Here is a 72,089-nt window from a genome sequence, read left to right as displayed (position 1 = left end):
AGATCCTCCTGGTAAATTGATTATTACAGAATGTTGACATGGTTTATATATTGCTACACTATTTAGTAACAATACACGAAAAACTATGAGGTTAAGGTAAATTCTATAATAAATACTAGTGTTTTTGAGAGCTGGGTATACTGCCTATGTTTTAGGCTTGTATATTATTTACAAGTTGTTAATGAATGCTTCAGCATACTGTAGTATTAAGAATAGTGAACTGATAAAATAAAATACAGAGTGTAGTTTTACTGCAGTAAAGTGTGGTAAATTGTAGTATAATACACCCTATATTGTAAAAAACTACAGCACTGAGTAATTTGTTTATATTACACTTGTGTTACCATAGCAACTATAATATGACCCCAACAGATTAATTGAAGTACTTTACTATAGTACTGTTCAAAACCCTGTCCATGCCAATAGATGTGTTCAGGGGCCCTGTGGAACAGCTTTTCCTCAAAATGAAGAGGATGACATGGAAAATGTCCTCCACAATCTCATCAATAATGTGGAAGACAGCAGAGACGTGTTCATTTTATTTTAGTTGCCATGATAAAATGGGATTGATAGTGAGATTTATTTAAAGAGTGAATAGTACAGTAGGCTATAATACCTAATCAAGTGTTTCCTTATTTTTATCACAGTTACATTTCTGCTTGCGTTAGTTATATTTTTGTTTAAATGTTTTTTATTTGATTAGTATGGTGAACCTTTTGGATGTTTAATAAATGTTTGTAAAACAAAATGCATTCTTTACATCCAACCTCTATTCTCTGTGTCTTTAAGTGTTTGAAACTGGAAATATCTCATCATATAACATACAGCCAAAATGTTATGGTTTATTAGATAAAAAATTTAATATGTAAGTCTATTTTAGTATTTTGGTTATTGTTAATAGTGCCTCAATATAAATCATATCAAAAAGCACGGAAGGAAGAGGAAACACAAGACACAAAATCTGTAAATAATCTCTGAGAGCACGCAGGAAAATGTGTGTGTGAGCAGTGCATATTTGAGAGCGAGAAAATTTGCGCGTGAGCAGCGTATATTTGAGAACTCGCAAGCAGTTTTGTCCACAGAGGAAATCAGTGCACGAGCATTACACAAGGTAGAGAGCAAAGTTCTTCATTGTTATGTGAAGAAAACAACGTTATTGTTTGTATGAAGTAGCCTACTTCATTTAGAATATGTGTTACCATTTTACATTGCTGCTAGACGGATTTGCATCTCCATCTCTTCAGCACACACGAGATTCAATTGACAAAATACCAATTTCACTCAATTTTACTTTGCAGCATACAGGAGTTGTTGGTCTACTGCTGCCACATTGAAATCGTTTATGTAGTTTTAGTTAATCACAAGTTGATCACGAAGACATTACATATCACAACTAAACTTAATGAATTAGACAGCAGGAGACCTGCAATTTCTGTTTGATGTGAGGCAAAATGGACTCTATTGTGGTGGAACTCGTTCTTGTGCAATAGGCTGTGGAGACGAGACGCAGCACTGTTCAGCACTTTTTCAGAAAATTACATTTGTATTTTCATATATCTGAGCAATGTTCTTTAATAAAAAAAGGATTGTTTAATAAATACAGATCTTACAATCATACATAATCTGTTTACATTTTATTTTTCTGTTAAAAAGAGTCGAAAATCAAACTATAGGACTTTGGACTTGACTTGAGACTTGTTGCCTTTGACTTGGGACTTGACTCGGGACTTGCCTGTCTTGACTTGGGACTTGACTCGGGACTTGCCTGTCTTGACTTGGGACTTGACTCGGGACTTAAGGGCAATGAATTGAGACTTACTTGTGACTTGCCAAACAATGACTTGGTCCCACCTCTGGGCAAAACCTCATCGTGGAGCACTACTGACTCTCTGACTCGGATTATTTACTCTGGATGTCAGGGTAAGTTTCAATAAAGATGACATTTATAATTCTTCTGCACTGTAAGATTTAATTTGCACCGATGACTCCGTAAGTTAGCACAGTGAATTGACCGGTGCGGGGTCAGTATGGGGTATTAGCCTGTTTCTGGTTTTAAACTGATGTCAATGAGATTTTAAATTAAGATTAGCATGATCTAAATATAGCCTAGCATGGATTCGTGTTGTGCTCGCTTTCGAATCTTGAATTGTTGGTTATACTTTTGCATCGGTTCAAATTTGTATGGTTGGTTTTGATGTAGCTTGATTATTTATTATTTGCTGGACCTACCCGGTTTAATGTTAGCCTCCTTTATTCATTTTATTTGCCGGTTGGTTTATAACTTAAATTGTTATTCGATCATCGACGTTAAGGAAAAAACTGCCTTATTTCAGTGTTATAATGGTTGTAAATTTAGAGGATCTTGTTCAAAACGTGTCTGGTTTATCCCGGGGTGATTTTGCAGCACTTGTATTTTGTTTCTTTCATTGTTTTGCGAGTTAGTTTGTAAGTGAATGCTTTAAAAGTAATTCATAACAGTTTTTGCGATGCTGATTTGTAACGTTACTTTGAAATCTGGTGATGTATTCCTCAAATGAAAGAAATCATTACTGTCCTGTATTTTTATCTGAGCAGCATTTGAGCACACGTGAGCTGTATTCATCTTCATACTGTTTATTAGAAAGAAGAAAGTTATTATATAAAGTTAATGATTAGTAAATCATAGTTCCGGTACTGCTGGTTTACACTGGACATCACTCTCAAAATGTTGACGGCAATATGATAATAGATGAACATGCCAATGTAGCTGAAAATATTGAGGATTTGGAGTTTAGTCCAGAAAATATTGACATTATTCCTGAATAATCTTGCTCTGTTTTATCTGAAATTACAGGCAAAGTTACTGCTTCCAGCTACAGTCATTTTTTTCTCAGAAAAACAGGATAATTAAAGATGCCTTTTAATTTAGGTAAACTATATATTTTAGTACTTTTAATGCTTTCAGCAACTATTGCTTGATTTGGGGCGGAATGGAAACTCAAAGTCCATGTAAATACATTTTGAAGATCTGTAACTAGCAGTGTCAAATTGCTGTTATGTCTGCTATTTTTTTCTTTTTACAGGTTCGGGTGAAACACCAGAAAGCAGCGTTCAGCACTGGATGATCAGCCTCGAGGAGAACATCATTTAAGAATCCCACCAGCTTCTCTATCTGGGCTTGCAGATGTTTTTTTCTACTTTTTACAACTTCAACCTGCAAGACCCATTACAATTATTTGTGAAAAACACTAGTTAAGCAGTTTATTATTAAACATCTGTCATTTACGGTCATTTCATAATATGTATAAGGTTTTGGGGATTTTTTTGTTCAAATCATGTTCTGTACGTCAAAACCTGAGCAACGGAGCTTTCGAGTTTTTTCTGCTCTGACCAATGCTTCCTCTTAAATAGCTGATATTTCAGTTATTTCTTTAGTTTTTTCTTGGAACATTTTTCCAACATGTAATAAAAAGGAGACATGTTTTAAAACAACAATTCAAAGCTTGTTTTATTTTTGTTTACTTTTTAGCCTCCATTTCAAAACATGTGTTCATACACTGCAATAAAACATGGGGTTTAGCATAAAATAATTCAATATATTTGTAACGTCGGGGAGTGACACTGACAACAGAAGGTAGGATCCAAATGCAGGTTTATTCAAAGTCAGGCAAGCGATGGTCAATTCAGGTGCAAACAGATATATGTAGACAATCCAGAATCGTAGTCAGTAAACAGGCAATAGGTCGTAAGGCAGGCGGCTAAACAGGATGACAAGAATAAACAGGGCTAAGATCAAAACACTGTAAAACAAGACCTGGGGCCTGTTTCAGAAAGCAGGTTAACTGAAAACTCAGAGTATTTTAACCCTGAAATGACAGAAACTCTGGGTTTTCCGTTTCAAAATGGCAGGTTTGTTAAACTGGAGAAAGCAGGGTAAGTCAAGCCTGTTTCTAAAAGAGAGGTAACTTTAACTCAGAGTCAGTTACCGTGGTAACTTACTCTGTGAAACTAACCTGGTCTGGAGCAGGTTTTATTCTCTAAACTCTGAGTTTCTGTCGGTCTCCTCCCCTTTTTAAAGATGAAGCGGTATTTCTCGCATTAGTCTTACATTTCCGCACACCTATTTTAGAGCTCATTTTGGAGATGTGCATAAAAACGATTGATGGAAACGTCATGATTCACATAACTTTTGAAAATACGCATAATAAAACATGTGCATAACTGAGTAGGTGAAACTTTTATTTGATAAGATGCACATAAACTACGAAGTGCACTTAACAACTTACAGTATGTACATTAAAATATGTGTGAAAGGACAAACCAGCAGGCTGAGCACACTGCAGAACATCTTAAATGGTGTTTTAGTGATTCTAAAATGCCTGAACTGTTTCATTATTAGTGTATATTATTAATTACCTCCAAGCGTCTGGAGCGTGTCAAGATCTCCGCGTCTGGCTTCAAACGCCCCCACGTGTTTATTGTGTGTCAATTGTCTTCTGAGGCTCAGGTACATTAATTAAATAAAAAATCATTGACGCAGCTTCTTCTACCGCAGTAATTCTGTTTTTACTGTTGATATTTGGCGCAAGTTAATCAGGAAGTGACGATTGTGTTCTCTTCGACTCTTTGGATAAAAACGCTGCTTTATTTTTAGGTGTTATTCCAGTTTTGCACAAATTTATGTAATAGCCTATATTTTGATGGAAACACAGCTATTTCCTACATTTTTGTCACACACAGAACAAAGTCACGTACGAGGCTTGTCCTTTTTTCATAAATAATTAGCTTAACCTTCGACATGCACTGTTACTAGATTAATGGGATTATTATTCTGTCTAAATTATTTTATTACTGCTTACCTTCTTAATGTTATATCAACCTCTATCACTTGATCAATAAAAAGGCAGACACACAAGTGCACTGTTAAATCTATTAAAACTGATAAAAGTGTATAAAAGTTTAGAAAAAAAGTATAAACGTCACACATTACATTACTTATTTTATTATACTTAAAATGTTTAAATACTTAAAATTAAAAATTACGCATTAACTTGGGCAGCTGTTTTCCCACGCTGTCTCTTCTTCACTGATGGTTGCTTCATTTTAAATATATACGCTCATATTTGCTATAACTTTGCATGAGCACATCAAGTTCAGCCGGAGAAAGAAATGCAGAAATGCTCTCTTTTTTTTAAGATGTTGCCATAGTAACTCGTAATATCTGCGCTCTATTGATAATGCCTTTTTATAGTCTCGGTGCGCGCGCTTAACTCTGAGTTGGTCTACTCGAAGTTGATTGACCCAACTCAGATCAGCTGTTCTGAAACCGAAAACTCAGAGTTTTTAATCTCTCGGTAAATCAACTCAGAGTTCAAGTTTAAACTCCGAGTTGTTTGAACCTCCTTACTGAAACAGGCCCCAGGATAACGCGTTGTAATGTCACCTTACAGATAAACAAGACTCGGCAAACTGAAGGAGTGAATGTGTGGCTTAAATAGTGTGTGTTAATCAGTCTCTGAAAGTCCTCAGGTGTGAATGTAAATCAAGCTAAATGAGAAAGCAGGTGTGTGGGCGAAGAGCATGTATGACGTTGTAGTCCAGGAAAGGTGTAGTTCTAAGTGTGTGTGTGTTTACCAGCGGCATCTGGTGGTTGTTCGCTGGTAAACATGACAATATTAAATCAGATGAAGGGAAAACTAACTGTTTATGCTTTTTGAGGTGATTTATTTTGAATGTAGAAACAGTTTTATGCTGTGTTTGCTAACACGGTAGACAACTGTAAATTTCCTCAACAGTAAGAGTATATTTTACAGCTACTTACTGGCAACCGTGCTGCCAGTTCTTTACCGGTTTTAGAACAGTAAAATTTTTAACAGTTTAACCTGTGAAGTGCAGCTAAAATTACAGTTACTGGCTCATACTTGCGGGTGCCAGAGAGTAGTCTAGCAGCCACATTTTTGTACCAGTTGGAGACGAGAAAAAGAAGACCGTTACAGTACAGTAAGTTTAAGGGTGCTTTCACACCTGTGAATCGATTCAGTTGTTCTAAAACAGAGATTATAATTGTTGCAGTGTTGCTCTTTGCTCTTGGAGCGGTTCGCTTTCACACTGCAAAGTTTCTAATCGGACCAAAAGAGCTAAAACAAGTCACGTGTGAGTAAACTCTCCTCACATTGGTCAGAGTGTCAGGGTTTATTTTGCAGCGTCCCGCTCAGCTGTCAGGAGAGGTGGTGGTTATTGGTGATTGACAGGGTGCACGTGCGACGTGTCTGAGGAGAGATGCGGTGGGGAGGGGTGAGAAGGGTGCGCGACGATGCCTATTTGAGGACCGAAAGGGAGACGCGAGATTACCGGGAGATCATCACTCGTTTGCGGGCATCCGGAGACTCGCGAAACTTCCCGTCCTACTCATAATTCTCTCTTCATATAGCCGTAAGCCTATTACATATCCATAAACACTGTGATATAACCGCGCTCGGATCGCTTTCTCACTGCAATCGATCCGCTCCAGGGTTCGTTTTAATCGAGCCGAGACCACCTCATTCCAGCCATCTCGGAGCGATTACTTTGGCGCGGAACAAAGCGCGATTACCCTGTTCACATATGCCAAACGAACCGCGCTAACTGGGCAAACGAGACACGTTCCCAAACAAAAGTGCAGGTGTGAAAGCAGCCCAAGTTTCTTAAAGGTGCAGTAGGTGATTGTCTTCAGAAATACTTTTTGTTGTGCTGGTTAAAAGTCTCTTCACATTCCAATAGTACTGATTCAAGTAAATGATTTTAATGTGTTTATATGTATTTTTATATTCTGGATAAGGCATAAAACTAAAAAATGTTCATCCAATTAAATATTGTCAGACTGTCATGTAACTCAATTACGACAGGTATCTCAAACTGTCTGTCAACAAATTTAAATTAGAATTTCTGCGCAGCCTCTTTAAGCAGGAAGATACGTCACTCACTCGCGCGCACACGTGAAGCACGCATCTACAGCTGACAGAGAGACTTCGTCTTGCAAACTCTGCATCAACCTGAATTTCTTTCTGAAAGACCAACGTGGCCATGTATGCATGAAAAGAAAGATTGCATCTGAAAGGGCTTCTGCCAAAAATGCAGAATCAAAACTTTTCTAAACCCCGAATCAATATCGGAATTACTTTTGCACACTGGAGAGCAATGATGTTATGCAGTTCAAAACAACGATCTGAAGGGTGACACCACAGCTGAAGTATTTCTTTTAGACAGGTATGTTTTAAAACTATTTTAGCCACACAAAGATTATGTACTGTAGACTGTGTTCTTCTTGGTTATAAATGGGTTTATATGTACAGAGGTGTTGTTCAGCCACTGAAAACGTCCAGCAAAAGTTTGGCTATTTTCAAGTTCATGGGGAACCTTTTACAGCATCGATAATATAGTCCGTTAAATAGACCTGAGCATTCGTTTGAAAACAAGCTGAAAACAATTGACGTACGTGGATCAGCGAGCACAACTGAAAATAAAGTCACTCGTTGTCTTGGTAACATAAACAAAAGTGTATTGTAAAAAGATGACAGGATATTTCTGTTTTTACCACATCTAACCTTTATTCTGATCTCACTTTTATTTTGTTTAATAACAAAACAGAAGTAAATGTGCCCTTCTGCCAAACCAGCTTTACTGAGGTGATTTATATTCACACATTTGTTCAACAGTGACAGCCTGTGACACAGTTTTGTAGATATACAATTCCCTCAACCTCTGGCCTGTCAACAACTACGCTTGACAAAGTGTGTCTCCATAGAGTTTTATAACTGGTGAATGACATGATCTAGTGTTATATATAACCAGTGCGAGTTCATGACTTAAGGAGACATGACTGCGGACGGCAGGGAAGGGTCGTGAAATTTCTAAGCTATTATGCTAATGCTAGCATTCTGGCAGATCACCTACTGCACCTTTAAGTAAAGTAAGAGAGTTACAGTAATCCAGGCATGTTGTTATGAAGGCATGAATCACCGTTTGAAAATTTATCTGGGATAAAAACGGCCTGACTTTAGACAGTTGTCTGAGGTGGTAAAAGCAGGATTTTACCACAGTACTGACCTGTTTGTCAAATTTTAAGTTTTCATCAAACATAACAGCGAGATTTCTTGCACAATAGGTAATATGTGGGGCTAAAGATCCCACATTGACATTTAACAGAGGATTTTGTTTGTGCCCAAATAAAATAACTCCAGCCCTGCTGAAAAATCCAGCTTAAACCAGCCTGGTTTAAGCTGGACATAGCTGGTTTTGGCTGGGCTCTCAGCCTGCTAGGCTGGTCAAGCTGGTTTTAGCTGGAAACCAGCCTGGAAGTGGCCAAAACCCCTCAAAAACCAGCCTGGTTGACCAGCTAAAACCAGCCAACCAGCCTAGGCTGGTTTAAGCTGGATTTTTTTAGCAGGGGTTTTATTTTATTTTACATTTAAAAAATAGCTTTTGCTCGTTCAGATCACAGGTAAACAAGACAGACACAAACATGTTATTTAAACGCTGAAGCCTTTTGTCCTCTCCCGATCATTACTGCACAGACTTCCTCTGGTCATTCAGTCGCAAAATATAGAGCTTTTCTATAAAGATTTGTACATTTAGTACTGAAACAATCAAATACTTTATTAAAAATATGTGCACAGTACACAGATTAGATCAAGTTTAACAGGGAGGGTGGATAGTACATTTCCATGCACACAAACACAAGCTTTTTGTCAGGAATGCCCGTCCGGTCACTCATCCATCAATGTAGAAAAGTGATGTGAAATGATAAGTTTCTTAATTTAAAAATAAAATGTGCATTCTGACCTCCGGGAAAACTCCCGATCATAGATATATGTGTATTTCTCTGGATGGCCACAGTCCTCCACTGCAGCTTGGTCCCGCATTCATTACAAAGGAGCGCTACCCTGTACTAAAATGGCGGCCTTAAAAAATAGACATCAACAGGGTATGCAACATCTAATATATATATCTATGACCGGGGATCAGAAGGAAAAAAGACAGTGTGAACACAAACAGAAGGTGGGACAATCGAACTTGAGTACAGTACAGGCAATTTCACCAAGTGTGAAAGCACTCTTACATTTAAATTGATGAGGATCCTGTGCCAGTGGATGGCCAGCATCTGGAGCATCATTATTGTTCAGTTCCATAACCCACGGCAGATCATTAATGCACCAGATCAGGCTGACAGTCTCACTGGAGAGGTGGAGACACTGAAAGTGATGGTGGTGATGTTATACAGCTTTACAGGTACGATTAAAAAATGATGTACTAGAATTTAACCCAGATGAAAGAAGTAACAAGCTGTAATCTCATGTTACAATAAATAATATTACATTTTTAACCATACTAAAGTAGGGATGCACCGATATGGATTTTTGGCTGATACCGATAATTCTTCAGACTTTGAGGCTGATATGTTTAGGACGATAATTATAAATCTTTCTAATTGCATTATTTTTATACAGTAAACTTCATAAAAGATTGAACTGCTCTGATGAACTGAATAGTCTATACTCAAAGCAAAACAGCTATAACTAAACTGCAAGGTGATTATTCAGACGTATATTCACGATTTCACATGAATCAGCATGCACAAAATACATTTCTTCATAGCAAATTAACATGCAAGTTGATTGTTGCATAAAAATAAAAGTTTAAATAACAAAATGGTATTTAATCAACAAGCAAGTTAAATATATTTTAAATAAGATGAAAATGAAAGCTAAGGACTGAAACCAGCTCAAATGGTCATGAATAAAACGTGTTTCAGTGATGTACACATGTACAAATATGTCATGTCCGATAAAGCCTTTTTAGAGGGGTTTTGACTGTTCAGAGCCACCGTACAAGCAAACAGCTAAATATAGATAATATGTTTTAGCAGGGGCGCCTGCAGGATTTTATTCCAAGGTACGCACAAATCCAGCACCCCCCGCCCCCTCCCGCCAGTCATGTCAAGAAACACTGATGCTTGCTGTCAAAGGCCGCATTATTCAAGGGCGTTCGTTATGACATAACTTGTTTCCTTTTTAATTGTAATATTTTGCTGAAATCTAAATGTTATAAAAGCACATAAACACCAAGGAAAAATCAGACGCTCAAGACGTGATCTTTAAAATTATTACATATTAAAAAAATTGCAAATATATGACTGAAAATTGTGATAAAATATAATTAGTAAAGCATTAATTAAATCCTTACTTTCCACTCGGGCTGGGCGATTTTATTTTATTAATTCGAATTTACGTTTTGACGACAATTTAATTTTATATTAAATCGAGAAATCATGATTTTATAAAAAATATATTTGATTATAAGGTCACCAATGCGCTTTAGTTCACTCTCTGTATGAAGCAGGTCATACACCAGAAGTTACCCAGCGCTATGGATTTTAGAATTCAGAACAGGATTCTGTACACACAGCGGCGCCGCCCAGTCACGATTCAAGACGCAGATCATATTTCAGCCGCGCCACAGAGCGCCATCTGATTAGTTTCATGTTAAATATCATGTTAATGTGCGCGTCTGGTGTGTGATAGTTTAAACTGTCATGTGCGCGCCGTGTCGCAGCGCTTCTGGTGTGCGACCTGCTTGACTGCCTGTTAAAGCGTGAAGTCATGTAGGATTTTGCTTTTTGCATTAGTCTGAGTCACGTCTGTGTGGATTATCAATACATATTCCCTCATCAAGCCGATAAACTCGATCTCAACATGTATGAAGGACGTAAAAACATGCCAAGGTAAAAACAATGCCGATTTTAGTTCGAACCGCGCTGATCTTTTGGTTTGAACACGAGTAGAGATGAAGGACTGTAGCAGTGAAAATGAAAGTAGCCGCCCCCATGACATCATTTAGCGGACCTAGTTCAAAACCAGACAGATCAGGCAGCATAATACAGAGAGCGCTGTAAAGTGCATCATATGATCGATATTCAAAAGGGGAAAAAGAAAAATAGATTAAATATTTTATATTAGACACACATCTGGTGCTTGTATTTGCTCCTGCTATACGTCCACAGCTTCACACATTGGTTTAAATTGGGCTTTACAGTTTCCATGTTCAGTGCTTTTCTTCCACTGTATATTTTTAAGAAAAGGCAGCAGCATTACAACCTGACATTCAATCAGAAGACCAAGTCAAAGCCGAGCTGACAGACAATCTGTCCTAGACTCAGCAAAACTTGCAAAAATCCCTCTGTATTCCTGCAACTGCAATATTTACACAAATATTTCTTATTCAAATCTTCCGCACCGATATTTAACTCGTGAATTTGTTTTACATTTATTTACACCTTGCTGACTAATTTATGCATGACATGGCCATTAAAATACAATGTTCCTTTACCAGATGGTTTTTCGAGTTACTTATAAAGAGAATGTTACTTCAGTCATGTTGTTGTAATGTTTTAAGTTGACTAGATTCACAAAAAAAAAATCGAAATCGTGAATCGCTCAAACTTTATAAAAAAAAAAAAAACTATAAATATATATATATATATATTTTTTTTGCCAAATCGCCCAGCCCTACTTTCCACTGACCGAAAATCATCCACCTGCACAGTTGAGTAGTGGACGGGCTCAAACAAAAATAAAATTTGTAGCCTATATTTTTCTTTAAAAAAAATGTCTTTTTAAAACCAATTTCGTATATTGTTTGTCTCTTTGTTCAAATATTTTTCTTGGTCAGTTATCTTCTAGACAAAATAGAAGAACCAATAACATTTGAAGTGCTTCAAAACCTGCAATATGCTTCAACAATGCCGAACCACAAACTGAACTATAATAAAATAATAATCTAGGCTCAATTAAAGTGAAACGTTCAGTTTCAGAGGGCCTAAATGAAACTGTTTTCCCATGTTGCGCCGGTCAATTACAATTTAATTCATTTAATCAAATAATGTGAAAGAGCAGGACAGGCGTTTACATATTGGCATATTCGCAGCAGCACTGAACATTTACCTCGGTGGAACAAAATCGGTTGGAAGTGTAAGACACTTCAGAAACTCGTGATAATGGAGATGTCTGCTTATTTATGCCAGTCTGTCAGATAAAATAGTTAAAACACCTTGAACGGTAGCTGTTCCATGTGAGGAGGCCGCGCAGCAGCTGGATCTGATCTGTCTGATGAACGGGACAGGTTCCCCGGCTCAGGTGCTGCAAAGAGACTGCGGTATTTGTCTCATTAGTTTTAGGCCGTTTGGCAAATGTCTCAATTAAGTTCAGCTGTTTTAAAGAGCGTTTTACTCATTTTAACCTTGTTTTAAAACAATACCTATCTGAATAGTGATTTTTAGGTGTGGAAAATCCACCAGTAAAACTAAAGCCAATAGATTTCTTTACCCATCTCCCACCATGCAAGTACATACACACTTCAAAACACACAACTTTATTTGTCATTCTTTCTTGCTTTATCAATATATCGTAGCGTATACCGTTTAATAATCAATTTTAATTATGTAATAAAAATAAAAAAGCGGCATTAATTCGTGGCCTCTCATGGTAGGTACGCACAGTGCGTACAGCTGTATGCCTGCAGGCGCCACTGCGTTTTAGTACGTTTAGAAAATGCGGCACAGATTCCTCCTATTTGGCGTTTTGACATGTCACATCTAGGTGCTGATTGTCAATCAGACAACGCCTCTGCGCTCGTTCTTGCCGACTAATTTGTTGTACCACATGGAATGTAATAAATATTTTAGACCAAGTTACATGTGTCCTCTTTCATTCACCAGCTGCAACGAAAGGAGTTCAACCCAAAACTAACATTATTCGGCCCTGGAGTAATAAGTGAATCTCCCCTGATATCTCTAACACAACAAAGACAGAGCAGGAAAGGCTTTCATATGTAATATTTTTCCTGAGGTGATTTGAAGCAAAATACACAATGACACTCAATCAAACACATCTACAATGATGAAGAAAATGGTTACTTACTGAGGTATTAACGCACAGCAGTGCTACGTGAAGAAATGACAGACTTTGAAGGAATAATCAGTGTGAGGAGAGATCATTATAGTGCACTGGGCAAGTCTGAACATGTTCCGCCCACGCGAGCACGGCAGGCAGATCTGTACAATTACTGAATTATCGGCTTAAAGATATCGGCCTAATTTAGACATCGGATCGATAACGATAATCTTAAAAATAGCATTTATCTGCCGATAAAGATATGGCCGCCGATATATCGTGCATCCCTATACTAAAGTAAATTGTATTTTACAGTATATATTGTAGTATTTACTACTTTCTGTAAAGGAATGCAACAACATCCTGCAGTATAAACTATCATGAACTTGCACACACACACACACACACACTAAACATTATGTCATGTAAAAGGCAAATAAACTAAAACAAATGTGTTTAGCACAAGTATTTACATGCAAAAGCTAATACATTTCTTTCTGATTTACACATCTACATGCATTAAATCTGATTTAGATTCACAACTTGCATCCTGTAACATCCAGACACTGTGTCCAGAGTAAAAGCAACTGTGCGGGAGTCACCGGTCCATCGCACGGCTGAGGGTCCACACGGAGCATCTCAACCGCAGTGTGAAGCAACACAAGCTGGACAGTCATCATCTCTTTCTATTACAGCGAGCATCAACCAGACTTACACAATGGCTTACCTACTGCACATTAGTAAAAGCTTGAGCTAAAGATTAGAAGAGATGATGATGAGCCTAGATTTATTGATGTTCAAAGCGTTATAAACACACACTGTGCATAATCCATATGTTGTTGCCTGCACTGCAGGAATATAAAGTTGTCAATATAATAAACATTAATTTTCAGCATAATCATTTACACATATGTTACAGAACAATTAGAGTGAGCAGTTGCTCTGCACTAATGTAAATATGAATAACTTTAGATACTTACTCTGCAGGTGTAAATAGAGTGGAGGAACTATGACGTTACTTTGTAGGCTAATCGGCTGCTAGCATGAAACTGGTTCCCTCGTGAAAATCCCGACAGGATTTTCCCATAGGCTTTTCGAAGATTACAAACAATAAGCTCTGTGTTCAAACACTGTTCATTACACTTACACGTTCAGTCCAGCCGGATAATCCTCACACCAAAATACATCTTAGAGCACTTTTGGATCTTAAATGCAAACGCAACAATTGAAAAGCTAACATTAGGCTACAAACGCCCTACACTGCCCTCGGGGTGCTCGCCTGTGACGTCAGCCCCACCCTGCAACAGACAAGTTCTCTAGCTTATTTATAGAAATAATGACCATGACAAAGAGTTAATCTCTCTGTTTATTATATTGTAATCCACGCTCTACGTTATAAACAAATAAATAAGCAAAAACACATAGACCTACATAGACCTTGGATCATTTTTACATGGGAAATTCATCTGCTTTGCTTTACGGTTGTTCTAAAAGTTTTAAAACTGTGTATAAATCTGCCTACACAGTATTATCATAAGACAATTAAATAAGTATATCGCTCGCGTGCACACAGCCTGCTTACCTTAACAGACGACAAATGAGGCGTGAGGAGGAAAGTCTATCAAATGCCTGCAAGTTCCTTCATGGATAGAGAGAAATATTCAATTTTCCTTTTTTGCCATCATGTACAGCGAAAAGCAGCTCATACAGTCACATCTGCTATAGATTTCATGGAGTGTAAATATTGCAGTTATGACAGAGTTAAATGTGTTCAGATGAAGAAAAAAAGACGAAAAATCACTTGATCATGTGAAAATGACAGTTAACATGCATATTTTTACACATTTATTCACACGTTTGCATTACTGAGGGCAGGACAGAGACAGACAGCATTTGTAAGCAGTATCTTCAAAATATTGTTTATTAAAATAAATGATCAACAAATGAATCTGTCTCGACAGTCTTTACAAGTGAAGGAATTATAAACACACAAGCTGAATTCCCAATTAGAAAAATACTACAAGCTATAAAATACTCTTCATGAAAATACCTAAATCACAGACAAACTCAAATGCCCAACACAAGTGAGCTGCGCTCCAGACCAGATCAGCTCGATGACGTATAATGTCCCCTAACCCTAACCTGTAGTCCCATTTAGCAACTTGATAGCAACCGTCTTTTAAAAGAAGCATAACCGATTTTAAAATTCAATAATGTGATGTAGCTGATGTGTTTTATGTCGTAGAACAAAACGTGAAAGTATCTTGAGTTTGTGTTAGCCACGGACCTTATTTAAGCGATTTTACTGAAACCCCATACAAAAAACCCATTGACTTTGGGACGAGGGAACCGGAACTGCTAAAATGCTAACTCGCTACCGGGTTTTTGCATACAAATTGACGTCACAGTTCCTCCACTCTATAAGCAGGTTTTATTGTGCGTAGAGAAATATGCAATGATTTCCTCCGTCAAATGTACCACCTCTGTCTTTTGGCAAAATTCAGGCAGGTAACTACCGTCACACCCCAAATGATGCTCCAGCTCTGGTTTTATTTAATGACATTTAATGTTAGAGCGCACTTAGCCTTTTAAAATAAAGATGTTTTTTATATAAGATTACAAGAATAATGCAACAGGGGAAACCCTGAACTATGTAAATAAAAGTAACCTTTTTGCTTGGTTTTTATTGCAATATAACAATTACAATAAGGCAAAATTCGAATAACAACTATCATCTGCATTTATAGAACAGAGCACAATAATAAAGTCAATAAAATAGTAATACAAAAAGATAGACTTAAATCACAGTACAGACACACGAACACAGCTGAACATTTACATCTGCTCTTCTGTTCATTCAATTGTTTTCAGTAAACTAAACAGTCTTCTTCCACATGATCGTATCAACTTTACACATTTACAATATTGCCAAAACTATTTTTATTATACAATTTTAACTAATAAAAACACTTACAGGTCGAGCTCACAGCTTCTGCTTTGAGGAGATTTTAGCTGAATCCAGCACTGAACAGAGATTCTGGAGCTGTTTTGTCAGATCATGCTTGCTGTGTATTTTATAATTCTCTGGAACATGATTAATATTGAACTGTAAGCACTTCTGTCTTTGTGTCGTGTCCTTTGGAAACTTAAATACAGAAACAGACGAAGCTCTGTGGAAACAGCCATGTTTAAACTTTTAGCTTCACTTCTGCTGTAACGTTACAGCGCCTCTGGCCACGGCCCTTAGCTGCGCAGTGTGTGTGTGTGCGTGGTAAATGAACGTTTGTGGTCTCAGACGGGGCGGAAGTATTTTTTGTAGTCCCCAAAATTCGACTTTTTACAATTGTTGAGATCAAAATGAAATCTATGTCTAAGAGACTCTGAAGATGGGTAAATATTAATAAAAATGTAGGAATGTTTAGATATTGGAGGTTTTGGGAAGGACAGAAACCCTGTTCTTAATTCGATAATACAGCTTATTGAAAACAGAAAAGAAACATTATTTCTGTTAGCTTGTATTGGAAATTTATCTTGGGTTAATATTGATCTTATTATTTTATTAAGTATTTCACTCTGAATAAAATCTCGTCCATTTATCAACAAATTAGGGAGATGAAGTGTGTAATTTATATTAGTTACCAGATTAAGCTGCGGTCACATTAGAGTTTGAGCATGTGATATTCTGTCGTACAGCACTGTGAAAGGGGCGGGATTAAACAAGTTTATTAGACAATAATAAAGCAAGCGATTGCTCCACATTTTACATTTCTGTCCAGAGAGGTCATGTTTTGACCCTCGATTGGTCTCACTCAGTCAAGTGATGCGATTTCTCAGTTCAGAGTTCACCAAGCTTAAACTTTGCACCGCAGCAACCTGCAAAACTTAACGCATGACCCTTCGTTTCCGGTCTGACGCATTCGCATGTGTATGAATGGAAGTCTATGTGAGGAAAAGCCCAGTTTGACCGCAGCTTCACTAACCATCGTTAGAAATGCCTTCAGGATAGAGTTCAACACCCTTGTGTATTGCTTATGATCACACTCATGATATTTTTCACAAAACTTTCTATGACTGAGAACCTCACCTTCTTTTTCTAATAGATGGACAAACGACCTCTCTCCCAACAATCTTTATATATATATATATATATATATATATATATATGTATATATATATATATATATATATATATATATATATATATATATATATATATATATATATATACAAGATCTGTTTGTAAATAAAATGTACCTATTGTACCAAATTGGTGAATTATATGGGGGAAATTATGTTTGTAAATGAATTGCCAGTATAAAAGAACCTGTTTATTAAATTCTGATCATTTAAGAGGGAGTTTTTGTATTGAAAAATCACAACGTAATAAGAGATCTGTTCCACCTACCCTCTTGAAAATATTCTTTGGGACATAAAACCATGAACTATTATCACTTAGCAAAAGGTTATTAGCCAATTACTCTTAAACATGAGATTCATACAATCAGAATCTATGGCCTGCAGACCCCCATCCTTATAATCCTTCACTATTGTCCCTTTTTAACATAATAAACTTTCCTCTTCCAAACAAAGTTAACATTCAACTCATTAATTAATTAATTAATTTTTTTGTAAGAAATGGGAAGTGAACCTGCAGGGTAAATACATCTAGAAAGAGATTCCCCTTTTCTTAATAAAACTCTACCAAAAATAGAGTTGTCCCTTTGCATCTATCATCTATCGAATCTATTTTTACATTCGGAAATCCATTTAGAAATATAAAGAGTATCACTAAGTTCTTTATCTTTATAAGATATTACAATGAGTACAATGCCAAGATATTTAATACTAGATTTAACTGGGATCTTGCAAATTTGAGTGAAATCGGAATCTTTTAATGTCATTATTTCACATTTACTTATATTTAGGTTTAAACCAGAGGCCTTGGAAAAACTACTGATTATTTGGAGAACATTTGGTACCCGATCAGAATTCTTTAAAAACAAAGCTGTATCATCAGCCACCTGACTGATTATTATAGAATCATCAGCAATGTTAAGCTGTTCAACATCCGAAATTTTAATTGCAAGAGCAAGCATTTCAGCAGCTAAAATAAAAAGTAAAGGCGAAATTGGACAGCCTTATTAATGCCTCGGCTTATATTAAATCGTGGGGTGGTCCCTTCAGGTAATGATACAGAGCAATTTGTGTGCTGATACAAGCTACTTTTTTTTTTTTTTTAATTTACCCCAAACCATAAACTTCGGTTTTGGGTGCTCGAGCGTATCGAACACCTTATAAAAATGTAGGAAAAGCATGATTCCAGGATCATTACATTCATAGCTATAATCAGGGATTTACATTAACACCCCCCTAATGCGGGTAGATTTCAGCTTTGCCGGGTTAGACAGTCACTCCCACTAGCCACTTTGGCTGGTTGAAAATAATTTTCAATTTTCGTTTTCTTAAAGCAGGGTTCGACAATAAGAATGACCCAATATGCGTACAGATGTGATCTCAGAATGGAGTGTTGGAATATCAAGCCAATTCCATGCGTGTTCAATAAGAAAAGGTCTGGAGAGTTTTTTCTTCAATGCCAAAAATATTAGTAATTTATTAGATACAAATGAACAATTTGATGACAGAGCTCTGGGTTACATTACCCCAATGCAATACAAGAATTACATTCAAGAGTTTCGCAACTATCATACATTTCCTGACTCCAGCATATATACACAACTTATATTAACAGGTGGAGTTTTGGTGTAACGTCATTTGTCAGTCATTGTTCAGTCCTCCATTGGCCACACCTTTGACATACTTCCTCTTTTTCTACGAATTCTGTGCACAACAAAAGCATACATCTTTCTGTGTTCTGTGTTCAGTTGTAACACCTCTCTTCAGACAGGAAGTTTCTGCAGAGCTGAATTTAATTTTGGACCTGCATCTATCTACTTCTGCAAAAATGCTAATTAGTATGCACAGCACTCACCCACAACATTAGAAGTTCAGTTAATATATGACCCTTACATGACCAATACAAATAATTGTTTGATTAAAAGAAAAAGACAAAAATAATAAAAATGATTCCTATTTTACAACAGGAGAAACAGCACGACTAACAAAAAAATTGCAATCACATGAGCAGAAGAAAGCAGATGAATAGCGAATGAGAGGATAATCACTTGCGCTAACAGCTGATGTGATGCGCGCGACTGTTTAAAGCGTGCGCGCTTGTGTCTCCTTCCTTGAAGCACGCGTGCCTGGAACGCAACTGTGATCGCATCTCTTTCAAATAGTCAAGCAAAAAAGTAATGCTAATGCACCCACAGTCTTGCTGCTTTCAAGAGCTCCAAATGTGTCTTTGTAAGCAGCACCGGTTGCTTTCGCTCTGAACAGATCATTAATTGGCCTTAACCGTGTGATCATCCTTACATTATCACACAGTTTGTTTTTCACCTGCTTTCTTTTGCTTACGGCTATTTTTGCTTATATGGTTTAATAATTTTTTTTTTACAACATTTGCTTCAATATGAGATGAACTCCATTTATGTGTAGTCTTCTGGTGATCTGAGAGACCTTTAGCGAGGACAGATTACTGTGCATATGTTTGATACATGACAATATTTATTTTTCAAAGTCAATTGTTTTTCTTTGGTTTTTTAAAAGAAATGTTTTGTTAAATAAAAAGTATAGTATACGGCTATATTTAGCTTGTTTAACACATTTAAAATTAGTGGCAAAGAAATAATAATTGTTTGGAGTGGTCAAAGATTAGGTAAATCCTTAATTTTGAGTTCTGAAAAGTGATGTGAAATAAAAACTGATTGCACACTATGAAACCATGACCCATTCGCTCATACACGACACAAAAAATGTAAAAATGCATGTGGACAGAACACAAAATCTAAATCAAGTCATTTTAGCATGTCAAAGTCATATTTATGCATATAACAATATTTTCCCAACAACAAAATTGTGGCTAGTGAAAATGCAGAGTAGCTGGTAACGTTGGAAAACTACTAGCCACTGTGGCTGGGGATCAAAAAAGTTAATGTAAAGCCCTGGCTATAATCAATCAAATCTTAAACTAAACGCAAGTTATTATGAATCGAACAACCCCTCATAAAACCTGACTGTGTACTGCAAATAATCTGTGATGAACCATCCTTCAAATGATTGGACAATACATGTGCTAACAGTTTATAATCATTGTTTAAAAGTGTAATGGGTTGCAGATTATCTACATTTTTAGGATCTTTGCTGGGTTTTGGAATGAGGATTATAACTCTTTGCTTCATGTTATTGGAGAGAGAAAATCCTTCACTAATTTCAGTAAAGGCCTTAAATAACAAAGTCTTTATTTAATGCCTTAAAATGTTAAAAGTTGGCCGTAACAGTCGGAGCCGGGGGATTTGTCAGAACATAAAGATCGCTAGGACTGGGCGATAAGGCAAATAAATAAATCTATGTTTTACAGAAAGTTTGAGCGATTCACCATTTTGATTTTTTTTTAATTGTGAAACTAGTCAACTTAAGACATTACAACAACATGACTGAAGTAACATTCTCTTTATAAGTAACTCGAAAAACCATCTGTTAAAGGAACATTGTATTTTAATGGCCATGTCATACATAAATTAGTCAGCAAGGTGTAAATAAATGTAAAACAAATTCACGAGTTAAATATCGGTGCAGAAGATTTGAATAAGAAATATTTGTGTAAATATTGCAGTTGCAGGAATACAGAGGGATTTTTGCAAGTTTTGCTGAGTCTAGGACAGATTGGCTGTCAGCTCGGCTTTGACTTTGTCTTCTGATTGAATGTCAGGTTGTAAAGCTGCTGCCTTTTCTTAAACAGATACAGTGAAAGAAAAGCACTGAACATGGAAACTGTAAAGCCTGATTTAACCCAATGTGTGAAGCTGTGGACGTATAGCAGGAGCAAATACAAGCACCAGATGTGTGTCTAATATAAAATCATATATTTAATCTATTTTTCTTTTTCCCCTTTTGAATACTGATCATTTGATGCACTTTACAGCTCTCTCTGTATTATGCTGCCTGCCTGCATGTCTGGGTTTCAACTAGGTCCGCTAAATGACATCATGGACGCGGCTACTTTCATTTTCACTGCTACAGCTGCTCATGTTCAAACCAAACTAAGATCGGCGCGGTTCCAACTAAGATCGGCGCGGTTTTTCACATGGCAGGTTTTTACATCCTTCATACATGTTGAGAGATTGAGTTTATCGACTTGATGAGGGAATATGTATTGATAATCCACACAGACGTGACTCAGTAATGCGTGAAGTCATGTAGGATTTCACTTGTTGCATTAGTCTGAATGTAAATCCCCTCGTCAGGCAGTACTGGAGTAGTGTGAGAGTGGACCAAAGTGCGTTTGATGCAAGGGTATTAACAAAAGAAAAATACACACCTGAAGACACTTAGACGCTTGTATTTGTTGTATTTGCACCAGCTCTGCGATGCATGCCAATAGCTTCATGCATTGGGTTAAATTAGGCTGTCCAGTCTCTGTGTTCAATTCGTCATTACCATGATTAAAGCCAGGCAGTCAAGCAGGTCACACACCAGAGCGCACATGACAGTTAAAGTATCACACACCAGACGCGCACATTTGAATGATATTTAAAGGGCCATGACACCCCCCACTTTCAGTTAAAGTCTACTTCAGAATTTTTTCAAAAGATGCATGATTAATGGGCGTGGAGCTCTGCGAGCATAGGCCAGGAGTGGGCGTGGCCAGCAGGGGAGAGAACAACTGTTGTTGTCAGTTAGCTCACAAAATGAGACACAAACCGTGAGGAGACGCTTGAGTTTATAGTTCACAAAGTTAAAATGCAAAGAAATAAACAGTAATTTAATGCCCTGCTACTCGTGCTGCACGATTAATCATATCGCAATCGCGATGTCAGCCTATGCGATTACATTACAGCAAATCTTGCGATTTTATTAAATAAACAAAAGCGAAAGCAGTGCGTGAGCAGCGCGTATGGAGAGCAGAAGCTATTCGGCAGCTGCTGCAGAGATCAATCTATCTCTGTCTATTCTATGTAGTTACATATATCTCTCTATATACACAAATACACCTTAAAAAAAAACGTTTTATCTGCACTAAGGCCAGCTGCATAGGCAATATAGGCAAATGCTAAGGGCGCTGTTCATTCAGGGGATCGCCAGAAATGAGCGCTGAGCGGAGCTCTCAGTAAGGGACAGTCGGAAAAGTGCTTCTTCTTCTTTTTTTTTTCTCTCTCCGCTCAGATTCGGGTGTGTGTTTAAACAGACAATACACTTAAAAATATGCAAACATGTCCGTCCTGCGTGTTTTATTTTAAACACAACTAATTTTTTCTTAAATGAGCACAAACAGTTACTAAAGTAGTGGAATGCTTCATTATAGATCTGTGCATTCTTACATTAACTCATCTGTTATCAAACAAAATAATGAGATTCATCTGCTGCTCTTCACTAAATAACTATAGCAACTTTAATCAATATGCAAATACAATCGAAGATTTTATAGCTTTATTACATCCCAACGTTGACAGATTGCTAATCAATAAATCGCTATAGTGCTATCTGTAAGTTTTAATGTCAGCTAATGTTATGGAAGGGCATAGATGTTATGGAAAATAGTAATAGTAATGTAACTACCCCCATCATTCCTCAAGCAAATGTGTAAATATTAGATCTATTCAGCAATAATGTGAATTGCATTGGCATGTTTATCTGATGTTTTTCCAGGTTGTAGTAGTCGATCAAAAGTCGATTTAGTTTCTTATGACTATACACTAGCAGTGGAGTTTACTGCGATGTGACGGGGTGCCACCTGAAATCTTGTCTAGAAATTGGTTAGGGCCAGGCCTGCCTGTGCTATCATGTCATTTGGTTTTTGATTGTCAGGATGTTTTAGACCTAGTTATAATAATATTTATACAATAAAGTTACAATGATATTTATACATGATCAAACTACTGTTACTTTCTCCGCTTCAGTAACATCCAGCAGCAGAGTAACAGCTCGTGCAAAGGATGAGACGGACAAAAGTAATTAATGCATGCACTTATTTTACTTATTTCTTATTTATATACTTATTAACTTGAGTAAACATAAAACAAATCCGAATAAACCTTTCTTCCTCTGCTTCTGCTGCACAGCGAGCTCACATCATCCAGCATGCGTGTCGAACTACACTACCCACAATACACTTCGCTATGGACTACAACTCCCGTAGATATTCTATTCCCCCTCTCCTGCAACACTAGCGTGCAACTTAAGCAAAACTGACACAACTTGTTTTACATTTGGTTTTGTAGTTCGGGCCTAAATGAATGTTTCTTGCAGTTTTAATCATTTAAGTTTATTTGATTGACTATATACAAGTCAGTTGATATCATTAATACATTTATTGGGTAAAATTGTCACTTTTTTCTGTCATTCAATGTGTTTTGGCCATTATTAATGCACTGTCACTTTAATTGAGCGTGAGCAGCGCAGAAAAAATAGACAGAACGCCAAAACGGCTGCTTCAGTGACGCGCTGCTGCTGTGTGCGGTATGAACTTGGACGCCGAAAAACACGCGCTGCTCACGCTGTGCTTGTGGTCACGTGACTTCACGCAGCGCAGTGTGGAGACGGGAGAAAATGGATACAGAACAGACCACCACTGAACTTGTGCCCAGAAAAAATGCTACCTCTGTTATTTGGTGATATTTTGGCTTCAGGATATCGGACGCTGAGCAGAAAGAGGTACAGTGCAAAATTTTACAAACTAATACTGCTTCATCACGTGGCAACACAACAAATTTATATCAGCAGCTGAAGCAGCACAGAGAAAAGTATGATGAACGCATGGCGATAAACGCCAAGAGTAGTAATGTAAAATATTTTTTAAATGCGTATTTGTTTTATTTATCTGTACATTTGACTTTTTAATTTTATTTTAAAATTAAATTAATTTATTTCAGTAATGCAAATATGTTATATTTATTTCATTTTGTACAACTTTTTTAATTTGAAAACATTTTTCAATTCTAGTTGTTGCTAGATTGCACTGTATACTGTCTCTCAGTTGAAAAATAAAAATTTCAGCATTATTAGTAATCTGTGTGTGCATTTTTCTTAATAACAAGCAAGTTGAGTCATACCACTTGTTTATCGTATCGCAATCACAAATCGCAATTTTTACCTTAATAATCGTAATGTGATATTTTTCTCAAATCGTGCAGCCCTACCTGCTACATTTGTTATTCATAATTTTATATATACAGACAACCACAATTTATATCATTATAAAGATATGTTTGTTGATGTAAACACTATAAATGAGCATTCTCCCTTGATCCCCGGGTCTATTATAGATCTGAATGCAAACTCAGTGCAGCAGCTCTCCTGACCTGTCTATTTTAACCATTAGTCCTGCTGGTAATATAGAGGATTTAGGCGAACACAGCAGCACAGTGATGTGTCTGAATGTGAACAAACTCCTGATAAAAGTCAATGTTCGCCATTCTTCAATTCTCGCGCTGCTCTCCCGACAAAAATGCTTTGCTGTATGATCGGCCCTGACAAGATCGCGGGGAAAAAACATGCGACAAACCCCGTAGATCATGGAAACAAACACATACGAGCCTTCATGAACGTCTACTGCGTGCCGTTGGTCTGAGTCTCACAGCTTGCTTCAAACTGGTAGGTCTGTCTTGCCTTCGGAATGCACATGCTCTCATGAATAATTAAGCAGCCGGCTCTTCTCATAGGATAAGAGAACTCCGCTATGAATAATAATGAGAAACCGACGCATCATCATTGCACTTGCAGTACTGCGATACGTCGCCGATTTTGATCCGCCCCAAAAATCATTTTAAACCCGGAAGCTGAAATCAGCAGACAAAAGCTCAACATTATCCAGTTTTCCCTGCAGTTTTCCAGTTTTTTTTTACCTGCAGCGCCGGTGTGTGTACCCTGAGAGAAACCTGTGTTTAGAATTGTAAAATGCATGGTGCAGTGTGCTTCTGCTGTGCGACCTGCTTCATACAGAGAGTGAACCAAAGCCCATTGGTGCATAGCTAATACTTTTATAAAATAATCGCGATGCCTTGATTAAATATAAAATTAAATCGTCTTAAAACGTAAATTCAAATTACTTGTAAAAATAAAAAAAACTAATAAAATAAATCGCACAACCCTAAAGATCGTAAAGCATTTTCTAGTTCTTTTAATAAAATCTTCGCATCACAGCTTTCTTGAAACTCTGAACTGATTAGTGGAATGTGTGATTTAATGCTGTCATAGAAATCAGTAGCGTTAATTTTAGAAAATGTCAAATTCTATAAATTTCTATAAAAGTGGCATTAGCATTGGAAGATTCAGTATCATCAAAAATTTGAGTTTTTCTCTCTAATGTATTTTTATCTTGTCTGCTTTTTTCCAATCTATAAAAATCTATAAAAATAGTTTCTCTCCCCTTCTTCAAACCTTTTTGCCCTTCAACGAATACAAGCTACTCATTTTAATGTTTTTATTAGATTAAAATAAATTGTGCCTCGTCACAGTATGGATAACCCGCAGTACCTGCCTTTTGGGTGTCTGGTGGTGAAATGAAACTGTTATAGCTGACTGTGAGGGGCGTCTGAACTAGAGCTGTAATCAGGCTATGATAGGTAGGCCCGATAGAGCCCGAACCCGACAAGAACATTTTGATTGACAGCTTTTAAAAGCCCGAACCCGTTTATAGCCCGACATTATCCTAATGTGCACATGCACACAGCTCTATTGTCTTTTTTCATGAATGAGTTGTTTATATGTGTTAACAGTACTTATTAATAACATAGACTACAGGCCAAGCTGGAACATAAAAATAAAATAATAAAATAAGCCCTCTGTACCATCTTAACATCTCAACACTCTAAATAGGCCTGGGTACATACACTTAACCTTTAAATTGGCCAACACACCAATAAAAATAAGTCTTTCTTAGCAAATGAATTAAAATAAATGATAAATGATGACGGATATTTGGCAATAACGAAATTAAGATAAAGGCTCTGGGATTTGTTTTGCCACTTCTATTCACAATAGGGCGATGGTGAAGCTGAATAATGAAAGAATAATGCCAGCATTAGCCTGTATACTCTGACTACACTGTGATTTTATTAATATTTAGTTATAATTTGAAATTCTTTCCTCATCAAGATTAGGTTTTGTGTTTTTGTGGTGGAACATTATTGAATCCTCTGTAAATGGCTTTAGTGCAGTCCTGCGCTCACTGAGCAGCACTGAACACCCTTTCTCTGCTGCTGCTGGCCGGGATGCACTACTGATCCGGCTAATTTAGCATGTTTTGGGTAGGATTGTTTGTTCATCTTCCACCAGTCAGGAACATTCATTTCATTTTCCATGACAGCGGTTTCAGTGCAGCGAGTGTCCTCGTCATGTCCTGTCAGCTCGCTGGACACTGCTCATAGGTGCTCTACCGTAATACACAGTGTATGAGCGACTGCCGGAATACTTTGATATACCAGCGGCTAGAATGACTGTTTGATTAAAACAGGCGGCTGGCCTGACCGCTGACATAACTCGCTCTTTTTGACATCTACGTCATCATTTGTTTCACCTTTGCAGGGATGGATTCAATGTTGTAACAAATAATTTGATTACTTCCTCGCGCTAATCGAAATGCATCACATGACTGTTCATTCACTGCGCAAGCCCGGCACGACCCCGTCTAAAATGATAGAAATAAAGTCCAAACCAGCAAAGATCTTCAGCTCTAGTCTGAACTAGTACCATTGTTAGGTCGAGCTGCAAACAATGCAGGGATTAACCCGGACCCGCTATGACTAGCTGCTGTGTATATATCTATGAGCTGCTGCCACGTCCCGCGGCTGCTTTCCTCCTTTCATGTGATACTCGATGACTTTGAGCCTCATGGTCCCTAACGAAAAGGTCTTTTTGCAGAATTTACACATTGCCTCTTTGCCACGTCTTTAAATTTACATTCTCCCATGTTTGCATTTTGAACCTCACATCAACAACCGCGTAATGACCGCACGCAGGTGCAGACCGGCGTCAGCGTCTGTACTCTGTACCCGACCTACCGTAATAAGCTAATACATCACGCAGACTGTCATTTCTCTCCTGTTTCACATACTGAATTAATCAACTATTAGATGTTTTACGGTGGACCACTGTGCTTCCCTATCGTCATTAAGCAGACCGGCTAAATATTTAATACCTACAGCCACTTTACGGTAAAATTTAAGACAATTTAAGACCTTAATTTCCCGGGTTTTAATTTAAGACTTTTTAAGGACCCGCGGGAACCCTGTAGCATGTTTCAGTATAATGATTTACTGAAATATATTTTCTGTTTTCTTCTCATCTCCTCCATGGGTCTGCTGTCGTCTGATGCAGCAGCTGAATTTAAACCGTTCGGCAATAATTGAGTTAACTGTATGCATTTGGCAGTGTCTGCTGTTACTTTCTTTGCTTTCTCTGACACTTTCGGCACCACCTTTGCTTGTTATACGGTCCATCTCTGACAATTATCTTGTGTGGCACTTCCTGTTGGTTTGACAATCTTGCCGGACGTCTGGGTAACCACTGATTGAGTTGGCCCAACTCGAAACCAGCCAGCCGTCGCCGACTGGGCCAAATACTTAACATTTATTCTTCTTATTATTAGTAGTACAATTATTATCATAATATCACATCTTGCAAAAGATCAAAGCTGCCTGCATGTAAAAACATTACATAGTTAAAAAAATTCCAGATGAAACTGGATAGGTCTAATCATTTTTAGACAAAATTAATAAAAACAAAATAAATAATGAGCTGCAGAAAATGTGCTCTGCCCCTGAAACAGCTGTAGGTGCGCTTTTACAGCCAAAATCCTATTAAAACATGTTTACTATAAGCATACAGCTTGTGTTCTAACTATTCAGGCCTGTAGCCAGGGGCCTTCGGAAGAATTTGTCCCATACATGAGCTCATTTGTCCTATTTTGACTGATATGCCATCATAAATAATGAAAATAATCCATCGAAAAAGACCAAAAGAGCCAAACCGAATCTTCTGTCTGCTGTTGCTTTAGTGGGACTTTATAATCTGATGTGAGAGAAGTCTTCTGTCACTACTGGATTGTTTTTAAACAGAGAACATGTATTTCAGGTAACTTCATTCTTATTTCTGAAATAAAAATGAGCAATAAAAAGGTATGATGCCCTGGAAGCGACCATATTAAATTAATTTGAATATATTTATATATTATATTTAATAAATATTGTTTATATCCAGGAATTTTAAAATGTACTTTTTTAACCAAAGGTTAGAAAAATTCTGAAGAAATAGTTGTTATTATTGTATTTATTATTATTATTCTTATTATTATGTTTTAATTATTAATTTTTATTGAAATGGCCAAATTGGCCAGTTTGTTTTTTGTCTGATAAATGACAGTAGGCTACAGTTTTTTACTTTAAACCCTTAACAGATTGCTATTTTTTCCTAATGATATAAAATGTGTGGTTGTGATGACATCTGACTAGCTAATGCAGCAGTAAAATGTCACTAAAATGCAGCATAACCTCATAGTTTAACAGAAACTGAGGCGTATAACTGCAAAAGCTCCAATTTTGGAGGAAAAAAGAACCAGCCCTTTCCCAAGGCTGACTACGGGCCTGCAACAGATCCATTTTCCCCACACTCGCACTCACCTGCTCTGTGCTCTGCCATTAACTGTACTGTTGAGTCCAGTGTGGCCAGCTCTTAGTCTGGATAATACATTCTCCTCTGTCCTTTTCCCACTCGAGTGCCTCCCTTTACCCAGTGGCTGAATATTCTACACATGCCTTACATTTCCTCCTGCTTCCCAAATGTACTGCCATTTCCTCATTATCTGTTTCTTTATTACTGCTTTAACTGCACTTCTACTGTAAGTGTAGGAGAATTTTCCTTTCATAATCCAAAATAAATGAAGTTATCCAGCATGTGCGGCCGATAGCTCCGCCCCTTCCGCTACGTGGGCAAAGCTGCGGTCGTTGAGTGTGTGAAGTGTCCAGCAATACACACTTCTGTTTACCGGCTGAATGAGTGCATCATCCGGCTAATTAAAGTGCACTAATTATTATTACTTAGAGTTTTCAGTGTAAACGCAATACTTACACTATTTATACTACAAAATGGCATAGAATAGTGCATAAGTGTACGATTTGAGACGCACCTAAAGAATGAATGAGATGCGCGACCGGAACAAAGCTTTCCCTACTTCCGGTCTCGATCGCCATTTTATGAAATAGACCCGCCTGCCTCGCGCATGCGTGCCGTGGGGGGAACATGTTCAGACTTGTCGAGCGCGCTGTAACGGAGCTCTCCTCACACTGTCTATTCCTTCAACATCCGTCCTGTCTTCATGTGGAGTTGCTGTGCGTCAATCACTCAGTAAGTAGCCAAGTTCCTTATCATCGTAGATGTGTTTGATAGTATCATTGTGTCTTGCTTTAAATCGCCTCAGGACAAATATGACATGCGCAAACATCACAGCAGAGTCGCACGCGCGCTGAACTACTCGCCGGGCTGATTGTCCTCTAATATGATCATTTGTTTTATCAACGCGTCGCTGCCGTGTGTTGTTGATGTGAGATTGTGTTCAGTTTGATCGGCAGTTTCATATCGATTAATAACGAGCGCGCGTGAGGGCTATCACCACACACACACACACACACACACACACACACACACACACACACACACACACACAGCGGCAGCACAGGGGAGAGGTGCTCAGTCACTGAATCCAGCATAGGGATTATCCACTCACCGCCACAGTCTGTCTTTATATTGTGCTCTGTGTCTGTCCTGGAGTCAGTTTTTTGTTTCTCAATCGGACTCCGGGGGCAAACCTGGCTCCGCTTCGTGTGCACGCGCGTGACGTGTTACTCAGCCGCTGCAGGTACAGTTTGAAACTCCGCGGTTCATCTTAAACATTTCATCGATCATTTCCTCGCATTTGACAGCAAGAATGACCACAGAAGCGTTGTCTGATCGACAGGCAGCAGCTACATTTGTTCCACAGAGTCTAAAAGGCCAAATATGATGAATTTATGCCTCATTTTCTGAAGTAATGCTAGCGTTAACTGTATTTAGCTGTTAGCTGTAGTTACTGTGGCTGTGATCTGTCAAAACATCTCCTAAAACGGGTTTTCGTTGTATTGTTTCGTTGTACAGGTTTACATCACTGTAACACGTTATTTAAGAACATTTGAGCTGGTTTCAGCCCTTAGCTCTTTCATTTTTACTTTTTTACGAAATATTTACTCGCTTTTAACACTCAGGATAAACAAATCATCAACTTTATGAAAGAGCGTGTGGTCGAGTAGAATAAAGAAATGCTAATACATTGTGTTTTACATCATTATATAAAAAATGAAATATTTTCTGGCCTGATCCGAGACTCGCTGTTCAAGAGCCGATTCACGAACCGATTCACAGAGCCGAGCAGACTCGTTTTCAAACGACACCGTCACGAGGCCGCGCGCGAGTTTTATCGGTCATCAAACGGATTCGGTTAGTGTTGATGTCAAAATACGCCAGTTATATGATCATGTTCATATATTTATGATCACTGTATGTCATTTGAAAGTGTTCACCACATAACTCTGTCTGTGGTGCATTTGTCAGGCTGTTTGTGGTTAGCCGAGTGTTTGCGCGCCATTTTAAACTAACGTTAGAACTGAACGGACGGTGCCTGTAGTGCTAAGCGGGAGACTTTACAGACGCGGCGTGTTTTGAGCTTCGTTACGAAATAAAAAGGTCATATTGTCTTAATTATTTTACTCGATGTCAACTAACCGCGTCTGTTTTGCCACAGCATTGAAGTGAAGTGACGACTGACGGACACAGTAAGGTAAGCTCAGTCCTTCACGTACATTTAGCATAATGGCCGTCATCGCCTGATAAATCATATAATCGAAATTACGAGAAATGCACTGTAGATTAACCACACTTATCATGTAGACTTTTAAAGAGTCTTTCGAATTACTGTAGTGATGTCCATTAGAGTATCAAATGCTTAAATTCCGGTTTATTTTCAAGCATTGATGTTTTCAGGTTAATCTGGCCTGCTACATGCGCGAGATGTAGACTTATAATGTTGTTTATTGGCCATGTTTATGTTTAACACTGTACGATCAGGCCAAGTTTGTTAGCTTTATTCAATTAAACTAAATTGACCTAGAAAAACAACTTTTATTAAATAGTTTGTTATAAAATTCAGTTGTATTTAAACTCTTATCAGTAATTTAAAATGGTCTATTTTTCACTGTTAATTTCAGAGGATTAACTAACGTTAATGTGAGATCTTTATTGTTTGTGTGTTAATATTTTCTGTGCATGGGCACACACATGTACTGATTGTTATACCTGAAGTGCTGGGTGAATTTACATCCTCCTCATGTCAAATGTCTTCAAATATGTTAACCATACTACTAGGGTTCCTCGATTATGGGAAAATCTTAATCATGATTATTTTGATCTTGATTGTAATCACGATTATTCAAAACTATTATCAGTTGAAGTCAAAATTATTAGCGCTCTTGTGAAATGTTTTTTTTTAATAATATTTTCTTAATGATTTGCCTAATTACGCCTTTGAATTACACTTTGAATCTGAATGCTTGTATTTTGAAAAAATCTTTTGTAAAATATCATGTGCTGTCATCAAGGCAAAGATAAAAGAAATCAGTTATTAGAAATGAGTTATCAAAACTATTATGTTTAGAAATGTGAAAAAAATCTTCTTTCCATTAAACAGAAATTGGGGGAAAGAGTTGCTAATAATTGATGAGGGCTACTAATTCTGACTTCACCTGCATATATGCAGTTATTTTCCTCCCTGTAAATAAGGAAAGGGAAATAAACACAATAAAATAAAAATATGAAACAAACTGCTTTAAGCATCTTCACTGTAAGAATAAAGCTATCTACAAAAGTCCTTCAGTTGAGCAGTGAGGGGTTTTCTCCTTTTGTTTGATTAGTAATGATGAAAACAGGCGGCAGCAGGAATATTGCGCACTGTCACTTTAATTTTTTCTCTTTCGCGTGTCTTTTGATCTCAACTCGTTTATTACACAAATGAGGGTTAATATGAATAATCAATAAACACCGCGTTTTGACACCTATTTGAACATTAAAGAGCCCATATTATACATGAAATAGGGTCATATCTTGGTTGTAAAGGTCTCCAACAACAGTCTATTATGGATGCAAGGTCAAAAAACTCTTTCGTGGTCTTATAATCTGCATTTATTTTTACCTAATTATCCCAGCGACTCCTGTTTGAATCGTCCAGTGATTCATTTGTTCCCAAACCCCTCCTTAGCGCGAAGCTAATCTGCGCTGATTGGACCAATGACAGTCTGTCGCGATTGGTTGACTGCCTTCAGTCAGAGAATGAAATGCCCAACAGCTAATCAGCAATATAGAAAGTAATCACAGTTCATACACGCTCGATAGTGTAGGCGTGGATTTTAGCTGCCACACACACACACAAAAACACACACACACCTCCGGACGACAACGCTTCCGCCCGCACCCGCCAGGTTTTCACTAACACACACACACACAAGCACCAAGCAGACACACAGGCAAAGCTCTCTATTTCTCATTAGCATAGCAATATTCGTGATATTGCTAGCCAGCTCGCTCCCGTCCCAAATTAAACCCGCTACCGACCGCTCCCGCGATTTATTCGCAAATTTATTCACGCACCGCAGAAATCTGGCGTGGGGACAGCCGCGGGAATGCAGACCTCTACCACGGAGCTCCATAAACAAAGAAGCACGCGTCACGTTTTTAACGTGACTTTGCACGCGATAAGAGAATATAGCCAGTTAACCTGATACAGTACACGCGGTTACAAGTAACAAATCACAACTAAATACATTTGCAAGCTCGAATCAACGAGGCAACAACTTTAATCGCGTACTTACACTTGAGAAATGGAGGAAGAAACCCATCCTGACGTCCATCAGTAAGTTTCACTTTACTGATCCTTCTTTTAACAAACGCTGATGAAGTATTCTTTGTAGCATGTAGCTTCCAGAAGTTTCCAGTAGTTTCCAACTGCTTGGTTATAATGCTGAGGTTTCATCTTTGGGTAGAGACTCGATAATATCCTTCTGCAGTGTGACTTCAATCGACCAGCATGTTTGTGTGCGTGTGTTTGTGAATGTGTGTGTGTGTGTGTCTGGGTTTCTGCGTCAGAGATGCGCATCCCACTCTGCAGACGTTACATTACAGCACATGCTTTCAGCCATTTTCATGTGAATCTGAGATTTGTAGAGCAGCAGATGTGTACAACTGGAAAGAGGGCGATGGAATAATCGATTATCACCATTAATGATTTTCATAATCGATAGAAGCTGAAATCTAATTTTCGATTAATTGCACAGTGCTACATACTACCTACTGTAAGAAAATAGATGGGGAAAGAGATGATTTGTGCACAGACCTTGACTCCATGCAGATTGGTATGACAGTGCAAGATGTACAGATTGTGACAGTTTTATTTTCTCTCTTTAGTGTTCTGCCTTTGCTGTCTTGTGCCACAACCACTGATGGTGAAAACCCTGTGAGCTACCCAACACCTGTCGCTCCATTCTCTAAGGTAGCGTTGATGTCTTCCTCATGTTTAATGTGTTTTTATGGACATGTTTACACCTGCTCACTTCATTAGTTTTTTCTGATCATGTAGCTCTCTGATTTCAGAAAACTTTACATTGACCACATGCATGAATCTCTGTTAAACAGATATGATTCTGATCTTCAAATCCTGCACTTTATGCAGATGTAACTACTTTACATTAGAGCTGCACAATTAATGCTTAAAAGATTGCGATCTCGATTCGACCCCCTAGACGATCTTAATCCAGCATTTCTACAATTCTGTCAACCATATTTTCAAGTTCAGGAGAGAAGAAAAGGCGGCTGCGCGAGTCTGTTTATTGTTTCACATACGTTGCTCAGTGACATTGACACCTCCAAATGATGTTGAATGAGTCGCATAATGTATTTATAAGTTATAATTCACCTAAAAATGTCATTTTTGTGACGTGAAGTGAGCTGCTGGCTGTGAGCTGTTTTCACAGAGAGGGCGCGCGCGCTCTATTTAATGATAGACGCGCGCGCATCTACTTTAGTGAACAGAACCTGCATATGTTGCGAGTAACAGGTAATACAGTTGTAAATAATGTTCTGTTTGTGGCACAGAGTGATCATTTGGGAGCCGCGCGAAGTATGAACAAGCACTTAGCAGTCAAAATAAAACCGAAAGTGTGCACTTCATTTAAATGATCATGTCGCATTTTAGAATTACGATTGCGTCAAGCATTTGATGTTTTTTTCTTTCATAGTGAACTCACAGTTGTGCATGAAAATAAATGTTTACAATGTCAGTTTAACTACTCTAGCCTATATATTGTTGTTGAATATAATCCGATAATGGCAAATGTCTGATTTTTTTATGACAGATTGCAAGCATGTCTCAAACATAATAATTCAACATCATAATTATTATAAGTAGAATAAAATTAAAACCAGTAGACCACACAATATTATTATCGATGTTGTGCCATATGTTTGTTTTTACCATACTTTTATTTCACATATACAAAATCGTGAGAAAATCCTGATTTTTATTTTAAGCAAAACAATCGTGATTCTCATTTTAGCCAGAATCGTGCAGTTCTACTTTACATCGACTAAAGCCTCAGATTTACTACATTTTATTGCATTAGTATTGTTATTTCAGTGTTTCCTCCAAGATATTTTTCCAGCTGTGACGGCAGGCCTTTTACACAGATCCTCCAACTACTGATGGTGTTATTTCAATGACAAATGTCGTTAGCACAGAATTACAAGTTGAGATTGCATTTATGTAATACGAGCTTGTGAACAGGAGCAAAGAATTTAATTGGTTTGAAACCGAATGTCTAATGAATATCAAACATCAAACTAACTTTAGCGTGGTCGTTTACCCAACGAGGATGTCTCCAACAGTTATTAGATTTGATAGAAATGTTTATGAATGTCTCCAACAGACCTTCAATACGGCATTAATGCACCCTAAAGTAAAGTGAAACGGCTATAAACTCCAGCAAGATAAAGTCCTTGTATGCAGAACAATAGACTTTTATCTATAAAGTATAATTATGGAGACTGTTCAACTTGACTATAAGCTACGTTGTGTTTGCTGGCATCGCGCACCTGTCAGTCAGTCATCATGTCGCCTTGCAGGGTTAAACAAATAACTCGCAGCACTACTACGGTTACAGGAAAGTTTGCTCTGTTATTATTCACTTATCTTTTAATAGGTTTTGCTGCAAATATAACCCGCTTATAAAAAACAACAGAGACGGAATGTTTTGAATGAAAAGCTGTATTGTAGCTGTGGCGGTACGGCTGCACGATTCTGGCTAAAATGAGAATCACAATTTATTTTTGCTTAATCAAAATCAGGATTTTCTCTGGATTCTGTCAGTCAAATACAGGTAAATATAAGTGAGTTATTACTATTGTTATTTCTCAAACATGGTAAAACAACAACAATAATATTAGGCGTATGTGTACTGTTGGTTAAAATGCTAAATTTTGTGTAGACTTGCCATGGTGGATTTTAATAGACTTTAAAAATGTCTTAGTTATTAATTCACAGTAAAGTGATGACATTAAAATATAACTGTTCATTATTCTGAAGTTGTGTTTGAGACATGTGCTTGTCATTTGCCATTGACATTATTAGACCATTTCTTTCCACTGGTAAAATAAGACATTTGTCATTGTCAGTATGTCCTGTTTGTTAATTCACAGTAAAATGAAGAAATCAGAATATAAGTATTCATAATTATTAAGTTGATTTATTATGTTTAAGACATGTGCTTGTCATCTGTCATTGACAACATTAGTAGACCATTTGTTTTCACTGGTACAATATAAAGTTTCCACATTATCAGATTCTGCTGACTGCGAGGCTGTTTGTTTACTGCCGAGAACGCACGCACATGAGTGCACACAGCACGCCAATGACAGCTACTTTAGTGAACAGAACCTGCATAGGCTGTGAATAACAGGTAATAAAGTTGCACATAATGTTCAGTTTGTTGCAGAGCGATCGTTTGAGGGCCGTGCGGGAGGTTTGATTTGCATGTGTGTGTGTTTTCTCACAGTGACAGCACTCGGAAGTGAAAGTCAAACCTGTGCGCACATCAAAACTGTGAAATGCGATATGATCATTTAAATGATTACAACAAGCATTAGTAAACATGTTTTTTTCTTTCATAGCGAACAAAAAGTGTTGTGCATGAGAATAAATGTTTAACAGTGTCAGTATAACTATTCTAGCTTATGTAATGTTAAATATAATACAAGAAGGAATCTGATAATGACGAAATTTTAAATTGTACCAGTGAAAACAAACGGTCTAATAATGTTGTCAATTACAGATGACAAGCACATGTCTTAAACATAATAAATCAACTCTATAGTTATGAATATTTATATTCTGATGTCTTCATTTTACTGTGAATTAACAAACAGGACATATTGAAAGTCTGTTAAAGTCCACCATAATGACTGTACAAGATTGAGCATTTTAAGCAACAGTAGAGCTACACATAGGCCTGATGTTATTGTTGTTTTACTATATTTTCACTTTAGAATTATAAGGTTCTATCTCACATATTTTGTCAAAATTGAGTTATTGACATTAATAAAAGACAGCTTATTGTTTACATTAAACTTTTTTTTTAAAAAAAAAGGCAAATGTTACACACGCTATTTGCTATATGGATTGCACAAACCTTGAAGCTCAATATCTGAAAATCATTCAGAACGCGTAGAGAACCCTATAACTCCAGGCTCTTATAACTTTTTTATTTTTATTAAGTAAAAAAACAATGTTCACTTTTTTATTTGTATTTAGTCTTTACAAACAGATGAGTATATTCATAGTTCTTGTTACTTTTCCCCTTGAACATCCTTTAAGGGTTCTATCTGTCTGTTTATATTTGTGTATGTAATTGCCTAATTAAATTAAGGTTTAACATGAAATAGTTCTTATATATGTTATATATTCCATTTATGTAGACTAATATTTTATATAACACATTTTCACTATTTAACAGATTTAATAACTATTTATCAAATTCTTTCTATTTCGTTCGCTTTGCTATAACCAGATTCCTGATGAATATGTTTGAATTTTATTTTGTAAGTTTGCTCGAGTGCTATACCAGCATGCAGTGAGTGTTAATTTGGGTGTTTATGCGAGGATCGAGTATATATGAGTATATATGTATGTGCATATGTTAATGTGTAAGTATATGTGAGGACCGATTTTATATGTATGTGGGTATATGCATGCATCAAGTTTGTATGTATATGCGCAAGTTTCATACATGTTTTGAACATAGTATAGGTTTATATGCGAGTAATTTATAGGTGTATATGCACATGTTGATAAGCGAAGTTTGATTTAAATCCTACACGGCGCCTTATAGCCATCTGTTTTGCTTTATTGCCTTCTCTTCTGACACCGCTAGTTTTAGTGTCGGAAGGTTTGCCTAAACTTTTATGATGCCTCATCTTCTGACTGTCAGTATGTTCTGTCACAGGGGTCGGGAACCTTTTTTCATCAAAGAGCCATTTTTGGGGATTTTTAGCAAATGCAGTTTTTTAAAGAGCCACGTGACAAATATATATACACACACACACACACACACACACACACACACACACAGTGTTGGTAGCATAATCTGATGGGTAATGTTAGTTACTATTATATACCAAGCAAAAATAGCTCACTCTGTGTAAACTTTAAGATAAGCCTCATGTACCTCTACCTTTTTCTGGCTGACTTGACTGAGCTTTGCTGCCGTCTCAAAATATCCAGATCCAGGGCGCAGTTTAATCTTCTCTTGATCAGGCTCATTATCTGATTTGCTCATGGTTTAATATATGTGTATATATGGTTGACTGTCTCTGGCATTTTTGAAATGTTATTTAGTAGGCCACTATGTCATTATTTGTTTTCACTGCGCACTAAACGATAATCACCAACCAATGAGAGTGATTGTAATCGTAGGAAAACTGATTAGACAAAAGTGACTACCTTTATGCGTGTGCGCGTGTACACAATGCGCTCAGGCTGTTTTGAATTTGATTGGGCGGTTGTTTTTGCATTTAGGTTTTGGATAGTTTTTGGGCTGGAATCAGTCAGCAACATCTGGCAACACTGTACACAGCTTTGCTAGCTCATTCACAGTCTCTCTCTCACATACATGCAGGTATTTACCACGCACAAGTTAATGCCGGATCAATTAATAAATATCGGAATGCAAAACACAAATATCTGACATTTACCGGAGCAAGATCAGGCTCAGATTAAGCTGTGCCACAAACAGTTAATTTGTTGTACTTATTCTCCATTTGTGAAAGGTTTGCAGTTGATCCTGGAGTTCCTCCAGGGTTTCCACGGGGTCTTTGTCTAAAAAGGCCTCAAAGTCTTAAATCAGGGTCCCCGCGGGTCCTTAAAGTCTTAAAATGTCTTAAATAAAATTTTCGATTTTTAAGGTCTGAAAATGTCTTAAATTCTGTAATTTTCCATAAGGAGGTCTTAAATTTCATGTGGGATCTTAAATATCATGTCCGACTCGTCTTATGGTGGCAAATCAATGCCAATATAAATCGAGCGCAGCGGTGATGTTTGCGCGTGAGGAGAAGTGAACCGTGAGCAGATTACAGGTCTACACGCGAGAAAATTACAGCTCGCGAGCGCACAGGGGATCTTCACGCGCGCGCTCAACTGATCCAGCGCGAGAAAACAAGTCCCGCGCGCGCACATTATCATCTGTGCGCATGATGTACGCTCTCGCGAGCGAGGTCATGCCTACAGCGCGCGCGCAATCAGTTCTCTCCGCTCGCTCGCTGGTTCTTCTCTCTGCTCGCGCGAAACATTTTGGATTTTTGTGAGTCCTAGGGCGGGACTTGGTTTTCTTGTTATCTCTAACGCTATTGGCTACTCTACCTTTCCAGAAGTTAGCCGGGATTGGACGCAGGTAAGCTAGTTTCCCCGTTAAATAAAAATATATAGGAAATCTTATCATAATGTCACAGTGTGAAACATAGACTTACTTTCTCAGTAATAATAGGTGACGACTTACTTTCAATAATGAGATATTTCTTGTAATAATTAATCTCATAATAATGCCTATTCTTACCATCATGACCAAGTCATATAATGACATATCAAAATAATGAGATATATTCAGGGGTGATAGCGTTCCGGCACCACGCCGGATTTCCTGCGTACTGTGGCTGCGGGGAAAAAAAAAATCAGGTTCACGGATATTGATCTGTCATTTCTCTAGATTCACAGAATTCACTCACTGCTGAAAGCGCCGGATTGGTTTTTATTAAGTGCCATTTTGTGTGCTCGTGAATCATCTTTTGAGTGTAGACGCCATGTAAATAAAAGATTAATTGTGTAATTTAGAGAGCTTTATAAATTATAACGGATCTTTGTGAGATCTCTATGAACTAAGATTAGTGACGCTTTTTAGTGATAATAAGAGGAGCGTGCTTTGCACTTTCCAGGCTATAATCCATTCAGAATTTGTATGAAACTTTCGTGTTCGGCACATATACGCTGATATGTTTTGGGAATGACATCTGCATATTTACGCTGGGTTTATTCTCGAAATAACGGTGAAGCAATAGACGGGACAAAAATATATTTCCCCCTTCTCCTTAAACAACTTAGTGTTTCAGCTATGAAATAGTTCAGTTTTGTATGTAGCCTAATGGCAAAGTGTTTATATTTAGTTTCGTTTTTTATTCAGCTTATTTAGAAAAACGTTTGGAGCATTTTTTTTATTCGTTAAAAATAAGTTTGTTTGTTTTTTTTTTAACGAACAGCGCCCAGCGGAAGACCATCATTGTCTGTTTGATCAGTTTGCCTTCTCAGATCATCACGACTTGCCTAAAATAAAAAATATAAAACAGTTCAAGTATAAAACAATGGTAGCTTAAACGTTAAAGAATGTGTGCTATTAGGCGCATAGTTTGCTTATAAGCAACTTATAAGCTTGCAGGACATCGAGGCGCCAGAGCAATCACTTGCATTTTTTTAGTGGGAGCAATTTAAAGTTATCCGTCATTTTTGCTCACAAAGTACGAGTAATACATCAAAAAACATTACAGCGTTTTTATAAAATAAAGAAAACCAAAATCATGCGCTTTCTGTCGTCTGGTTTTTGAACAGGAGCGCTTAACAAAATGAAGCAAAATGTATATGCCTCACATACATAATAAATATATTTATAGAAAGCTTTAAATTATTACTTAACGAAATAAAACAAATCGAAACAAAAAAACTCCTTCATGTAATCCGTAAAGATGAATTTCTCTCTAAAGGCGATCAAGTCCAAGAGGAGATTGCCAGTCAGGATCTTTGCCACACTGACTCAGAATACGTTTATTAATAAATAATTAAGATATGTCCTTACTCTTTCGACACATTCATTGTTATTTGTTTTTGCCGGTGCTTGGGGCGAGTTTTAGCTTATTGTGTGCGCTTGAACGCGGATTCACAGTAGCAGTTTTAACATGGAGTGACACGACATCTGACGTACAGATGACACTGGCACATGCCACTGAGTGTAGTGACACTTCCGGTGGCACGTGCAGTTTTCCACTGTCATGTGTCACTCGCTAGTGGCATGTGTAGTGACCTGTGTCACTCAGAGTGTCGCGCTGCATGTCACTGCAGTGACATCGACACCCGGCGAAGCTTATGACATTAATTAACACAAGCAAAACCATATTTAATCATTACGCGACTTTTAACTTAATTTATCGCGTCGCAAGTTAGTTTATTTGCTGAGCTACTCCACGATGTTTTAATTTAAACGCATTTATTTTATGTATTCGTAGTCATACTTCCGTACGTAATAGAGTCATTTGACAGTACATGTCAGTCAAATTTATTGTGGCATGCTTATGTATGGGAGGGGTTACACTTATCTGTTGTACTCTATATTATTGCATCCTGGCAGTTCCTTTGTTCCCTACAATATGGACTTTTCTATGTTTTTAATTAATTCATTTATTTTATTATTTAACTTATTTTCATTTTAAGGTATTTTAAATAATATCCTTTAAAAAGTTATAATAAAATGCATGTTGAAAACTCATAACATATATGCATGTAAGATAACAGGTGTCATTTGCCTAATGATTTTTAAATATTAAAGCAAAGAGACTTATAAGATTAATGTGCTTATAAAGTGCTTATACTGACACCTACTGGCACATGTCACACGAACACTGGCATGTGTCACTGACATTACTGGCATGTGTCTACAAAAAAGCCACTTGACAATAATGATGATCAGGGTTACACATAGGCTGTTAATATATTTGGGCCCATGGGCCCACAAGTTATGTGTTAAAAGTGCGTTGCATACATAGTACCCCCACCCCTACTCACCTCAGGTGCAAGGAAAAAAGTTCAGGCTCAGGAATTTTTTCCACTATCAGCCCTGTATATTCTTGTAACAAACTTTATTACTTGGGAGAGAAAGAGAGAGTTATACCATGTGGCAAAAGATCTCTCCATTAAACAGAAATTGGGGAAAATATACATATATTAAATCAGGACGAATAATTCAGACTTTAAATGTGTTTTGAACCATTTGATGAAGTTTAGCACCTACATTTAAACTGAACTCAAGCCAAACGTGTTCAAATTTATAAAAATCTTTTTTTTTTTCTAAGATTCATTGTCCTTGACTCATTTTCTGTGAAGAACAAGTCAGAATAAATTGGATGGACAATAGTATACAAAATAGGCTATACATGCATGCAGTGCATAAAGTACAAAGGTTTATAGTAAATATATTGCCATTAGTCTGTTATTCCACTATACAGTTAAAGTCAGAATTATTAGCCCGCCTGAATTAATAGCCCCCTATTTATTTTTATCCTAATTTTTATTTAACGGAGAGAAGATTTTTTTCAACACATTTCTAAACATTATAGTTTTTATAACTCATTTCTAATAACTGATTTATTTTATCTTTGCCATGATGACAGTAAATAATATTTGACTAGATATTCTTCAAGACACTTCTATACAGCTTAAAGTCACATTTAAAAGCTTCACTTGGTTAACTAGGCAGGGTAATTGGGCAAGTTATTGTATAACGATGGTTTGTTCTGTAGACTTTCGAAAAAAATAAATAGGTTAAAGAGGGTAATAATATGGACCTTAAAATGGGTTTTAAAAAATTAAAACAGCTTTTATTCTTGCCGAAATAAAACAAGAAAAAAGTGGGCTACTAATTTTGACTTCAACTGCATATGTGACCTTTAAGATGTGGGCCTGTCGTATAGAAAGTAGTATTTGTATGCCTCTGAAATGGAATGATGTAATGGATAGTGAGTAAAGCCAAACGAAGATTGTAGAAATTAAATTGTTGCTCAATAGGTGGCGATAAAAACCCATCTGAATGTCTGTCACTGTATTTTTTATGTTTAATTGGGCTAATCATTTTTGATTGAAGTCTTTATATGCAGGTTATTCAGTCATTAACTAAAAATGAGATTGAAAAATATATATAATATATAGATATATATATTTTACACTGATCTATATTACAAACAATGTTAACAATTATAATAATATACAAAGCTGCACTGCACATATAGTATGCATTGTATGGAAAGATCTAAAACGCAAATAAACTCTTCTGAAGACAATATTTCCTAGAAAGATCATCCCCAAGTGTAATAATGAGCACTGCTGTTGTGGTTAATAATGAAGTAAAATACAACAAACCAGACAAGTGCTGCACGGACAAATCAAATGGGTTCAGAAAGTCATGTTACAAGAATGCAAGTCATTATTTTGGATATTATTTGACTGTTTCTCGAGATTGAATCCTCATAAAGTTCATAAAGTTCTCAGAAAGTTTCTTATGATTATGACTTGCAAATTGTATATATATTTAACGGCGTGATCTTTTAACTTGCGTCCAATCCCGGCTAACTTCCGGAAAGGCAGAGTAGCCAATAGCGTTAGAGATAACAAGTAAACCAAGTCAACCAAGTAATCTGCTCACGGTTCACTTCTCCTCGCGCGCAAACATCACCGCTGCGCTCGATTTATATTGCTATTGATTTGCTGCCATAGATTTGCCGCCATACTTCACCACATCATTCTGTGTTCACACTGAACATTTTCCTGTTTTTTTTTTTGTTTTTTTTTATTTTTATTTTTTTTAGGTAAAGTCTTACATTTTCATTTTAGAGGACTTAAAAAGGTCTTAAAAGGTCTTAAATTTTCTGTTAAAAAATGTGCAGATACCCTGTAAATTGGCTGTTCTAGGTCTTAAATATTTTGCACAGGTCTTATTTTTCTGATGTCCATGTAACGCTACATCTAATGCTCATTTTACATGTTTCGTGGTGTTGTAGTTCTTTATTTCACTAGTCCAATTGTAATTTGCGGTATTACAACTACAAATGAGGTCAACATGCAATAGCCAATCAGCTCTCTGTTATTGAACTCTGTGCGTGCGGTGAATGTGACATCGCTCTGTTTGCGGAGGTTCGCTGTGGGTGCGTGCGACATGACCTTGTTTCGGTGACAAATGTCGTAATCATAGTATTACAAGTCGAGAGCGCAATCATGTAATACAAGAGATGGAATTTCGTTGCTCGCACACCGGTTTCCTCAAAACTGGTTGCAAGCTCCCAAAACTAGCTGATCACATGCACTTGATCTGCTCTCGCTCCGTCAGACTCAATTTGTGCCTTGTGTTTCCTCCTCTTCATGCTTTTGCTCTCCAGAGATCGTTCTAGTGATTAGGTTATTCCAAGAATGTTGATGTGGTTTATATATTGCTACGCTGTTTATTAACAATCCATAAAAAACTAGAATGTTAAGGTAAATCCTATAATAAATTCTAGTGTTTTTAAGTGTTGGGTACACTGCCTATGTTTTAGGCTATTATTATTTAATTTGTTTATGAATGCTTCAGCATACTGTAGTATTAAGAGTAGTAAACTGATAAAATGAAATGTAGTTTTACTACAGTAAAGTGAGTTGAATTGTAGGATGATATACCCTATGTTGTAAAATAAATGAATACAACGCTATATAAATAAAGTTTGTTTATATTGCACTTGTTGTTACCATAGAAACTATAGTATTACCACAACAGAGTAGGGCTGCAAGGTTGAATAAGGATCATTATTGAAAGGATTATAATCACGATAACGATTTTTATGGCTAACTTTGCATTTTTCTATGCATTACTAACATCACTAAACCTGGCAACGTTTGTTTTATAAGCTAACCAAACATTTGCAGAGATTAGCAATTTTTTTCTGACGTGTTTGACAGTTGTAGACAGACGACACTGTATCATTGTTTTAATGTAAAAAAAAAAGTGTGGCCCTGTTCACGCAGGTATTTAGGGTCAATTTTATCAATCTGATGCAACTATTATTTACAGGAAATAAAACTGCAATTAAATGTTTCAGATCAATTAAAACTTAATTTAAAAAGGCTAGCCTACTTTATGCATTAAATAATGAAATAGACAACTAATTTCCTTTATTTCCAAATAGACCGTACACTTGTCTGTTTTAAATTTTACTTTTGTTTATATTTTATATTTTAAATACTTTATATTTAACATACCATTCATTTAACAAATATTTTAGCACATCGTCAGTAATTAAATTACCTGTCTTTTAATTAAAACCTTTATGCAAAAGTATCAGGAATTGATCACACACAGGAAAAAAGGCAATCATCCAACACACAGCGCTCTCACGCCACGTTTTCAAGGATAAATTTGCATCTAAGTGCTGCTTTGACAATAATAAAATAATTAAAAATCACATTAAAGACTTTACTCATAAAAAAAAAGCATTCATAAAGGTGTACCTTATGGAAAAACACCAATTGACGAGCTCTTCTTCTGGTTTTGAAAGAATCAAGGAGCTTTAAAAAAATCTTAATTTGCTGAAGAGAAATGACAAGAAAAAAGAAAAAGATTAAACATATTGGCGCTGTGTAAAGAACATTCTACTTTAATATATTTATTAGACCCCAATACAAAAGATTATGAATGACTGAGTGTGAAGCCTGTGTGCTTCAGCAGCGCGTGCCGCTGTTTGTCAATGAGGAGGCGGAGAGAATGCGCTGTTTAGTTTCAGCTCAATATATTTAAATAAAAACTATTACCAAACTGCTCATCACACTCAAAGTTAAGCTAAAATTCACACCTCTTGTTGGTTGAACCCACGGGATGCATAGTGAACCTAACACGCCATTCTTTTAATTCAATATTTGTGAAGAACGAGCCAACCGCAGATGCTTTGTCATGTTGGTCGCAACACTCTTCTTTATAACTTTTTAGTTTATTACAATAATTACACTTAGCTTTGCCATTGTTCTTCACCACATGTAGCCACTCTTTTGAGCACATCTTGCGGTCCATCTCTAAACAAATGTTTAGATTATTAAGTTCCTGGCAGAGTAGCAAGTGGAAAAATGTGCTTGCAGGAATTGGACGAGAAATCAAAAATTTAATTATAAAACAAGTTTCGGATTCTTAGTACCTAATACCTCAGTACTACCCGCCCAGTTTTATTACAAGTGTGTTCTTTATATTTGTGGCTGTGAAGTTTAATAAGATATATATATATATATATATATATATATATATATATATATATATATATATATATATATATATATATATACAGACACACACATATACATATATATATATATATATATATATACATACACACACACACACATATATATATATATATATATATACACACATACATATATGTGTATGTTTGTGTGTGTATGTATATATATATATATATATATATATATATATATATATATATATATATATATATATATATATATATATATTTAAATCCTGCACGGCGCTATTATTAGTCATGATTAACATTTTGGGCAAAATATTTTGCTTTTTATTTCCGTTATCGTGCAGCCCTACAAGTAATTGCCTACGAGTAATTAAAGTACTTTACTATAGTACTGTTCAAAACACTGTACATGCCAATATATGTGTTCAGTGGCCCAGTGGAACAGCTTTTACTTAAAATGAAGAGGATGATGGGGAAAATTTACTCCACAATCTCATCATCAATGTTAAAGACAGCAGACACTAGTTCAGGGGTTTTCAAACTGTGGGTCGCGACCCACTAGTGGGTTGCACAGTGAACAAAGGTGGGTCGCGTAACGTCACATAGCTGCAGCTATATTTACATTGCGGTGAATCAAAACGAGTACGATTGACGGCAATAACTCAAAAACCTCTTACCCTAAAAATATGTAAAGTGTGTTTCCTACAAAAAGACAAAGCTGGTTATGTTTCACAGCTGTCTTTTTCTTTTCGCTCGACATTACGAGCACTGCTCAGTTTGAGCCCTCGCAATCTGCGTTTAGCCGGTAGAGCTCGCGCTGAGTGGAGCTCTCAGTAAGGGACCGTCAGAAAAGTGCTTATTTTTTTTCCCGTTTTTTTTTTTTTTTCTCCGTCCTGTTTTATTTGAAACACAACTAATTTTCTCTTAAATGAGCACAGTTACTAAAGTAGTCGAATGCATTATTATAGATCTGTGCATTCTTACATTAACTCATCTGTTATCAAACAAAACACAATGAGAGATTGATTTGCTGCTCTTCACTAAATAACAATAGTAACTTTAATCAATATGCAAAAACAATAAAAAGTGAAATAGATTTTATAGCTTTATTTAATTTCTGGATAGGCCATGATTTTAATAGGCTGAACCTTTTATTTTATTGTCAATATTTTTTGTCAATAATGTTTGCTATGTGTTCTATCATTTGAAGCTATTTGTTGTCCCATATTTTTTACATCCCAACGTTGACAGATTGCTAATTAATAAATCGCTATAGTGCTATCTGTTAGTTTTAATGTCACTAAGTGTTATGGAAGGGCATAGATGTTATGTAAAATAGTAATAGTAATGTAACTACCCCCATCATTCCTTCCTCAAGCAAATGTGTAAATATTAGATCTATTTAGCAATAATGTTAATTGCATTGGCATGTTTATCTGACTTTTTCCCAGCTTGTAGTAGTCGATCATAAAGCGATTTAGTTTCTTATGACTATACACTAGCAGTGGAGTTTACTGAGATGTGTCGGGGCTTGATCAAAGGTTGATCATATTCTCTTCTGAAAAAAAAGAGTTACAGCCAGCATCCCACAAAAAGCACTTCGAGCCTCATTTTGTGCATATCAAATCGCAAAATCCAAAAAGCTGCACACCATATATTTTTGACTGCTTTGAATGGAGACATTTTTTTTACCCATTTTTCCATATTAAAGTATTATGGAGGGTCTTAAGATTGAATTACTTGCCTAGGTGGGTCCCGGATTAAAAAAGTTTGGGAATCCCTGCACTAGTTCACTTTATTTTAGTTGCCATGATGAAATGAGAGTGATTAGTGAGATTTATTTGAAGAGTGAATAGTACAGTAGACTGTAATACCTCATCAAGTGTTTCCCTATTTTCTATCAGTTCCATTTCTGCTTGCATGAGTTATATTTAAATGTTCTTATTTTATTAGTATGGTGCACCTTTTGTATGTTTAATAAATGTTTTTAAATTAAAACTATTCTCTGTGTCATTAAGTGTTAAAAATAGAAATATTTCGTCATATAACATACAAGCAAAAATGTGATGGTGTATTAGATTAAAAATGTAATATGTAGGTCTATTTTAGTATTTTGGTTATTGTTAATAAATAGTGTACTAATATAAATCATCAAAAAGCACAAGAGAAAGAAGTAACAAGACGCACATTGTGAGTCTGCATATCTCACTGAGCAAGCAGCGTACAGTTTACTTATATGCAGTGCATATTTGAGAGTGAGAAAATTTTCAGTTTTGTCCACAAACAGGAAATCGGTGCACGAGCAAACAGATTGGCTCGCTTGTATTACATGAATGCGCTCTTGACTTGTAATACTGCACTCATGACATTTTTCAGTGAAAAAACGCTCAGGTGAACAGTTTGTGCGGCTCCGCATTTGAGTTAAGTTGAATATGAAACGGTTTGAAAAGATTTTGTCTGAAACAAGAACGTCTGTACAAACATCTTAATGATCGGTCCATGCATGATCATAGGGAGAACCAGATAACCTATAATTCCTGGTTAGAAATTGCAACAGCAGTGGGAAAGGAGGAAAGTTTTTGTAAAAGTTTAGAAAAACCTGAGAGATAAGTTTGTTAAAACAAAAAAAAGAGGCCCCAAAAACATCTTCAGTGATATTAATGATATGACCTAGTTCCGGAAACTTTTTTCTCTTTTTATTTGTCTGATTTTACTGTGTTTCTTTTGACTGCCCTCCGTCTTAAAGTATCTCAATGGTGAACGCATCAAGTATGAAAGCCTTGTCCATTTCGTGAGGTAAGCGATGTGGTGCCAAGCGAAAGTGTAAATCAGCATTAAGATGTTTTTTTTCTGTAGCTCAATAGTCCATCTAACCTGTCTTTAGTAGTTCAATTTTTATACATTTATTTAACCACTATTTTTGTGATTTTAGCATTTTCTCTTTGTGTATGCATGCTTTTGATAATCTGATATAGGTCTTAAATATAATACTTAATGGTCAATGGTCTTAAAAAGGTCTTAAAGTCTTAAATTTTACATTATATCTGCAGAAACCCTGTAATATCTTGAAGTTTGATTACAGGCCAGTGATTTAGTGCTCATTTTTACTACTCGCATACAGTTTATGTGAATTAAGGTCATGCAACACCAGATCACTTCTGTCACTGAAATGTAAGAACTATCCATTAGTCAATACAACCGAAATTCTACATGTTGAGCAGAAGTTTTTGTCTTTTTATTTATTTATTCAAAGGCATTTCACTAGTTGTTTAAATACTCCAACTAAGGCATTGACCTAGCTCAAGCTAAGCCCTGTCTGTAAAACCATGCCTTGGTGTAATAGTGAAGCTTTGCTTCTCTGCCACTGTTTGCAGATCTCAGTGCATTCTCTTTACATAAACTAATCTAAAATAAATTCAGATTTGCACTGTTGTGCTACTGATAAACATTTTAAATCTGCTTTGGTCGTTATGAAATGCCTTTTAAGGGCAAATTGACATGCAATCTGACATTCATTGATGTACATGCCTATTATTGGCAAAATACATTGATTTGCAGAGTCCCCCACATGTCAAATAGGAATGCATGTTCCCAGAATCCCCACAAATCATAAAGAAGCGTAATGTGTATTATGCAGATAATATGCATCTGAGGTCCCTGTAAGTGACATTCATCCGTTTTTTTTCTAAGTCCCTATAAACGATTATCAAATCACTACTTCATAAATTCAGCTATTTGAAGTCATGTATAGGCTAAACAAGCTTAAATTAATCTTCCTGATTTCTTTCACACCTCTGAAACCTTTAGAAAGGGTGGTCCCCACAGGTGATGACTGTAAAGTTGGTCCTCATAAAGCATATAAACCTGTGTGTCTGTCTCTTTTATTCATTTGTGGATCTGTATTACAGGTCTGGGGTCTGCCCTGAATACCACAGTTGGCTGTGTGATTTTGTATGTGACGCCTGAGTAATCATTGGAAGATATTGTTTGGAATTAGGCTGTCACACAGAGGCGTTGTTGATGGGTAGATGTGTGAAACAGGGAAAAATGATTGCTCAGCCAACGGAGCACTATAGTGCAAAGGTGCGTATATTCATAGTGCAAAATTGTCCAATCCAAAAATACCAAAAATAAAGTAAAGAAAATATTTATATAAAATAAAGCAGCAGGGGGCCTCAGCGAGCTTTGTGGGGGGTCGCGTCATATTTAAAAAAAAAAAATTTAGCAGTGAACAATTAGAAGAACGGTCAAGTTGCCTTAGTTCATTTTATCCTCTAGCTTAGTGGTCCTCAGCCACCAGTCCGTGGATAATTTAGTACCAGTACCAGTGATTAATAATCATTAATTATTTCAATTTTATTTATTATTTATTATAAAGTCTTTTATTTTGAAAAATGACCGTGTTCTCTCGCTTGCGTCTGTAGGGGCGTAGTGGACATTTTAAAAGTGGGGGACAGCTGTAAAGGGGGGGGGGCAGCTGTATAAAATCCAAAGGTTTACATTCTTAATCACCTGTTTCTAAATGGTCTGTCTCTAAAAGTGAGGGGGACGTATCCCTTCTGTTTGATACGCCCCTGCGCTTTAGTCACTTGAGCACTGCGAGTCACGTGGCAAGAATTGGCCTATCAGCTTCAGCTTGTATGGAATATTCAAATTTCGGTAAGACTAATTTTCTTGGACAAACACAGAACACAACCAACACTGCAGTGTTTTATATTTTTTCCCATAAATAAAACTTTTATCAGAGCGACAGCAATGTTTTGTCAGTTTGTCATCCTCTGAGAAAACATCTGATGGTTGCATAGCAACCTACAAAACACCCACTGCCCTAGCTGACCAAAATTTGACAAATTTGTAATCCGTCCTCCACAAAAAAGACAGTCTCACTGATTCGCCTCGCAGCAATCCTCACACTAATTGATAAAGTATAACAAATACCATGCAAGTAGTAAATGTAATAGTCTTTGTATGTAATAGTATTTTTGTTATTGATTTTCAAATAGGGCCAATTGAAAGGCCAAAGGCTTATGTTTTTCAGTTACAAATGGCCTACTGATGTTTTGCTTTTATATTTATACGTTAGGCTATTATTCCCAAACCCATCTCAGGGAAACAGGCTATTACTTGTGCATAAACATATTTAGATTTAGTAATAACCATACCGTTTGTTTGTAAGCAGTAACTTTTGTCATCATTACTGCAAACCTATATGAGCGATCATATCATTAAATGTGGAGGGGGTCCTTGCAATATTTTCAGGGGAAAAGGGGGTCTCAGGCAAAAAAAAAATAAAAGGTTGGAAACCACTGGCCTAAGCCCTGTGAAATGCAAGTTTAAGGCAAGTATGGACATAAACATTTAAAACATAAATCGTTCAGGTAAGCATCTCACCTTTTTTACACATTTGTATTACTAGACACTTTAAACAAATAATTAATTTGCATTCTTCACCAAAACTCATTTTTCCATTTTCCCCAGTCTTTTCAACCCCTCACATAAAACAAATAGGATCTCCGGTTGGCCGACACTTCTGCACATGCGCAGTGCACTCTTGTGCATAAAATGACCTCAATAGACTTTTTGGCCCCTTTGGCCTTCAGTAGTCATCATGGCGCAGCCTGGAAGATCCGCAAGACGACACAAACACAACTGGACAACAGGTAAGGAATATGCTTGATCTAAGTGTTATGCATGCTTTGTAATAATGGAGATATAGCAGGATTAGTAACTTGAAATGACTCCAGTGTGCACCCTGTGATTGGCTGACTTAACTGTATGCATGTCGTGTTTGTGCGATATGAAATCGTTATGAGCAGTTCTGCCGCAGGCCAGTGACAATCTTCTTTGTCACATTTCCTCCCACCTCTCCTGGATTGTTAACATCTGTCAATCGTGACCGGTAATCTGAGGTGACGTGATGCTATCCAGCCTTAAAGCGAATGTGGAACTTGAAGGGCTGTAGTGACAAGTACCATCTGGTCACCCACGTAATTCTGATCCTTCATAGTGTTGATCCAGGTTGGTGCCCTGTGATCCATTTACAGGATAAATTCTCTACCCATCAGGTAGTAGTGAAGCCTTTCTAGTGCTCACTTGATAGCCAACCCTTTTCGATGGTGAAATATCGTGTTTCTCATGGCAAAAGCTTCCGATTCAGATATAGAATGGGGTGTTCCTGTCCTCTATCCTCCTGCAACAATACTGCTCCAATCCCTCTAGCTGAAGCATCCACCTGCACAAGGTATATCCTGGTGAAGTCTGAGCTTCGCAAATTGGGAAAGGTGCACATTAGTTCCTTTAAGTGTAAAAGCTTTTTAACAATACTCTGTCCAAGGCACTAGATTTCTCACTGCCTTAGCAGTTAGATTTGTCAAAGGTACAGCTTTTTCAGAGAGAATAAAACTGCGATACCATCCATACATTACGAGAAAAGATTGTACCTCCTCCTTGGTACATCTTCTCCAGTGGCACCTGACGATAGCCTCTACAGAGGTCCAAGGTGGTTACATACTTAACCCGCCTTATCCTCTCGACCAACTCATCAATGCGTGGCATCGGGTTGGCGTTGAATTTGTACACTGCATTCAGCTTCCTAAAGTCCAAGCATAACCTCAATGTACCAACCTTCTAGGGCACAAGGACTATTGGGCTACTCCAGGCACTAGTTGATGCTTCAATCACGCCCATGTCCAACATCACCTCAATCTCCTTTGTCAATGGTGTTACCAGCCTCTTAGGCACAAGATATGGTCTGACGAATTGGTGTTGGGTCAGTCAAATTTTGTGCTCTACAATGTTTGTCCTCAGGTTGTTCCCTTAGCAACTCAGGGTACCTGTTTTACACCATTTCATCTCTGTACCTGTACAGCTGTTTGTTTTCCTTCAAGATGATCCAGGTTCATTGACTGGGAATGTTCCACAGTCTCAACATCAACTTTGTCTTCATCCTTCTCTTCTGGTGTTTCCACCCTGTGTCTCCAACAGAACCTTCTTCAATTTAGGTTACCGTTCCTGCCATTCTTTCAAGAGGTTGACATGGTATGTTTGACTTCCCTTTGTCGGAGTGACATACCTTATGGGTAACAAGACCCTTCTTGATGATCTCAAATAGACCCTGCCAATTTGCAAAGAGCTTGTTGTAAAATGTTAATTGTAACACCTTCTGTCCTGGTTGATGTTCTCTGCACTGGGACCACTGGTCCTACCACAGCTTTTGGTTCTTCTGGGCATTCTCCAGATTCTCTGAGCCTGTTCATGATACTTGTCAAGGAGGTCTTTCATCTGTAAGACAAACCTTACGATATTAGTCTCTTCCGCTGCAGTGCTTGGTGCTTTACAACTCCTTTTCACTAGGTCCAGGGGACCTTGCACCTGCCATCCCTAGTGAACTTCAAATGGTGGGAAGCCTGTTGATGCTTGTGGCACCTCTCTGTATGCCATTTTTCCCAATCCTTGCTGTTTTCACTCACGAACTTCAACATACTTTTGGAGGTTTGATTTAATCTTTCCACCAATCCATCAGTCTGTGTATGGTAAGGTCTTGTGCAGATTGAACAGATACCCAGCTGCTGGTGTAGTAAAGGCATCAATCCAGATGTGAATTTGGTCCCCTGATCAGTGATGATCTCCTCTTCAAATCTAACTCTAGAAAACAGTTAAAGCAATGCAGTGATTTCTTTAACAGTTGTGGTGCTGTGTAGAAGGAAGGCTTTAGGGTAGCGTGTTGCATAGTTGCAGATGACTAGGATTTATTTGTTGCCTGTGCTGCTTTGCTCCAGCAGCCCAACAATGTCTATTGCAATTTGCTTGAATTGAGTAGCGATGACAGGTAATGGTTAAAATGGAGCTCATGATGACCTGTGAACAGAACTGGTTTTCTGCAAAACCGCATATGCGGAGCATATGTGTGTCAATTTGCTTATTCCCTTCACACACTTTGGCAAACAAAGGTTGCAGTGTTTCATCTTCAGCCTGTAATTGTGCTAAATTTTCATTAATGTCCCATTTAGTTACCATCAACCCCTCAGTTGACACTTACAATGGCTGAACCTAATTGTTTCTCTAGGCAGCCCTGTCATCTTGACTTTCTAGGTTTACTACCTCACCTTGGATCAGACTATCATCCATGGTAGGTAAGGGTTCTAAACCCACTCTGGATTGTGTGTTAGCACAGGACATGACATAACAGCATTCATATTGGTACATTCAACAGTATGGTTTGACAGTTCCTTCAACACGGGTAGGTCCCATCCCAAAACCATACCCACAGGTAATGCATCCACCATCCCCACTGACATCAAGTATGGTTGATAATTGATCACAAGTCACCTCAGTGGTAGGATAGTATTTTTTGGTGTAGCCCGTGCATGCATCTGACCTCCTCTATGCATTTATGTACTGCGTTGCCGGTCTTGCTGTGTTCAGTCTGTCAGTTGGCTCATGCTCTCTCTCACCCAGGTCCGCACCTCATGCGGAAGCACTCGTAGTAGTTGCTCCAGTACGATAGCCTCTCCTGTCTGCACTTTAGTGCACTACTCTGGTCATACCCAGTGTTTGTAGAGCCCCTTGAGTCATTTGTATGTCTCTGTCTGTGTCTCTCCAGCAGGTATTTGCATCTGCCGGAATCTTTTTCGGTAGGTTTCTGGTAAGAAGTTGAACTTCGCCATCAGCGCATCTCGAAGATTTTCATCGACTTCCGCCTAATCTTTGTCCATCGCGAGGTACTCCTCCAGCACTATTCCAGTGAGAAGGGGGACCAGTCGACACTCCCATTTCTCCTCCAGCAGAACCCTAAGTCTTTGCCAGATGCTCAAAGTGACGTATGTAGCTCTCCACGTCCCCTCTTTCTTCAAATGCTGGCATCCGTGACTGGTCGCGTTGGTGGTAGGTCTGCCACCCTCAATGTCGACAGTGTCTGGTTTTGCGTGGCTGACACTCCCTAAATTGGTGAAGCTGCATGTGTGGGTAGATTGAGGCATAGGCTTTGGCTTGGTGAAGTGTCTGGTGTAGCTGAACGTTACAGTGATCCTCGCAACCCCAGCAGCTCATAGATGAGGCCTTCCTCCCTTTTCGACTGAGCTGTCAGAAAAGTCCAATGCCAACACATCGCTCTCCATACCCTACGATGCAGGTTTGACTCGAGGGGATCTAGTTTCCTCTGCACTGGCTGACTCCTCTTCATCCATAGTGTCCCATTCCATCTCCTCCCGCACAGGTTTTTGTGACCGCAAACACATCTGTTTTCCGTAAGTCACCTTTCTACAAAAGGCCATCCCACTTCTGACACCACTTATAACACTTAGGCGTTGTTAATGGGTAGAAGTATAAAATAAAAATTAAGGCTGCCAGCAGCAACGAAAGGGACCTAACAACCAGGCTCACCGCCGCCTGGTGGCCTTACAATGACAATAATAATTTACACAGATATATAAATATATATCCTTCTGCCAGCAGGTGGCACTATGACTGTGACTCAATGTTGGCGTGTAGATTTTTCAGAAGATTAATCTTATCGCGCGTGAACTTTTAGGCAGGTCAGACATTGTGTGGCTGAGTTATAAGCCAAAATTCCCTCTGTTAGCAGGTGGCGCTATGACTGACTCTATTGGCATGTAGATTTCTTCAGGAGAGGAATTTTATCAACCATGTGAAGTTTCAGGCAGATCATACATTGTGTAGGTGAGTTATAAGTGCTCCACGTTTCATGGCAAATCACTGAGGTTTGTCATGCCGCCACGGACATGCCCTAAGGCAAAAATTTAAGATGTTCACAATACATCATCGCTAGAGCTTTCAGATAACGCCACCCAAATTTTGTGTTTATAGCATATGTAGGGTCCAGCCAGTTGGTCCAATGACGGTATCCAATGGTGGATGAAGGTTCACTGCATGTTCGGTCTTTCCAGTGCACAATGTTGATTTATATTAAACTTAACTCATATCTGACTCCAATTTTAGTATGAGGGGGTTTAGAATATTAATATATTTATCCTCGTTTTATCTGACTCCAATTATAAAACATTGATAAGATTATTTTGTTTCCTTTCACATTATTTTAGATTATGATTGAATATTCTTTTGATTTGTTATTATACCTTATTCTCATTTACTCAGATTCCGATAGCATCTCGAGTCTTGCACCGGCCGGGTATACAATCTCTTAATACAAGCTTGTCAGTCTTGGTCATTAAACAGAGGCGATTAACCACTCTCCTAAAAAGGCAGAACCCTACTTACTCAATTTAGGAGATTTTTATGTGGTCCCCATGGATCTGTTATCTACTTAATCAAGACAAAGTATTTTAATAATAATCGCGCAGGATTATACTATTGTAGATGAAGGCCTAAATATCCACATTAAAAGTAGTTTCAACAATATTTTGTTGTTCTAAATAGTTGGCCTTTTACAGTCCAAGTATACATGAATAAATGCCAATTTGTTAGTCGGATCTCTACCAACATTGTATAGCGTACCACGCTGCTCCGTCTAACATGTTTTAGTCCGTTACTAACCTGTACAGTGGCTTGTAGTGCTATGGACAACAACATTTATCAGTGATAATAACACGAGGTTTGAATAATTCAAAACATAATTTATTAGTCAGGTAAATGTATTATGCCAAATTCAATCAGTCAATTCATAAACGATCAATACAAAACATCAAATTATCAAAGATAAATCCAAGATTAAAAGATGCATTCCTGACTTTTACATAACGTGTAAATTTTACATAACTGGGAGCCTGAAAGTTTTTCTCAACCCTTACCTTAAATAATCCAAGAATTCCTTCAAGGAAGGGGGTGTGAATGTATAACAAAAGGAAAAAGTCACACCCTTCACAGTGGTTCAAAAGATGCCTGAAGTTATATATTTATTGTGTTGATTATGTCTGTTTCTGAGAGAATGAGACCATTGTACCAATCGCACTGAGACATTTCAAATGATATCAAACATGATAGTTAAAGTCAGTTTGGTTAATCTAGAACGTTCAAACATTGAAATGACCATATGCGTGAGTTGGGGGGATGAAGCTGAGTTTCAGCATACTCAGATGCAAATGCAGCAGGAACTGGTTTTTCCCGCATACCCCCCTGGTGGGTTGTGGAGTCCATTGGCCCTGTTTTCAGCTCATGTTTTGAATTGTCAAAGACATCAAAAATATTGGTAATATTTCAATTCTTACACATAAAATTTCTGGGAAAAGTTGGTTATACTGTAAAATGTCATTTCCTTTTGCCAGCAGGTGGCACTATAACTAACTGGATATTGGCAAGTAAACGTGTTCAGGTCAGGGCTTTGATCAAATGTGAATTGAGGGAAATCAGACAATGGCATGCCTGAGTTTTAACAACTTCCTGTTTCGTGGCGAATTGTCAAAGTTGGAGAGGCCGCCATGGACACACCTTTTAACAAAATCTCTAGATCTTAGCAATTTAACAAAGTCTTTAATTGACAAAACCCAAGTTTGGCATTGATTGGCTAAAATCCCTAGGAGGAGTTTGTTAAAATAAAATGCCTGGAAATGGCGAAAAAAAAAATGGCACTTTTTCAGCACAAGTTCAAAATATCGGACTTTCTGTTGGGTTTGAAAATATGCTTCAAAAAACTTTTTTTTGTAGGTTTTGGCATGTTTGATGTGTGCATAAATCGTAGCTTGGGGGCCAGTCTGTCAAATGTGCATAGGTGGTGCTGTCGAGTCATTTTGCCAAACTCGCTTCATAAACGCATAACAAACGTAAACTTTAGCCATTTCTGGTCATGTGCAAAGTTTTGTAAGTTTTTGGCCATGTCTAGACACAAAATCGTGAATCATTCTGGAGAAAAAGAGTAAATTGACTAATTCCCTTAGGGCCTATGTACTATTTAGACGCCCCAGCCGTTGTAGCACCATGGTGCAAAAGTGCGTTTATTTACAGTGTTAAATCCCAAAATCCCAAAAATATAGACTCTCTCTCTCTCTCTCTCTCTCTCTCTCTCTCTCTCTCTCTCTCTCTCTCTCTCTCTCTCTCTCTCTCTCTCTCTCTCTCTCTCTCTCTCTCTCTCTCTATATATATATATATATATATATATATATATATATATATATATATATATATATATTTGTGCATCGAATAAAAAAAATAAGGACAATTAGGTTACAAAATGCATATATACAAAATATTCACTATTCAGACTTAATACCTCAACTAACCTTTACGCCACTACTCACACTTCAAACTCCCACACTGAACGGATCACTAGTCACTATTTATAGTAAGTGACTCCGCCCACTATGGCTTAAATCGTGGCGAAGGTAAGCATAGACAAACATTTAAAAAATAAGTCGATCAGGTTAGAAATCTCACTTTTCACCCCTCACATACAACAAATAGGATCTCCTGCTGGCCGACCCTTCTGCACATGTGCAGTGCACGTTTGTACATAAAATGACCACAATAGGCAATTTGGCCTCTGCGGCCTTCAACACAAACACAACTGGACAACAGGTAAGAAATATGCTTGAAGGAAGTGTTATGCATGCTTTGTAATGGATATATAGCAGGATTACTAACTTGAAATAATAATTATGAGCTCCGGTAGCAGCGCGACTCCAGTGTTCACCCTGTGATTGGCTGACGTTACTGTATGCCTGTTAGGTTTGTGCAAAATGAAGTTATGAACTTTATTTCGAAATGCATCTGCAAATGCAAATGATCTTGATGTAGTAACCAGCAGTATGGATGCCATCTTTCCTAGCACACTAAATTCTGTGGCACCCATCAAATTAAAAAAGGCTAGAGCGAATAAAACTACACCAAGGTATAATAGTCATACTCGCGCTTTCAAAACAGCAGCCCGTGTCCGTTAAGATCTCATTACTCAGGGCTTCTAAACTCTAGAATAACCTTCCTGTTAATGTCTGAGGCTCAGACACACTCAATTTAAAACTGAAGTAAAGACCTATCTGTTTTTATAAAGCATACACTTAGTGCATCACTTTGCGGTATGATACAGGAATGTGCTCCACACAGGTTTCTGCATCTCATTTATATACACTATGAACTGCAGCTACGCTAATTATTCTCTTTATTCTCTATTTCCACCTGGGTATACTCATCCCCAGGCCCTTAGACTATGCACCGCCACTGATTCAATCCAACACCAGCGAAGAGATGATCCTAAGGTTTCCATAATCCTGGACCAGGCCGTATACTGAGCACCTGCTGTGGTGTTCTTGGAGGAGTGGAGAGCATGTGACTGATTCCTATGAGACTCCAGGGACAGATAAGTCTTGGCTGACATCCAGCATTCTCCAGCCTTCGACGCCTAGACAGCAGGTTTGCACAAGATGTTTGGCCAGAGGAGAAATGGTTGTGCCCAACTGAGCCTGGCTTCTCTCAAGGTTTTTAAAAATGTTTGGACTCTCAGTAGTGATTATAAAAGGTGCTTTCACACTAGTACTTTTGGTCCGCATCCGGGTTCGCTTGATGTCACTGTATGGTACGTTTAGCTAGTGTGAACTTATCTTCTGAACTCTGGTGCGCACCCGTGAACCGTACCAGAGTCTACCTGAAGGAGGTGGTCTGGGGTACGGTCCAGGCAAATGAACCAAGTGTGAAAGCACCCTAAATCACAGTAAACTGATCTGACACTTTCAATTTACTTAAATCTTCTATGTGAATCTGCTTTGATGCAATCTATATTGTAAAAGTGCTATACAAAAATAGGTCAATTGAAATGAGCACACACACACACACACACTTACAAATTGTATAATTTTTTTAGCCACTCCGGTTAAAACACTCTGTATGACTCAGTTAATGCTATGTGACAGTAGTATTGTTGTTTTGAGATGGTAAGCAGAGCAGAGTGAGTGCTGAAAAACCACAAACTCTTCAGTAAACTTTCTCTTGAGTTTCTGACTCCGGCTCTTGTTCATCTGGCAGACTGGTGTCTTTGGGTTAAACTGGTGGTTTTCCTACACGTGGAGAACCGTTTTTACCCCTCTGCCAGATGGAACGCGAAGTTGCAATCATTGCTGATTCTGTCATTCGTCATGCCCAGGGGTGTCGCTAGACCCAATTTACTGGGGCACGAGCAGCAGTAAAAATCGCCAGTGCCCCAGTAAATGCTTTGAGATGATTTACTTTATGCAAGTGTATTATTCAACAGTGGTAATCCCAGAATAAAGACGTTATTCTTTATCTGCAACCAAACCAACGCTGATGAAAGCAATGTTTAATTAAAAAGCAAACTGACGCATCTCTGTATGTGCGCAAAAAACCATAGCCGTACTCCTCACACACCCCTCCTGCTAGACCCTGATGCGCTGTTCTTCTCCTGTTGTGAATCCCAGCTGTGAACATGCACGACGAAAAAAAGCACTTACTGCATTTGCGTTGTGATACCAACGCAACAGCCTGTTTTATGCAGAGGTGACGGCACACAGTGAGTATTTCAAATCGACATAGCTAAAATAGCTAAAAGCTAACAATGTATGCACTCACTGCTTTTTCCATTGATTTGTTTTAAGGGACTCTCTATCCTGAGCGCTAGCAAGAGCATCGAAACTGTCGTCCTCCACACGGGGGCAAAAGACACCGGGCTGTGGCAGGCGGAGATCCTGAAAAGAGATACCAAGAGCCTGATTGAGACTGTTCGATGCACCTCAACCGACACGCAGATCAGTGTTTGTGGACCGCTTCCTACTTGCTGCCGAAGAAATGAAAGGTTCAGTAGACTTTTTGCTCTGAATAAATGGCTAATAACATGATTTAAAGAACAGAAGCTTTTCTAGAGACTGTGTCTGTTCCTCGTATTATTAGATCAAGAAGTAAATTCACTATGTGCTCTGGAAAAAAATCTATTAAGAATCAAATCAGAAAAAACGTTTTTAAAGCTTGATCTCCTAAACATCAGGCCACTCGCACCTAAAGCTCTTTTGTAAATAAAATAAGAACCCAATAACCTTAATGCACTCTGTCCCACTAAAACCTGGCTTTAACAGAATGACTATATTAGTTTAAATGAAGCTACTCCTCCAGGATTCTTATATGTGCCTCAGGTTTCTCAGACTGGTCGTGGTGGAGTTTCATCAATCTTTAGTGATACTCAATGTTAATCAGAGAAACAGATTTACGTTTAACTCTACCACTGTAACGCTCTCACGGACTTGTTTAACAGTTTTATATAGTGTATAAACAGTTGAAGTCAGAATTATTAGCCCCCCTGAATTATTAGCCCCCATTTATTTTTTTCCCCAATTTCTGTTTAACGGAGAGAAGATTTTTCAACACATCTCTAATCATAATAGATAACTCGTCTCTAATAACTGATTTAATTTGTCTTTGCCTTGATGACAGTTAATAATAATTTACTAGATATTTTTCAAGACACTTCTATGCAGCTTAAAATGACATTTAAAGGCTTCACTAGGGTAATTAGGCAGGTGAGGGTTATTTCAAGTTCTTGTATAACAATTTGTTCTGTAGATTATCGAGAAAAAAATTCAGCTTAAAGGGGCTAATAATTTTTACCTTAATGTTTTTTTAAAATTAAAAACTGCTTTTATTCTAGCCAAATTAAAACAAATAAGACTTTCCCCAGAAGAAAAAATATTATCAGACATGCTGTGAACATTTCCTTGCTCTGCCAAACATCATTTGCAAATATTTAAAAAAGAAATAAAAGGGGGTCTTAATAATTTATGCCCATACATTTATTTTGTAACAGGTCTAGTTTTCCCAGTAAGAGCAGTTCATGGCATATGTGAATCCCGCCATCGTGCTTAAGTCCGTGTCAAATCAATGGGTCTGAGATCGCCAGAATGAGCTGGTCTTTTCTCGATTAAGCAGATCGATTGTAGTGAAATAAAACAATCAAAGGAAGCAGGCTATATCACAGTGGATTATGGTTGTGTAATGGCCCTATATACGGCTAAATGAAGACAGAATGATCGGTTGGGCAGCATGTCATTTCTTTCATCAAATGTGCAATTCATGTTTAATTGAAAGTGAAAGCATGCTGAAATATTACCACGTGCTGTTTATCTGTTGACTGAAAATAATTGCTCAATTACCATCTGATAATGTTTGTATTTTAGTCATATATTTTGTATTAGGCCAATTGTTTTGTTCATTTGTTTTGTTCATTTCGACTGCGGCCCCGGTGTTGTGACGAGAAATGCACCCCTGCACGGACCCCCTTTCTTTAGCATTCTTAGTCTACATTTAAAAAAAAAAAAAACTCAGACCATAATTGATTAAAACATAGGCTAATATGATTATTATGATGACTGATCAAGCAAGAACAAGAAGTGAAAAGCATTTTAAATCTAGGTTTACAAGAAAATGAAAAATAAAAATGTAGACAGTATTATAGACTGATGTAATGAGCCGTTTTCTAAAATTAGGCATTTTGGTGGGTTAAACAAACCAAAAACATAAAATTGTTGTAGTTTTCAACTAAACCATTCACTTGACTTAATCAGTATTGTGTTTAAATTAAATCATTTTTAAATTGTCAAAGAAAAGTTATGCTGAATAACTAAATGGATAACTTTTTTTGGTGGGGCTAGAGAAAATTTTGTCAGAGCAAGCAAAAATCTGAACCACTGGCCCGATTGGGCCAGTAGTAAATATTCCTAGCGTTGAACCCTGATGTACACAGTTCATTATCAAAGGTAAATGCTGTGAGAGCTCTGCTCTCAGGCCCTAACGGCACAGACCAAAATTCATTTGCAACATCTTTTTTTAACATTTTTACTCCGGGGCTGCTCCTGTAGCATCTCGTGCATTTAAGAGATATCTTCTCTGTAATTGTTTGTTTAATGCCTTATAATGTGTTTCTAACCTCCACCCTCCATCTGGTTTTGTAAACCGCTTGTGTAGGGGAATATTTTTGTGCATTAACAACTTCTATTATACCTTTTTGCTGTAATTCCTCTATTGAAATAATATTTCTGACAGAACTCTTTTATTAATAGGGTATTGTCTCTGCTGTGCTGGATTACCACCTTTGATTTCACACTGCCATTTATCAGTTTATTTTCAATCATTTTTACTTCTAGCAGCATTCATTTGATATTTTGCTCATATCTTAGTGACTTTAATAGGCTCTGCTCTACTGGTTTCAGTCTCTTTATTTCCTGCTCAAAGCTTACTCGTTTTAACCAGTCTATTTCTCAGCTTTACAATATTGTGCCTTGTGCCTGCATATTTTGTTGTGATTAAGTTATTAGAATCTTGATTAAATTTACAAATTATTAAATCATAAACTGTATGTCTTTCCACATTACCTCTGAAGCCTTTAACATTAAACGCAGTTTCTGCTGATTTACCACCGTAACATCTGCTCCTGTGTCAATGTCAAACATTATTCCTTCATAATATATGCAGGGCTTGAAATTAACCTTTTTGCTTGGTTATGTGGTTTACTTTAAAAATTTAGGCGCATCAGCCAAAATTTAGTTGCTCTTATAAGCACCGTTTACTACAAGTGTTATACAAACATGTATTGCGTTTGAAATCAGCAGTAATCAAACTAACAAGCCAAAAAATATTTATGCAAGCGTGAAGAAAATATGTCTCAACGAAATCCCTTTATCATAAGAAAATGATTTTTTTTAACATAACTGAGTGACCAAAAGGTACACAGAGCGCTCACCGGCCCTGCACACACTGCTGGACATGACTAAATCTGTTAAGGATATAACTGTGCTGTTCTCACGGGTGCTGTCTGATATTGCACTGATGTTTTTGACATGTACTGTACCTTATTATATGCATATATGTTAATAGCAATAGTTTTCATGAGTAGCGATGTTAGTTTAGTCAGTGTAAGGCCGTTTGCGATGGTGTACGTGGTGTTACATTTGACATATAGCTGCCAGTTGCACGGCGGACAGCATCTGGCGATTATATGAAGGATTAAACAGAAGCTCTCGTGTTAGATGTGGCAAACAGTTACCTGAAAACTCCATCCCACAGACTTTTCATAGCAGAGTTGAAGCCAACGGAAGTCTTTTATCCACTCCTGGAAAAGTGTAGATGGTGGATTAACATTCAGCACATGATCACTAGTAAGATGTGTCATTATTTGTAACTGTAGATGTCATGGTTTCTAAAACAAAATCTGTCAGTGTTATCTTCATTCTCATCTTCAGCGCTTTACAATGTTTCGCGGTAGTAGCTTTCTGTCATCCCAAGCCAGAAGGCATTGACTGAGTGATTGACAGCTGATATTTCAGTGCTAGAGCAGTGGGCCAATAAGAAGAGCGTGTAGGTGGGGCAAGCATTGTGAACTTGGCTTTGTTTACTTCAGTAAGTTGACACGACAACTGTTTTAACCCATTCCTGAGCGCTGCGTTTCACGTTTCAAGTGCAGAGATGCATTCTGCGTAAATGTCTCCCAAATCTGGGCATGTGGTGAACATTTTACAGTAAAAACTGGTCGCAATTTTATGGTCGCAATTTCGAGCCCTGATATGTTCAGATTCACACACACTTTCGAGCCCTGATATGTTCAGATTCACACACACACACACAGACAGAGAGACACACAGCACTTACACTCTCGCTTTCTCTTTCACACACACACACACACAGAGAGAGACACAGCACTTACACTCTCTCTTTCACACACACACACACACACACACACACACACACACACACAGAGAGAGACAGCACTTAAGCTCTCTCTCTTTCTCTCTTATTCTTACACACACACACACACAGAGAGAGACGCACAGCACTATGCTCTCTTTCTTATTAAAACACACAAAAGCAGCATCCATGTGGATGTGCGCATGCTTGTTGGCTCGGGAGTGATATTGTTTGACTGTGAGCCCGATCCCTTTCAAATTGCACCAGTTACCGACCGCTGCTGCGTTTTTTTCGGAAATTCATTCATGCACCGCAAGAAATCTGGTCGGCTCTCGCAATACGGCAGCAAGAATGTAGACCTCTAGATTGTATTTCCCACGTCTCCCTTCTCGTCCGGTCAAAACCGGAAATACTGGCAAACTGCTGGTCAGTTGGTGCACGTCTCTCTCTCTCTCAATTCAATTCAATAATTGCTTTATTGGCATGACAATTGTTACAAATGTATTGCCAAAGCAGTTATAAAGTTAACAAAGTAACATACATATAATATAAAAAAGCAGTACACAGAAAATAATTGTAGAAAAAAAAAATAAAAAAAGATATTTATATAAAATAATTAAATAAAATATCAACAATACGTCATATTAGCAACAAGAATCAGTCCAAGGCACTCGAATAAAGTGAAAAAATTAAAAAGCCTTTATTCACATGGCTAAATCTCTAAAAACCTACGCGTTTCGGCAGAAGTCTGCCTTCATCAGGGTAACAGTGATCAAATGCGTCTAGAGTCTCTTTTGAGTACTACGGTCACATGACTCATTTAAACATCTACAATGGCATTCAAATAATTTAACAAACAAACTCTACTACCATCATAAATTCGGCATAGATACACAAACACCCACTTGCATATATGGGAAAAGAGAGAGAAAATTAATATATATATGGTAAATACATTATATATATATATATATATATATATATATATATATATACATATACACACAAACACATACATCAATGTATAATGACAATCTGTAAAGCATCTATAGAAAAACTCATTTATTCATTCATTTTCTTATCGGCTTAGTCCCTTTATTAATCCGGGGTCACCACAGCGGAATGAACCGCCAACCCATCCAGCAACTTCCCACGCAGCGGATGCCCCTCCAGCTGCAACCCATCTCTGGGAAACTATAGAAAAACTGTTTTGCAAAAAAGAAGAGAAATCTAATTCACCATTCAAACCTGGAAATCTGGTTGCTTTAAATGTATATATCCAAAAAGTCTCTCTCTGAGTCTCTGGTTGCTTTTAATGTATATATCCATACAGTCTCTCTCTGAGTCTCTCAGACTGAGAGCATACTTTGGCATCTGTGCCTGAGCAAGATTATCCCCTCTGGGCAGCTCTGATGCAGGAGATACACTGCCATCTTCAGCACTGTTTGATGTTTGCTCATCTTCACTTTGTGTCATAAGCCGCATTTCCACTATCGGGCCAGTGCGAGCCAGGGCTTTTATCGGGCCGTGCCAATCGCCCGGAAGATGAGTAATGAGGCCAAAATTATGTTGAGTTTCCACTGTCGGGCTAGTAGCTCGCAGCGCGTCACGCAAACATCGCCCCCAGAATGACCCCCGAATAAAACGTCACACAACCCGCCCACTTTAGCGGGAATCAGCCAGATAAAGCACACCATGGAATCATCACGAAACGAAACCATTAAAATGAAGACAACCGAAACAAACAAATGACCCGTTACTGTACAGCAGTACATTGTCTATACGCACAGACCTGTGTATTTCCATTCATTACATTTGTTTTACTCACCGACTGACTGTTGGCATTGTGCATCGAGTGCTCTCGCCACTAACGGAGGGACCCAGCACAGTGAGCGCACCTTCCATAATATAAAGCCACAGAAATTCTCAGTTTTAACTAGGTATGAAATGTATTTTATGACATCCTTGTTTTGATAGACGTCGTGTTAAGTGTTTCAGCACATAAGAGCAAGTAGCCTAAAAAAATATAGCCATATTTGTTGCGCTCAGCAGGTATTCACTAAAGCTCAACATTTAAAGTTTCATTTATTAATTAGCCCATATCATATAAAAACATAAACACTTGTGTGAGGATATGGAACTCATTTTGTACTTGCAGTTTTCCCCGATGCGTTTAAAGCCGCGTTGCGCAGGACTGGGTGACAGAAAAAAAAGTAGGCTAGATTCTGCTTTCACTCACCCCAAAAATGCTCTGTTTGCACGATTTGATTAATATCATCGTATCCAAATACTTAATAAATAATATTTCAAACCTCTCCGGTGTTTATTGTTGTTAGAAAATATCTAAAATCCCTAAATAGGAAAAATGTCTAAAGCCTTTGTAAAATGAAAGTTTTGTGGCTTTAAAACTAACGGTTTGATTTATGTATTGTATATAGGCTACCTACATTGTTCTAGCTAGCTTTTGTTTATTTTCTATTGGTTTATTTATTTAATGCAATATTACTATATACGATATTTGTAATTCTTTAAATTTTATTTCAAAACAGTTTAGGCTATTTTATCAAGGTATGACACTATATTGTTTAAAGGCTACGAAAGTGGGCACGTAATTTGTTCAGTTTTATGTCTTTCTGTTGTATTCATGTTGTGTAGTATTATCTCCAAAATAAAAGAAATGTAAAAAGCCGCGCAGCATCAACACAGCTGTAAAGGGAGCGCTCTTTTTCTCGGTCTCACACACACATACAGGCATTCAAACGTGCACAAATACACCTTCTAAACTTGACAAAAGGTCTCGAAAACCTTTAGTGTCTGCTGTGTTTTTAATACGGTGTAAAGATTGTTATGCGTTATTGAAACATCAATGAGGACGCAGAAATGTCACTATAAATTAAAAATACTTTATTTTATGCAACACCCTTGCATTTAAAAGGGAAACATAAGGGTGATCATACGCAAAAATACCCCATAAGGCTAGATGTTTTCTTTCCCTTATTTATTTATTTATTTGTTTGGCGCATGTACTTGTGTGCGATCAGAAAACTGTGCCCGCCTCTCCTTTTACTCTGCTCCCAAGCCCCAGCTGGCACTCTTTAGCCCAAGGTATTTGGCGGGTTGAAAAAGGCCGGCCGCTGACCCCAAGAAAGCCCCGGAAGTGACAGTGGAAACGTGTCTGGCCTTGGCTCGCTCTCTTTAGGCGCGATAGTGGAAACACGGCTATTGAGATCTGCTGCTGGTCTTCCTCTGGAAGTTTCTTTTGTTTGCATTTCTGTCTCCTCCAGTTCTGCTAGTTGTTCATCCACCTTTCTTAGTCTATTATGATGCACCTGCACATAGATTCCACCATGCCTGACAAATACAACCACACCATCTTGGCCTAACACCACACCTGGACCTTTCCGCTCACAGCAGTCTATTCTCTTGTAATATACTTTGTCCCCCGTCTCCTCTATGTCATGAACAGGTCGCAGTTGCTTACGAAGTGCTCTTCTGAATCTTTCTGAGCATTTGGCTTCTGTTAATGCTACTTGTACTTGTTTCCAGAGTTGGTGGCTTACTAATGAGCACTGAAGGTAAATTCAGGTTTTGTCCAAGCACTAGCTTGTTAGGGCTGAAACAGTGCACATTATGCATAGCGTTCTTAGCCATCAATGCCCAGTCAGGGGCTGTTTTCCAGTAACAGTTGTCCTTTTTCACCTTCAGCAAAATTTCATTGAGGGTCTGATTATGCTTTTCTAAAAAGCCATTGCTCCATGGGCATGTAGGCTGCAGTTTTTTTTTACTTCAATGTTAAAATGCTCAGCCAAATACCTGATTTCTTCATTATTCACCTCCGTTGTCACTAAACAGTCTGCATCAAGGACCATGAACACTTATCCAACAGTGAATCAAGTGCTTCTCTATCTCTCTTGGGTTTTTTGAGGTGACGATACTCCCTGCACTGAAGCGTGTGAAGTGGTCAATAGAATGCAAATACCATATTCCAGGCCCAAGCTGATGCAAGTCCACTGCCAGTCTCATATGTTGATGCCATAGGCAAACCTGCAACAGGTTTATGTTTTGGCTTACTGTATCTACTGCATGTATCACAGTTCTTTACAATGTTCTTGAGAATAGTGTTGCTTTCATCAGCATGATCAGCTGAGCAGGCCAGTAATGTTTTTAGTCTATCGGCTGAAGCATGTCTAAATTTCCTGTGTATTTTCAACAGTAGCATATTTTGTTCTTCTGTCATATTTATTAAGGGGATTTGTACCTTGAGCCACAGTTTAGAATTGGTGTGTAGTATTGAGCTTAGTTCCCCGTTTGCCTGACTATCTTATGTAGTAAGCATCATCTGCGTTCTGCAAAGTACTGGTGCCCTCTTGTGGTGAATTAATGCTATTTCCATTAAATCTTTTTAAGGTTGATTTTATGTTGGTGAAAGAAATAGTGGGTCAAGCTGTTAGCGCCAATTGTTTCTCTTTAACAATAAGACTGGCAGTATCGAGTAATTTCAAATCTAGTACAGCATCTAGGAGCTCAATTTTGAACTTTAGTAGCCTGTTGTATCGACGTTCGAGCCCAACAATGTAGTCCACCTTGGAAACGCTGCTTTCTTTTGTAATCCGGTCAAACTCTGTGCGCGCTTCGTACTGTCGATCTTTTTCTTCTTTTAAAAACACAGTCTAATTTTTCTATTAATGTTTGTTTACCGTTGTCAGCATTCTAATCATCCGCTGGTATTTCCAGTGCGCTGTTTCTTGCTCTAGCTGTTAGTGACAAGGTAACTGCAAAGTAGGGTTGGGTATCATTTGTGTTTTTTTTTTTTTTTTTATACCAGTGCTAAATCGATTCTTTTAAAACGATACCGGTGACAAAACACTCAAAATAATCTTCCATGTTCGTTTATTGGACAAGTTGTACTGGTGTAGGAGAACACATTTCTAACATTCACGTACATCAAGGCACATTGTTGCACCTGTTCACTTTAACAGACAGGCCTACTGCTGTGGTCAATTTATTTTGCCCTCCCATTGCTTTACAATCATGTTTCTGAAAATTTTTACAGTGTTTCCTAAAAAAACAATGATTCTGGAGTCATAATAAGTTCTATTTATTGTTTATTTCATGAATAAAAGCTGCTTTTAATTTAAATAAAAATAAGGTCAGTATTATTAGCCTCCTTAAGAACATTTACTGTATATTTTTGATTTCCACAACAAATCTGTTACAAAATCAATTGACTATTTATTTCAACTTCCGTAGTTAACTGATTAAGTCTAAACTTTAACCTGACTAAAAGACTATAAAATACTTGAAGGGGCTTTGTCTGAATACAACGGTCATGCAAAATAACTAGTAAAATGTTCTGCACTGACTGTCAGCATGGGGAAGACAAAACAGTAGATATTAGAAACGAGTTGGTTAAACTATTATGTTTAAAAATGTGTTGTAAATAAATCATGTGTTGTAGACGCCAATCAGAAATGAATGAAGGCGAAACTAAACCAGTTGAATATGACTGACATGAGCTGACTGAAAACTACATTTGATCAATGTCTTACATCTGTTCATTGGTACTTGCTGACTATTTGTAAATTCAAGACTGCATTTCCTAACCGAGCCGTCAAATGTGTCATTAAGTTTGACATGTTTCCCCCTTATGCCGAGTTTAGACTGCGTGATTTTAGCCCCGATTTTGGCTCGCCGACAGGTTTTGAGAAATCGCTGACAAATGCCTGAAATCACAGGCAAATCGCTGCTCGTGCACGTGAGTGACAATCACACAGTTTGAACAATCAAAGGCGCGATCTGAGAGAATCGCAGATGAGTCGCCGATGCCCGCGAGATATTTGGCATGCTAAATATCTAGAGCTGTCAGCGATTCAAATCATGCCGTGTGAATTGAGTTATGACTGAAAATAACATCAGCGATCTCCTACAGCCAATAGGAGAGCAGCATTCACTTGCGTGTGAGTATACCTGCTGCAGGCCAGCGGGAGGCTGGGGGAGAAGGTAAAGCGCTCTTTTTCGGTTTATTTGGACCCACGAAACGGAGGAAAAACTAGTGGAGGTTTGACAGGACTCAGGAGCAACCGTGTCTGTTTGACGTTTCATACAGAAAGAAATTAGTTTATTATCAACGTTGAGGAGAAATGGCTAATTCCCTTTAAACCCAGGTGAGCAAACATGTACATGTTCTACCCCAATAAAGGCTTCTTTCTCGTTATGTTGTTAATAAAAAAAGACATACTACGTGTTTTTGGCTGTGAGACGTAGTTGGACGAAGTTATCGGTGATTCTTCCTATAGTAGTCATGAAATGTGAATGTCCCTGTCGCCGATCCATCTTGCAGTGTGAACAAAGCAGCGACGAAAATCATGCAGTCTGAACTCGGCATTACATGCAACTTTTGTAAAGACAGTTGCTGTGTAAGAATCCTTGCTTGTAAAATACACTTTAGAATGCTTAGTTTAAGCAAATTGGATAAACGCGATCAAGCGTGTTGACCTGAATGAAGAGTGACACATTTGACGGCTCAAAGGCAGAGGAATGCCTCTCTCTCGTGCTCTAGGTGTCACGAGCAATCGCTCCCTCGGGCACTTCCTCTGCTTTCGTGGCACTTTTCTTTCTGACAGTGCTGCACGCATCAGTTCCCCACATTCGTCAGAATTTGACACCCAAATTGACACGTAAATAAAAGATTAAACTTCAGTCATGTTCATGTTGTGAAACACTATCAAAATGTCCACTGTTGATGATATTAGACTTCCGTTTTCAAATAGCGGTTTTAACACTTTTTATATATAGTTAGCGCTCAACTATGCAGAGACCATTTTTAATCAGAAATCTAGTGCACATAGTTTTACGTTAGGAAATGCAGTCTTGAATTTACAAATAGTCAGCAAGTACCAATGAACAGATGTAAGACATTGATCAAATGTAGTTTTCAGTCAGCTCATGTCAGTCATATTCAACTGGTTTAGTTTCGCCTTCATTCATTTCTGATTGGCGTCTACAACACATGATTTATTTACAACACATTTTTAAACATAATAGTTTAACCAACTCGTTTCTAATATCTACTGTTTTGTCTTCCCCATGCTGACAGTCAGTGCAGAACATTTTACTAGTTATTTTGCATGACCGTTGTATTCAGACAAAGCCCCTTCAAGTATTTTATAGTCTTTTAGTCAGGTTAAAGTTTAGACTTAATCAGTTAACTACGGAAGTTGAAATAAATAGTCAATTGATTTTGTAACAGATTTGTTGTGGAAATCAAAAATATACAGTAAATGTTCTTAAGGAGGCTAATAATACTGACCTTATTTTTATTTAAATTAAAAGCAGCTTTTATTCATGAAATAAACAATAAATAGAACTTATTATGACTCCAGAATCATTGTTTTTTTAGGAAACACTGTAAAAATTTTCAGAAACATGATTGTAAAGCAATGGGAGGGCAAAATAAATTGACCACAGCAGTAGGCCTGTCTGTTAAAGTGAACAGGTGCAACAATGTGCCTTGATGTACGTGAATGTTAGAAATGTGTTCTCCTACACCAGTACAACTTGTCCAATAAACGAACATGGAAGATTATTTTGAGTTTAAGTTATTTAATTATCTTGTTTATGAAGACAGCAGACTGATGCAAGAAAACAAATGACATCGAACAATTGTTTAAGTATTTTGACATGTATATGTTAAAATGTGCTTCTAAAAGTATGCAGCCCCTGCCCGCCCCCAACAGGTTACTAGTAAGCTAATGTTATCTCATAATGCAAATCTTAAATTTGCGCTAACCGACAAATAATCGAAGAAAATATAAAAAGATATAT

At 37.6% G+C, this 72,089-nt stretch overlaps 2 long non-coding RNA genes across 6 annotated transcripts; both read left to right on the top strand.

Annotated features, from left to right (window-relative positions):
- Window positions 1-8,404: 8,404 nt before the first annotated feature.
- On the top strand, window positions 8,405-11,423 carry LOC147842907 (uncharacterized). The gene is made up of 3 exons (XR_015495361.1): window positions 8,405-8,902; window positions 9,247-10,759; window positions 11,063-11,423. It is a non-coding gene; the product is annotated as an uncharacterized LOC147842907 (long non-coding RNA).
- Window positions 11,424-29,242: 17,819 nt separating this feature from the next.
- LOC137496109 (uncharacterized) lies at window positions 29,243-62,023 on the top strand. 5 transcript variants are annotated; one of them, XR_015495311.1, is made up of 7 exons: window positions 29,243-29,363; window positions 30,793-30,828; window positions 33,504-33,588; window positions 49,589-49,763; window positions 58,784-58,997; window positions 60,017-60,108; window positions 60,194-62,023. It is a non-coding gene; the product is annotated as an uncharacterized LOC137496109 (long non-coding RNA). The 5 variants fall into 5 exon arrangements; XR_015495309.1 differs by lacking the exon at window positions 49,589-49,763; XR_015495307.1 differs by lacking the exon at window positions 49,589-49,763 and having other exon boundaries at window positions 58,784-59,062.
- Window positions 62,024-72,089: the final 10,066 nt, after the last annotated feature.

The sequence above is a fragment of the Danio rerio genome, chromosome 7 (genome assembly GCF_052040795.2).
Source record: "Danio rerio strain M-AB ecotype USA chromosome 7, GRCz13ab, whole genome shotgun sequence".
In the NCBI taxonomy this organism is placed as follows: domain Eukaryota; kingdom Metazoa; phylum Chordata; class Actinopteri; order Cypriniformes; family Danionidae; genus Danio; species Danio rerio.
Note: the sequence above shows the minus strand (reverse complement) of the source record. Positions and strands in the feature narration are given on the sequence as shown.